A 72,089-nucleotide genomic window follows, 5' to 3' on the forward strand; every position below is an offset into this window, starting at 1 on the left:
CGTCCTTTGTGAAGACAGAAGCAAATACGACTTCAGTTTCTCAGGCATATCTTTGTTCCCGTTATGAATTCTCCTGCATTTGACTGTAAGGGGCTTACATTCGTTTTTGTCAATTTTTGCTTCTCATTACATAACGACAGAAACTTTTACAGCCAGTTTTTATATTCTCCGGTAGCTTACATAGAATCCCTACAGTACAGTACAGGAGGCCATTTGGCCCAGAGTCTGCAGCGATCACAATCCCACCCAGCCCTATCCCCGTAGCCATAAAAGTCACCCATAATCATCCTTAAACACATGTATCTCTGTCTAATGCTATTCCCAACATTATTGCTGCTCTTTGGTGATCTGTAAACCATCCATACGAATGTTTGTTTTTAAACCGCTGGTTATTTCTTAACTCGACCCTCACAGATTCCACATCATCCATGTGAAAATATTTTGTCAATGTCATATCAATATCTTCTTCAATCAAGAATGCAACATCACCACCTTTTCCTTTGTGTCTGTCCTTCCTAAACACTGGCGATACGATAGCCTAGTGGTTTTATCACTAGACTATTAATCCAGAAACTCAGTTAATATTCTGGGGGCTGGGTTCAAATCCCACCATGACAGATCATGGAATTTGAATTTAATAAAACAAAATCAGGAATTAAGAGTCTATTAATGACCATGAAACCATTGTCGATTGTTGGAAAAACATCTGATTCACTAATGTCCTTCAGAGAAGGAAATCTGCCATCCTTTCCTGCCTACACTGGCCTACATGTGACTCCAGAACCACAGCAAGCTGGTTGACTCTCAACTGCTCTCTGAAATGGTCTAGCGAGCCACTCAGTTGTATCAATCGCTACAAAGTCGCATCAAAGAAATGAAACCAAACGGACCACCTGGCATCGACCTCGGCACCAGTAAAACCAACAGCAAAACAACAGCCCTGTAAATGCTGCAAAATTTCATCCTTACTAACATCTGGGGGCTTGTGCCAAAATTGGGAGAACTATCTCACAGACTAGTCAAGCAACAACCTGACATAGTAATTCTCACGGAATCATACCTTACAGATAACACACCAGACACCACCATTACCACCCTTGGATATGTCCTGTCCCACCGGCAGGACAGACCCAGCAGAGGTTACAGCACAGTGGTACACAGTCGGAAAGGAGTTGCCCTGGGAGTACTTAACATCGACTCTGGACCCCATCAAGCCTCATGGCTTCAGGTTAAACATGGACAAGGAAATATCTTACTGGTTACCACACACTGACCCCCTTCGGCTGATGAATCAGTATTCCTCCATGTTGAATAACAGTTGGAGGAAGCACTGAGGCTCGCAATGGTGCAAAATGTACTCTGGGTGTGGGATTTCAATGTCCACCACAAAGAGTGGCTCGGCAGCAGCACTACTAATTGGGCTGGTTGATTCCTAAAGGACATTACTGCTAGACTGGATCTGCAGCAACTGGTGAAGGAACTAACCAAGAAGGAGAAACATCCTTGATCTCATCCTTACCAATCTGTTGGCTGCAGATGCATCTGTCCATGACAGTATCGGTAAGAGTGACCACCACACAGTCTTCAGGGAGACGAAGTCCCGCATTCACATTGAGAATAATCTCCATTGTGTTGTGGGGCACTTTCACCGTGTTCAATGGGACAGACTTCAAACAGATTCAGCAAATCAAGACTGGGCATCCATGAGGTGCTGTGGGCCATCAACAGAAGCCGAACTATACTCTGGCACAGTCTGCAACCTCATTGCCCGGCATTAACCCCACTCTAACATTACCACTAAGCCAGGGGATCAACCCTGGTACAATGGAGAGTGCAGAAGGGCATGCCTAGAGCAGTACCAGGCATACCGAAAAATGAGGTGTCAACTTGGTGAAGCTACCAAACAGAACGACATGCATGCCAAACGGCATCAACAGCAAGTGATAGACAGAGATAAGCGATGGCCATAACCAGCAGACCAGATCTAAGCTCTGCAGTCCTTCCACCTCCAGTCATGAATGGTGGTGCAGAATTACACAACTCACTGGAGGAGGAGGCTCCACAAATATCCCCATCCTCAATGATGGAGGAGCCCAGCACATCAGAGCAAAAGATAAGACTGAAGCATTCACAGCAATCTTCAGCCAAAAGTGCCGAGTGGATGACCCATCTCGGCCTCCACCAGTGATCCCCAGCAGCTCAGATGCTGGGGATCACTGGAGGATGCGGATGTGGTTCCTATATTACATAGAAACATAGAAAAACTACAGCACAAACAGGCCCTTCGGCCCACAAGTTGTGCCGAACACATCCCTACCTTCTAGACCTACCTATAACCCTCCATCCTATTAATCTCCATGCACTCATCCAGGAGTCTCTTAAAAGACCCTATTGAGTTCGCCTCCACCACCACTGACGGCAGCCGCTTCCACTCGCCCACCACCCTCTGTGTGAAAAACTTACCCCTAACATCTCCCCTGGACCTACCCCCCAGCACCTTAAACCTGTGTCCTCTCGTAGCAGACATTTCCGCCCTGGGAAAAAGCCTCTGAGAGTCCACCCGATCTATGCCTCTCAAAATCTTATACACCTCTATTAGGTCTCCTCTCATCCTTCGTCTCTCCAAGGAGAAAAGACCGAGCTCCCTCAGCCTATCCTCATAAGGCATGCCACATCCTTGTAAATCTCCTCTGCACCCTTTCAATCTTTTCCACATCCTTCCTATAGTGAGGCGACCAGAACTGAGCACAGTACTCCAAGCGGGGTCTGACGAGGGTCTTATATAGCTGCATCATTATCCCCGGACTCCTAAACTCAATCCCTCGATTGATAAAGGCCAGCACACCATACGCCTTCTTAACCTCCTCCTCCACCTGCGGGGTCGATGTTAGAGTCCTATGGACCCGGACCCCAAGGTCCTTCTGATCCTCTACCGTACTAAGAGTCTTTCCCTTTATATTGTACTCCTTCATCCCATTTGACCTACCAAAATGGACCACGACGCATTTATCTGGGTTGACGTCCATCTGCCACTTGTCCGCCCAGTCTTGCATCCTATCTATGTCCCTCTGTAACTTCTGACATCCCTCCAGACTATCCACAACCCCACCAACCTTCAGGATGCTTTGTACCAGTGAGACATCCAGGACCCTGGCACCAGGCAGGCAAACTACCATCCTGGAGTCCCTTTCGCGGCCACAGAAGCACCTATTTGTGCCCCTTTCTATTGAATCACCGACCACCATTGCTTTGCACCCTCTGTCTGTGCAGCAGGGCTAGCCGTGGTGCCTTCACTCTGGTCACTGCAGTTGCTATCCCCTGATGGACCTTCCCCCTCATCAGTATCTAAAACGGCATACTTGTTAGATGGGGGGACAGCCATAGGGGACCCCTGCACTGACTTCCTACCCCATCTGGTGGTCACCCATCTATCTTCCTGCACCTTGGGTGTTGCCACGTCTCTGTAGCTATTGTCTATAACAATTCCAGCTAATTGTGTGCAGCTTCCAGCTGCTGCTCTAACCAATCCATGCGTTCGAGGAGCATTTGCAACTGAATGCACTCCCCACAGATGTAGTCCTCAGGGACACTTGAAGTGTCCCTGATACTCCACATCATACAGGACTAGCACAAAACCCCGCTAATTGACATCTCTCTCCCTCTATTGGTTGTTAGATTAAAAAACTTAATACTAGTTAGTCACTTAAAAGAAAATAAACACTGCTGCTGCTCTCACGAATAGGCCCCCTAAAATTAGTGTGTCTCCTGATTACTTAGCTTGGTATAAATATTAAGTCTAGCTTGCTACCTTCTGGTAATTTTAAAAGAAAACTCCTACCTTACAAAATGTAGCTCAGATTCTCTCCTGTGAGCGAATAGGTTAAGAATACGGGTCAACTGATTTATAAAGAACCAATCAGGAGCTGCGCTCTCTTTTGAAAGTCTGACGTTGGCTGAATGTTCTCCTGGTGCTGCTGAACGAGAGAGACTAGGCCCCAATCTGCACCGCTCTGGATTTTAAACACTTGCTGGCCGCTAGGCTCCACCCTTCAGACACTTCCCCTGTGATTCCCTGGGTGCTCTTGATGCTCCTAATGCTTACTGTGTTTACCCCAGTCCAACGCCGGCATCTCCACATCATGCTCCTGATGCTACAGTTTCCGAGAGAGACGAGGTACATAGGAAGATGATTGTGGTTGTGGAGAGTCAGTCATCTCAGCTCCAGGACAACTCTGCAAGAGTCCCTCAGGGTCGTGTCCTAGGACCAACCATCTTTAGCTGCTTCATCAATGACCTCCCCTCCGTCATAAGCTCAGAGGTGGGGATGTTCGCCAATGATTGCACAATGTTCAGCACCATTCGCGACTCCTCAGATACTGAAGCGGTCCATACTCAAATGCAACAAGATCTGGACAATATCCAGGCTTGGGCTGACAAGTGGCAAGTAACATTTGTGCCACACAAATGCGAGGCAATGACCATCACCAATGAGACACTCTAACCACCATCCCTTGACATTCAATGATGTCACCATCACTGAATCCCCCACCATCAACATCCTTGGGGTTACCATTGACCAGAATCTCAAATGGACTCACAACATTAACAAAGTGACTACAATAGCAAATCAGAGGTTAGGAATATTGCAGCGAGTAACTCACATGCTGACTCCCCAAAGCCTGTAAACCATTTACAAGGAGGAGTGTGATGGAATACTCCCCACTTGCCTGGATACAAACATCGATTCACTCCACCACCGACGCTCAGTATCAGCAGTGTGTACCATCTACAAGATGCACTGCGGCAATTCGCCAAAGATCCTCAGACAGCACCTTCCAAACCCACAACAACTCCCATCTAGAAGGACAAGAGCAGCAGATAGATGGAAACATCACCACTTTCAAATTCCCCTCCAAGTCACTGAGGGTCCTGACTTGGAAATATATCACTGTTCCTTCGCAGTCGCTGGACTGTGGGACAACCAACAACACATGGACTGAGTGGATTGAAGAAGGCAGCTCACCTTCTCAAGATCAACTACGTATGACCAATAAATGCTCGCCAGCAATGCCCATGCCCACAAATGAATTTTAAAAAACAGCCCTCGTGTTCAGTTCCAATTTTTGTAAGGAAGCCACGTCTCTGTAATGTTAACTACATCATATCCCTTTACCTCTATCTGCGCAACTACTTCATCCATTTGTTTTGAATGCTCCGAGGTTTCAGGTACAAAAGCTTAAGGTTTTAATGTTTTTTTGTCACTTTCTATTATTTTTTATTTTGCCCTTATCTCACTCTTTAATTTCACTGCCTATCAATTTTCTTATTCTCCTTGCTGACTTTTCCTCTTGTTCTTAATTTTGCCTGCTCAGAATCCTTGCAAAGGTTCACATCCCCAAAATATTGATGTTGTTTAGACCATGCGTTGTACGCCATTCAACTGTGTGCTGGCCTCCAAAAGCTAACGACAAAGTCATTCTAGATCATGTAATTAATCCAAGATGTCTGTGATTAAATGAAATTGGCACAGCTCAGGATCAAAGGCTTAACAGAGGTTGTAGTCAGTCTGGACCAGCCTCAGGATCAGAAATAGAGTCTGAGAGTCATACAGCGCAGAAAAAGACCATTCCGCCCATCGAGTCTGCATCGACAATAACTACCACTAAAATTGCACTAATCCCATTTTCCTGCCCTTCTACCATATCCTTGAATGTTATGAAAATTCAAGTGCTCACCCAAATTTTTTTTTAAGTTGTACAGTTTGCGGCCTCCACTACTTTCCCAGGCAATGATTTCCAGACTACCAGCACCCTTGGAGTGAAAGATTTTTTTCCTCAAATCCCATCTGAATGTCCTGACCCTTACCCTAATACTGTGCCCCCTTGTGATTGGCCCCTCAACCAAGGGAAACAGCTACCCCTGTTCACTCTTTCCGAACCCCTCAAACTTATTCAGATCAAACATATGCCCCCCTCTGTCTTCTCTGCTCTGAAGAAAACAATTCAAGTCTATCCAGTCTCCTCAGATAGCTCAAATGCTCCATCCCAGACGTCATTCTGAAGTCAGTGGATGGGAACAGAGATTGAGTGGAAATGAAGACTGTGGATTCCATGCTGCCAGTACGTAAGTAACAAGGAGAGTGATACAATGAAATGTGGATTACAAATATAATAGCTGATATGGAATCTTACCAGGTACCCCAACAGGAGCAAAGAAGAGAAAATGTCACATCAAAAACACTGAAAAATTGATCAGTGTTGATCAGGCTAATAACTGAATACAGAGACTCAAAATAAACAACAGAACAATCATGCAGAGACTTACCAGGGACACCAACAATAGCCAGGACGGGATAGTAAACACCTTGGATAACCCAGAGTACAAATAGCATCCTTTCTGCGAATGATAACCCATCTTCAGAAAACCAGTAAAGACCTTCAGCCAAACTCCTGCTCATAGTTGGAACATTCCAATCCATTGATCTCAGATTCTGATCCATTGTTGGAATATTCCAATCCATTGATCTCAGATTCTGATCCATTGTTGGAACATTCCAATCCATTGATCTCAGATTCTGATCCATTGTTGGAACATTCCAATCCATTGATCTCAGATTCTGATCCATTGTTGGAACATTCCAATCCATTGATCTCAGATTCTGATCCATTGTTGGAACATTCCAGTCCATTGATCTCGGATTCTGATCTCTCCTCTCCCTCCCACTGCAGCTGCTGATTTCTGTTAATGACGGATTTGACGCTCCCATTGACTCTATGGAATGACTCTTGAACGGAATCCTTTATTAATAGAAGAGGGAAAACCTCCAGTGAGACTGATTGGATCCATGGAAACTGACATCAATCACAGTCACTGAACAGTTTCAGTTAACCCTGTTCAATCCAATGGAATAGAACATTTACTCAGTCTGGGTGATGGTGAGGGTCAAGATTGGTGCTGTGCCAAGCAGTCTGCTGAGAATTGATTCTGACATCTTAGAGAACATCTCCATTTTGGTGGGAATGTGTTCATGAGAGCTCTCCTCTTGGTTACAGTAACTGGCTCCATTTCAACACAATATTCCTCATACATCAGCATTCCTCTGATGTCTTTCCCAGTACACAATGAGAGCAGAGTTATCAAAGGTGTTGACATATGAGTAGAGACTGAGTTGCTGAGCATTATATTTGCAGGAGTTCAGAAGAATGAGGAGGGATCTCTTCAACCCAGGCAACATCCTGATCAATCTCCTCTGGATGCTTTCTAGTGCAACCACAGCCTTCCTATAGTGTGGTGACCAGAACTGCAGACAGTATTCCACCTCCGCTCTAACCAGAATTTTGTACAGAGATCTATACAATTCTAACAGGACTAGACAGGGTAGATGCACAAAGGAAGTTCCCATTGGTGGGGGTAGCCAGAACCAGGGGTCACCGACTGAGGATACTGGGTAGACTGTTTCGGATAGAGATGAGGAGAAATTTCTTCACCCAGAGAGTGGTCAGTCTGTGGAATTCACTACCACAGAAAGTAGTTGGGGCTAAAACATTGTATGATTTCAAGAAGAAAAATATTTATAGATCTTGGGATAAAGGAGACCAAAGGATATGGGGAAAGGTGGGAACAGGCTGTTGAGTTGGATGATCAGTCATGATCATAATGGATGGTGGTACAGGCTCGAAGGGCTGAATTGTCTCCCTCTGCTCCTATTTTCTATGTTTCTATGTGATACCAATAATCCCACTTTGTCATCATACAAGGATGGTGAGGAACTCCTGGGTCCGGTCTGGCTTAGTGGAATGGCAAGTGTTGACCCAAGGATGACCATTCATCTTGGAGTTTTCTTGGCTGAAAACAGACTGTGTTACACACCAAGTCAGTGTCCCAGTCAGCGCTGTGAGAGCTACAAGTGATGAGGACACTGCTGAGAGTAGTCCTACAGCCAATGAGTTTTACAGCACAGTATGAGACCCTTCAGCCCATTATATCTGTGCTGATCATCAAACAGCTATCCTAATCCAATTTTCCAGCACTTGATCCTAAGCTTTGCATGCTATGGTGGTTACATTGTTCATCTGAATGCCTCTTGCACGTTATGGCTGTTCCTGCTTCTATCAGCCTTTCAGGCAGTGAGTTCTAGATCTCACCATCCCATGGATGACAACGTTTTCCCTCAATTCTCTACTAAAGTCTCCTGCACTTTACCTGCCGTAACCCTAACCCCAATCAAAGACCCCACGCAATCTGGGCGCAATCTGCCACCTTCTTCCGTCATGAAAGAGATACAAAAGTCTGAAAACACGTACCAACCGACTCAAGAACAGCTTCTTCCCTGCTCCCACTTTTGAATGCACCTACCATATATTAAGCTGATCTTTCTCCACACCCGAGCTATGTCTGTAGCACTATATTCTACACCGTCTCCTTTCCTTCTCTCTTATGTACTCTAAGTTTTGTCTGTGTAGCACACCAGAAACAATACTTTTCACTGTATCCCAATAAGTGTGTCAGTAATAAATCAAATTAAATCTACGCCCCCCATTATTGATCTCTCTACTAAAGGGGAAAAGTCTCTTCCAATCTACCCTATCTATGTCCCTCATAATTTTCTTCAAATCAATCAGGTCCCCCCTCATCGTTCTCCGATCTAAGGAGAAAAAGAAAATGAACCTAACCAGCCTCTCTTCATCGCTGAAACGCTGCAGCCCAGGCAACATCTTGGTGAATCTCTCCTGCACGATTCTTATTGCAATCACATCCTTCCTGTAGTGTGGTGACCAGAACTGCATGCAGTATTCCAGCTCTAGTCTAACCAGTTCCATTATAACCTCCCTGCTCTAATATTCTATGCTGAGGCTAATAAAGTATCTCAAATGCCTTTCTAATCACCTTTTCTACCTGTCCTGCTGCTTTCAGGGATCTTTGGACATGTACAACAAGTCCCTCTGGTCCTCTGTCCTAGCATCCTACCGTTCATTGTTAATTCTCCTGCCTTGTTAGTGCTCCAAACATCTACCACCTCACACTTTTCTGGGTTAATTCCATTTGTCGCTGTTCTGCCCATCTGCCCAGCCTGTGTATATCCTCCTGAAATCTAAGGTATTCTTCCTCACTATTTGCCACACCACCAATTTCCGTATCATCTGCGAACTTACAACAACCTGAGGTCCCTATCTGCTTCAAGAAGACGACCATCATCCTGGTACCTAAGAAAAACCAGGCAGTGTGCCTTAATGACTATCGGCCAGTGGCTCTGACATCCATCATTATGAAGTGCTTCGAAAGTATGTCATGGCACGAATCAATTCCAGCCTCCCGGATTGCCTGGATCCACTACAATTCACCTACCAATGCAACAGGTCCACAGCAGAAGCCATCTCCCTGGCCCTGCACTCAACACTGGAACACCTAGATAACAAAGACACCTATGTAAGACTCCTATTTATTGACTACAGCTCAGCATTCAACACCATTATTCCTACAAACTCAGCTCCAAACTCCCTGGCCTGGGCCTGGGCTCCTCCCTCTGCAACTGGATCCTGAACTTCCGAACTCACAGACCACAATCAGTTTGGATAGACAACACCACCTCCTCTACGATCATCCTCATCACCACTGCCCCACAAGGCTGTGTTCTCAGCCCACTACTATACTCCTTATACACCTATGACTGTGTGGCCAAATTCCCCTCCAACTCGATTTTCGAGTTTGCTTATGACACCACTGTAGTGGGTCGGATCTCAAACAATGACAAGAGGGCCTACATAATGAGATAGAGAATCTGGGTGCAACGACAATACTCTCTTCAACAATGTCAACAAAACGAAGGAGATTGTCAGCGACTTCAGGAAGCGTAAAGGAGAACATGCCCCTGTCTACATCAATGGGGACGAAGTAGAAAGGGTCGAGAGCTTCATGTTTTTTGGTGTCCAGATCACCAACAATCTGTCCTGGTCCCTCCCATGCCGACACTATGGTTAAGAAAACCCAGTAATGCCTCTACTTTCTCAGAAGACTAAGGAAATTTGGCATGTCAGCTATAACTCTCACCAACTTTTACAGATGCACCAAAGAAAGCATTCTTTCTGGTTGTATCACAGCTTGGTATGGCTCCTGCTCTGCCCAAGGCCGCAGGGACCACAAAGGGTTGTGAATGAAGCCCAATCCATCACGCAAACCAGCCTCCCATCCACATCCCGCTGCCTTTAGCAAAGCATGATGTGGAGATGCCGGCGTTGGACTGGGGTGAGCACAGTAAGAAGTCTCACAACACCAGGTTAAAGTCCAACAGGTTTATTTGGTAGCAAATACCATAAGCTTTCGGAGCAATGCTCCTTTGTCAGATGGAGTGGTCTCTGTTCTCAAACAGGGCACAGACACAGAAATCAAATTACAGAATACTGATTAGAATGCAAATCTCTACAGCCAGCCAGGTCTTAAATGTACAGACAATGTGGGTGGAGGGAGCATTCAACACAGGTTAAAGAGATGTGTATTGTCTCCAGACAGTACAGCTTGTGAAATTGTGCAAGTCCAGGAGGCAAGCTGTGGGGGTTACTGATAATGTGACATAAATCCAACATCCCGGTTTAGACCGTCCTCATGTGTGTGGAACTTGGCTATCAGTTTCTGCTCAGGGACTCTGCGCTGTCGTGTGTCGTGAAGGCCGCCTTGGAGAACGCTTACCTGAAGATCCAAGGCTGAATGCCCGTGACTGCTGAAGTGCTCCCCCACATGAAGAGAACAGTCTTGCCTGGTGATCGTCGAGCGGCGTTTATTCATCCGTTATCGTAGCGTCTGCATGGTTTCCCCAATGTACCATGCCTCGGGACATCCTTTCTTGCAGCGTATCAGGTAGACAACGTTGGCCGAGTTGCAAGAGTAGGTACCGTGTACCTGGTAGATGGTGTTCTCACGTGAGATGATGGCATCCGTGTTGATGATCCGGCACGTCTTGCAGAGGTTGCTGTGGCAGGGTTGTGTGGTGTCGTGGTCACTGTTCTCCTGAAGGCTGGGTAGTTTGCTGCGGACAATGGTCTGTTTGAGGTTGCGTGGTTGTTTGAAGGCAAGAAGTGGGGGTGTGGGGATGGCCTTGGCGAGATGTTCGTCTTCATCAATGACATGTTGAAGGCTCCGGAGGAGCCCAGAAGATGGTCACCACCGCAGGGCGTGTCAGGATCCCCTGGACTACCGTCACCTCAGGGTCAACCGGCCTGTGAGTCCGTGGAAGAACAGCTGGACGCCGCTTTGGGGAGAACGCCACCGCAAGTGCCTACTCCGGTGTCACTGCCGGTATTGAGGAGGTCACAACGACGGTGCGGTCCCCCTGACCGTCTGAACTTATAGACTGCTGACACTTTATTCTGTTTTTTTTGTACCCCGCCGGCCTTTGTTCTCAAAGGAGGGGTGAATGTGGTGAACCATCGTTGGTTCCCACTGGATAGTGCTGAGCCAGGGGCTGGCCAGTACTACAAGGATATACATATGTTACTGTTGGATTGTGCTATTGTTGCTGTTGGGGTTAGGGTGGGGTTGTTACACCTTTGTACTGTAGTGTTGTGGCACATCCCAGTCGGGCTCCGCCTCCTGGGAGAGGTATAAGAGTCCCTGCTCTGGCCGGGACCCCTTCAGTCTGGGATAGTGTATATAAGTTCTGGTAGTTTTGTTAACAGTAAATAAAAGCCTTTCATTTACTGAGCTTCAAGCCTCGTGTCTGAATAGCGCATCAATTTTATTTACTGTCGTTAAACTCTCGTCGAGAAAAAAAAGAGAGAGAGTATGGAGCAAATTCTGAAGCCGGAACGCCTTACGCTAGATCCACGTGCGGTGGGCGCTTCTAACACCTTCAACCACTGGCTGAAGTGTTTCGAAGACTACCTGGCAGCCTCCGCAGCGGTCACCACAGGTGATGACAGACTCCGGGTCCTCCATGCGAGGGTAAGCGACACTGTCTACCTCGCGATCCGTGCGGCCACTAATTATCCTAAGGCCCTCGAGCTTCTAAAGAAGCGCTATACCAAACCACCTAATGAGATACACACTCGTTACCTCCTAGCCACTCGACGACGGCAGTCTGGCGAAACGATGGAGGACTATGCGAATGAGCTCCTACAGCTAGCCAGGGGCTGTGACTGCAAAGCTGTGTCGGCTGAGCAGAGCATGTACGACCTCGCCCAAGATGCGTTTGTGGCCGGGGTCGGATCGTCGTACATTCGACTTAAACTGTTGGAGAAGGGTAACCTTAATCTTACCCAGGCCATTGAGTTAGCAGAGATGCTCGAGTCGGCCTCCAAGAGCTTAGTTTTATATCCGGAGGACCATGTGGAGACAACGTGGCAGGAACAATCGCAAATCCCTCCTCGTCCCTCGGGTTCGAAATGCTGTGTAATGGCGTGCTCCCATTCGGGCCAGACGACGGCTGCAGCCCCGAGCGGCCCGCGGTGCTATTTCTGTGGAGGAGCGAAGCATACTCGGCAAAAGTGTCCCGCTAAAGCTGTGTTGTGCACCACATGCGGTAAAAAAGGGCATTATTCAAAAGTGTGCCGATCTAAACCCAGGAACGGCAGTGTGGCCTGCGATTCTTCAGAGCTCGGGTCTTCATCATCGAAGTCGTCGCGGGGTTCGTCCACGTGCGAGACCAGGACGACGCCATTACGGTCGACGGAGTCGGAGGAGTATGACCACCAGGGGTCGCTGAGTTTGGCGCCCTCACCCACGTGCGATTCATGGGGGCAGCCATGTTGGTCGACACTGACCACGAACGACCAGCAGGGGTCCTCCTCATCGATTTCAGCTGCCTGCAGTGGCGCTCATGAACCAACGGTGGCGTCGATCATCCTGGACCAGGCCAAGCCTCATAGACTTGACAGATCTATGATGAATATCCAGGTAAATAACCACGTGATTTATTGTCTGTTTGACAGCGGGAGCACTGAGAGCTTTATCCACCCAGACACTGTGAAGCGGTGTGGACTCCAGATTCAACCTGCCAAACAGACAATCTCTATGGCATCAAGGTCCCGGTCTTGCCGTGCTAGGGAGTTGCGTGGTAACCTTGAAAGTACAAGGCACAGTTTACGAGCGCTTCAAGCTCCTTGTGTTGCCATATCTTTGCGCGCCAATACTTCTCGGACTAAACTTCATGGTCCACTTGAGGAGTGTAATCCTACAGTACGGTGGGCCACTCCCTTCACTGGCAGTGGGAAAACAGCAGCAGCCTCCAAATTGCCTGCAGCCTCTCGACGCTGAAGATCACCACACCCTCCTTGTTCCAGAATCTTGTGCCAGGCTGCAAGCCCATCGCGACTAAAAGTAGGCGTTACAGCACTGAGATCGGATCTTCATTAGATCTGAGGTTCAGCGGCTCCTCAAAGAAAGGATCGTACAACCCAGTGCTAGTCCGTGGAGAGCACAGGTTGTGGTGGTCAAGAGCGGGAACAAACCCCGGATGGTCATTGACTACAGTCAGACCATTAACCGATATACGCAGCTGGATGCGTATCCCATCCCGCGCATATCTGATATGGTCAATCAGATTGCGCAGTACCGGGTGTTCTCCGCCATAGACCTCAAGTCTGCCTACCACCAACTCCCCATTCGCCCAGAGGACCGACAATACATGGCTTTTGAGGCGGATGGTCGCTTGTATCACTTTCTTAGGGTTCCCTTTGGTGTCACCAATGGGGTCTCGGTCTTCCAGCATGCTATGGACCGAATGGTGGACCAGAACGGGCTGCGGGCTACCATCCCGTACCTGGATAATGTCACCATCTGCGGCCATGACCAGCAGGACCACGACACAAACCTCCTGAACTTCTTACGCACTGCATCTCGCCTGAACTTGACCTACAACAGGGAGAAGTGTGTGTTTCGTACGCGCCGATTAGCCATCCTCGGATACGTGGTGGAAAACGGGGTCATTGGCCCTGATCCAGACCGTATGCGCCCCCTTTCTGAACTTCCCTTGCCTGCTAGTGCAAAAGCACTGAGAAGGTGCTTAGGCTTCTTCTCTTATTATGCGCAGTGGGTTCCCAACTATGCGGATAAAGCCCGTCCGCTCATTAAGTCCACGACTTTTCCCCTAACACCAGAGGCCAGATTGGCCTTCGATAAATTGAAAGCCGACATCGCGAAAGCCACGATGCACGCTGTAGACGAGTCCATCCCCTTTCAGGTGGAGAGCGATGCATCTGATTTCGCCCTGGCCGCCACACTTAACCAGGCGGGCAGGCCCGTCGCATTTTTTTCCCGCACCCTCCAAGGCCCCGAAATTCGGCATTCAGCGGTGGAAAAGGAGGCCCAGGCCATTGTGGAGGCCGTCAGGCACTGGCGCCATTACTTGGCGGGAAAACGGTTCACCCTGATCACGGACCAGCGGTCCGTGGCGTTCATGTTTAACAACACGCAGAGGGGCAAGATCAAGAATGACAAGATCTTGCGGTGGAGAATTGAACTCTCCACCTATAACTACGACATCATGTATCGTCCAGGGAAACTCAATGAGCCCTCGGATGCCCTCTCGCGTGGAACATGCGCTAGTATACAGGAGGACCGTTTGCACGCCCTCCATAATGACCTGTGCCATCTGGGGTCACTCGGCTCTACCACTTTATAAAAGCCCGCAACCTGCCTTACTCGGTGGAGGACGTCAGGTCAGTAACAAGGAGCTGTCGGGTTTGCGCGGACTGCAAACCGCACTTTTACCGACCTGACCGGGCACAATTAGTCAAGGCCACTCGTCCCTTCGAGAGACTGAGTGTCGATTTTAAGCGCCCCCTTCCCTCAACAGATCGGAATGTGTACTTCCTCAATATCATTGATGAGTACTCTCGGTTCCCTTTTGTTGTTCCCTGCTCTGATACATCCGCTGCTACGGTTATCAAAGCATTCCGTGATCTCTTTACCCTGTTCGGATACCCCAGCTACATCCATAGCGACAGGGGCTCGTCGTTCATGAGCGATGACTTGAGGCAATTCCTGCTCTCATACGGGATTGCCTCTCGTAGAACCACGAGCTACAACCCTAGGGGTAATGGACAGGTGGAACGTGAGAATGCTACAGTCTGGAAGGCTGTCTTACTGGCGTTGAAGTCAAAAGGTCTTCCAGTCTCCCGCTGGCAAGAGGTGCTCCCTGATGCGCTCCATTCTATTCGCTCCCTCCTGTGTACAGCAACCAATGCTACTCCCCACGAGAGGATGTTCTCATTCCCTCGGAAGTCTTCCTTGGGGACCTCATTACCGTCTTGGTTGACGTACGCAGGACCCGTCCTCCTGCGGCGACATGTAAGGGCCCGCAAGTCCGACCCGTTGGTCGAACAGGTCCATCTCCTCCCCGCCAACCCTCAGTATGCCTATGTGGCATACCCTGATGGGCGAGAGGACACGGTCTCGATCCGAGACCTGGCGCCAGCAGGGGACGTAGCAACCCCTGTCGCTCCCATACCCCCTGTAACAAACCCTTTATCTCTTGTTTCTTCCCCGGACACGGCGCGGGCAGCGTCGGGACCATTGCTTAACCATTTTACTCCCATGTACAGCTTGCCTGAGCCCAGAAGATGGTCGCCACCGCAGGGCGTGTCAGGATCCCCTGGACTACCGTCACCTCAGGGTCAACCGGCCTGTGAGTCCGTGGAAGAACAGCTGGACGCCGCTTTGGGGAGAACGCCACCGCAAGTGCCTACTCCGGTGTCACCGCCGGTATTGAGGAGGTCACAACGACGGTGCGGTCCCCCTGACCGTCTGAACTTATAGACTGCTGACACTTTATTCTGTTTTTTTTGTACCCCGCCGGCCTTTGTTCTCAGAGGAGGGGTGAATGTGGTGAACTGGTTCCCACTGGATAGTGCTGAGCCTGGGGCTGGCCAGTACTACAAGGATGTACATATGTTACTGTTGGATTGTGCTATTGTTGCTGTTGGGGTTAGGGTGGGGTTGTTACACCTTTGTACTGTAGTGTTGTGGCACATCCCAGTCGGGCTCCGCCTCCTGGGAGACGTATAAGAGTCCCTGCTCTGGCCGGGACCCCTTCAGTCTGGGATAGTGTATATAAGTTCTGGTAGCTTCGTTAACAGTAAATAAAAGCCTTTCATTTACTGAGCTTCAAGCCTCGTGTCTGAATAGCGCATCACAAGGACAACGGCACTATGGAGAAACCATTGTAATGAGGGGACTGTAGGAAGGGATTCAGGCACCCATCTCGGCTGGAAATTCAGCAGCACAATCACACTTGAGAGAGGCCATGCAGCTGCGGTGTGTTTGGGAAGGGATTCAATGATGCATCCAACCTGATGACACACCAGTGAATTCACACGGGAGAGAGGCCATTCACCTGTTGTGTGTGGGGGAAGGGATGCACTCAGTTAATCCATTTGCAGACACATTAGCGAGTAATTTGTTCTCACTGCAGTAACGGAGGTTGAGGGGAGACTTGATAGAAGATTATGAGAGGCATGGACAGAGTGGATAGTCAGAAGCTTTTTCCCAGGGTGGAAGAGTCAATTACTAGGGGGCATAGGTTTAAGGTGCGAGTGGCAAGGTTTAAAAGAGATGTACAAGGCAAATCTTTTACACAGAGAGTAGTGGATGCCTAGAACTCGTTGCTGGGAGAGGTAGTGGAAGCGGATACGGTACATGAATGAGATGGGAATAGGGGGATATGGTCCCCGGAAGGGTAGGGGTTTTAGTTAAGTTGGGCAGCATTGTCGGTGCAGGCTTAGAGGGCCGAAGGGCCTGTTCCCGTGCTTTAATTTTCTTTGTTCTTTGTACACACTGGGGAGAGGCCGTTCGCCTGTCCTGTGTGGGGGCAGAGATTCACTCAGTTACCCAGCCTGCTTGGACACAATCTCACTCACACCAATGAGAGACTCTTTAAATGTTCTGACTGTGGGAGGGATTTCAAGAGGTCTCAGAATTTGATGTCCCACTAGTGCATTCCGTGTGTGGCACGGTAGCACAGTGGTTAGTCCTGCTGCTTCACAGCTCCAGGGACCTGGGTTCGAATCTCGGCTCGGGTCGCTGTCTGTGCGGAGTTTGCACATTCTCCCTGTGTCTGCGTGGGTTTCCTCCGGGTGCTCCGGTTTCCTCCCACAGTCCGAAGATGTGCGGGCGAGGTTGATTGGCCATTCTAAATTGCCCCTTAGTGTCCCGGGATGCATAGGTTAGAGGGGCTAGTGGGCAAATATGTAGGGATATGTGGATAGGGCCTGGGTGGGATTGTGGTTGGTACAGACTCGATGGGCCGAATGGCCTCTTTCTGCACTGTAGCATTCTATGATTCTATGCATTCACACTGAGGAGAGACCATTCAGCTGCTCTCACTGCGCAAAGAGGTTCAGAAGGTCATCCATACTGTGGGAACACCAGCGAGTTCACATCAGGGAGAGGCCATTCACCTGCTCTGTGTGGGAAGGGATTCAGTACTTCACCCCATCTACTGACTCGTCAGCGAGTTCACACCAAGGAGAGGTTGTTCACCTGCACCCTGTGTAGGAAGAGATTCACTCAGTTATCCCATCTGCTGACACCAGCAAGTTCACAAGTGATCACCGGAGTTGGATTGTGCTGTTATTGCTGCTGTTTATCAGATCCTGGACTGGGTGAGAGGGGTTGGCAGGCACTTGAACAGGAAGTTTTTCTTTAAAAGTTTATTTGTTACTGTCACAAGTAGGCTTACATTAACACTGCAATGAAGTTACTGTGAAAATCCCCTAGTCGCCACACTCAGGTACACTGAGGGAGATTTAGCCTGGCGAATGCACCGAACAAGCATGTCTTTGAGACAGTGGGAGGAAACACCCGGTGGAAACCCACACAGACACAGAGAGAACGTGCAGACCCCGCACAGATAGTGACCTGAACTTGGTTCCCTGGCACTGTGAGGCAGCAGTGCTAGCCACTGTGCCACCCTCTAAGGTAAGGTGAGTCCCTCGAAAGGTAATTGACAAAGGAGCCAGAGGGGGAGATGAGATTTTATTTTTTGACACAGCGAGTTGTTCTGATTTGCTTGAAAGCAGATTCAATAGAATCTTTCCAAAGGGTAAAGACTTGAAAGGGAAGAATTTGCAGGGCTGTGGGGAAAGAGCAGTTGGTTGAATCAGATAATCCTTTCAAAGAGATATCAGGGCCACAATGGGCTGAATGGACTCCTCCTGCAGCCTGTCAATCTCAGCCTCCTGCTGTTGTGCAGCCTCTTCCCTGTACATGTATTTAAAGAGACAGGTCTCTCTTTAGCTCTGAGTGACCGATGTAACAATTGGTTGGAGGCCCATTTCCCAGTCAGTCCTCCAGCACCTTCCTGTCTCTCTATTAGTGCGACGCCCATGGCAGTTTCCCAACTGGGGCGCAGGCCCCGTTATTCTCAGCTAAATGCAGCCCTCAGCTCCGTCGCCTGGCTGTCATTGACACGAGCAACAGTGAGACAGAAAGGTGCCCCAGGCTCAAATGGGAAGTCGAAACTTGTGGTTTTAAATGAACTGTTAGGATCTCTGTAATGATCAATAATTTAAACAAATGAATTCTAAACCCAGTGAACAAATTAAAGCATTACATGACAGAACTTCAGGTTTCATGATTTTTACTCAAACAAACAAACTGGAAGCAACAATGACTAAACACTTTTTTTTGGAGGGATCATTTCCCTTAAACTGTAAAATTGCACTTTGCCCTTTTGCTCTTAACACAATCAAATATTCCACTCAACGGTTATATTTTACTCTGCCTTGGAATGTTCACACTTCAATTCTCCAACCAGTCCAGAGTGATTCTTCACTCCCCGAGGGTTTATTTCCATTGTTTTTCTTTTCCAGTCTGGCAACCTTTAATCCCAGAACTGTCTTTCACCGTAATGGCTCCCCTGGAATTTTCCCACTAACACAAGCAAGGTGAATCTTCCAGCCTTGTTTCATAATTCTCAGGAATTTGTGACCAACATTTGACTTAGGAGCAGAAGTAGGCCATTCGGCCCCTTGAGCATTTATTTAGAACATGGCTGATCTGATTGTGTTGATTTCCACATTCTCATTCTACATCCAATACTTTTGACTCCCTTACCGAGCAAGAATTGGGATGAAGGCAAAATTCTGCGGATGCTGGAATCTGAAACAACAATAGAAAATGCTGGACAATCTCAGCAAGTCTGACAGCATCTGTAGGGAGAGAACAGAGTCAATGTTTTGAGTCAGGATGACCCTTTGTCAGAGCTGAAGACAAGGAAAATTGGACAAAGTTTATACTGTGCGGGTCAAGAATTGGGGAGCAATCTATTAAACCTCCTCTGAATCGCTTCCAATACATTTGTATTATTTCTGAAATAGGAGACGAAGCTGCACCCAGTATTCACGATGCAGCCTCAGCAACGCCCTGTATAACTGAAACATAACATCTTTACTTCTGTTCAATTTCACTCGTAATAAAGGATTGCATTCCATTTGTAAGAACTTTCAAATCTTTAAACTGAGATTTATGGGGTTCACTTCTTTGCAATAACCTCCCTAAACATAAATCATACCAGGTTCCAGTGACTTAACCAGGGGGCAGGGAAGAACACTTTAAATGGTGAATTGATAAAGTTTATTAACCATTAAAAATGTAACAAGCTAGAAAGATAAAAAGCAAAGTGTCAATTAACAGTAAGAGGAGAAAGCTTGACTTTAATAATTGAACAGACTTCTCTCCATCCCTCTCAGACCAGGACATGAAGTGATGGCTTCGAAAATATGGATAGTTTGTAAAACCAACAGCTGTCAACACCTCTCTGTAAACATCTCTCTCTCCATCTCTCTCAACCAAATTGCCTTCTCGAGACCCCTTTTTTATACTTTCAAAATGTTGAAATCACACCTTACCCCATTGTTGGAAAGTAGCCAATTGGTCTATAACTTGTCAATAATGAAATTGGTTTGGTTTTTAGCTAATTGCGCACATTGTCTTAATTTTAAGACAATTTTCTCTCTCAAATGATATCTCTTAGCTTGGGGGTAGCCTGAGTGTCAGGAGCTGATTCATTTCCTCCAGTCAAGGCTAACAAGTCCTGTTATTTTGTTCATTATTTTGTTGGCCTGAGGGGAAACATCTTATCATTCCCACAGCATTTTAACCATTCTTAATGTGTTTATAATTCTAAATGTTATAAACTTTTGTGTTAAAATTTACATTTCCAGCCTAACATTTGTATTAATTAATCATTTATTCTTTAATTGTCTCACAATTCAGGCTGCCTATTTAACTAATCTGGCTGCTTTCCAACTGTGGGAACTTCTGGCCACAAATAAGATAGAGTCATAGAGATTTACAGCATGAAAACAGGCCCTTTGGCTCAACTTGTCCATGCCGCCTAGTTTTTAACCACAAAGCTAGTCCCAATTGCCCGCATTTGGCCCATATCCCTCTATACACATCTTACCCATGTAACTACCTAAATGCATTTTAGAAGACAAAATTGTACCCTGGCAGCTCGTTTCAGACACTCAACACCTTTTGAGTGAAAAAACTGCCTCTCTGGACTGTTTCGTATCTCCTCCCTCTCATCTTAAACCTATGCCTTCTAGTTTTAGACTCCCCTAGTTTTGGGAAAACATGTTGACTATTTACCTTATCTATGTCCCTCATTATTTTATAGACCTCCATAAGATCACCCATGAGCCTCCTATGGTCCAGGGGAAAAAGTCCCATCTTTCCAACCTCTACTTATAATTCAAACCATCAAGTCAAGTTGAATGCGTTGTTAAAAGCATTCTTTATCTAAATAAATAATAAAGTTTAAAAAACAGTGGTAAAGAAAATGGGAACATAGAACCAGTCTAGACTTGCAGACTGAAATCCTGCCCAAAGCCCGCACATGCTCAGAAGGGAGAAAGGCTTAGAAGAACATTCTGTAACATTTCTTGTCCACTTCGATTTCAATCCCCCATCAGATTGATGGGGAAATACAACAAAAGTAATGTCTTTGATGATACGGAAGTCTGTCAGGAGCTTTGCGACCTGTACAATACCACTGGTAAATCTTGTAATGGTGGATCTGGAATGGTCAGTGAAGAGGTAGTTTGAGAATCTGTACATGAACGTTCCTCTTCCACTCCCACAGCAGAGTCAACTAGCAAACCTGGAAACACAGGAACCACTTCCTGGTGAACGTCCACAGCAGCATGACCCTCTGCCATGTTCTCAGTAACGGTTGCTGACTCTGAAACTTCTCCTGACTCGGGGTCACACTGCAAGTGAATATGGTCTTGGTGTCTGCGAACAACTCGTCCGTTTTTCAGTCTCATGATCCAAGATACTGGACCACTTTGGTTTAAAATTACTCCTGGTAACCACCTTTGGTACTCCCAAAGTTTCTGATGTAAACTTGATAATCCGGTTTGGACTGCCTCTCTTTGGCGTGGTAGTCGTGTCCCTCCTTCTGCTTCTCTTGTCTCCTGCACACTTTTGCTCCGAGATCTGGATGAAGCAGATCCAGATGAGACATCAGCCTTCTACCTTGATGCGCGATATAACACACGAGAGGCGTGATGTACTCGGGAAATAAAGGCTTTTATTGCCAACAATAACAGAGCTACCATATACAGTACACGATCCCAGACTAAAGGGTCACCAGGCAGAGCAGTGACCTTTATACCTCTCCCAGGAGGCGGAGCCAACTGGGGTGTACCATAACAACTATATTAACAGGTAGAACAGCCCAACCCTAACCCCAACAGTAACATATATACAGACTCATAGTACTGGCCAGACCATGGCTCAGCACTACCTAGTGGGAACCAACAATGGTTCACCACATACCTAAAGACAGGAGAGAGTCCGGTTGTGGATTGTGGCATGATGTGATACTGGAACAAAAATCTTGAGAGCTTTGTTCTTAAAGTATCACCTGCCATTCTCCTCAATCTCTCCTTAAGAGTTTGAACAGCTGTTTCTGCTAGACCATTTGTTGTCAGATGAAACGGCTCAGTACGCACATGGCGTATACCATTCTTTTACATGAATTCGTGAAACACCTCACTTGTAAACGGAGTGTCGTTGTCTGAAACAAGTGAATCTGGTAACCCAGGGCTTGTGAAAATTTGACAGAGCTTCTCTATTGTCACAGGAGCTGGAATATTACTCATGATCTGTGCTTCCAACCATTTTGAATGTGCATCTACAATGACCAAACACATGTGATTCAAGAGAGGTCCCTCAAAGTCCACATATAGTCTGGACCATGGCCTATCAGGCCACTCCCAAGGAAGAAGTAAGAACATAAGAACATAAGAAATAGGAGCAGGAGTAGGCCATCTAGCCCCTCAAGCCTGCCCCGCCATTCAATAAGATCATGGCTGATCTGAAGTGGATCAGTTCCACTTACCTGCCTGATCCCCATAACCCCTAATTCCCTTACCGATCAGGAATCCATCTCTCCGTGATTTAAACATATTCAACGAGGTAGCCTCCACCACTTCAGTGGGCAGAGAATTCCAGAGATTCACCCTCTGAGAGAATAAGTTCCTCCTCAACTCTGTCCTAAGCTGATCCCCCTTTATTTTGAGGCTGTGCCCTCTAGTTCTAGCTTCCTTTTTAAGTGGAAAGAATCTCTCCACCTCTACCCTATCCAGCCCCAACCAAGTGGTAATGTACCCAGTGTGGTGGGGGGGAATGAACTCAGAAGAATCATTCAACACTCAAGCCTGATTCAATTGATAGACAGTTTATTGAGTTACGCCAGCGGGGAGAAGCCACAGGGGCTGACCATGTGCAACTCCACCCAACAAAGAAAATCATCAATTCTTATACAGTTACTCAGCCCATCCCGGCTGGACACAATCCAATCAGAATGGTTATAGATTACATACATTATATATAGATCCAATGAAATTAGTATCTGGGCATCATGGGGCTTTGTGATCATCTCACGAACAGATAGGTGCCCCCATCATGATTTTTCCAGGCCTCTTATCTACTATCCTTAGGCATTCTTTGTACATAAACTGCCTTAGTTTGAAAAGGGGTGGATTAAAAGTTCTCAAATGGATGTCAGCAGCCTTTGTTTTAATCTAGTCTGGCATAGGAACTTTCTTTCAGAGACTAAATATTGAGCTGGCATTCTTCAGCTAACACAAAGACTCGCCGAGATAGTATCCGGCCGGGTTAAAGACGTTTCTTTATTGACCAACGCACGCTGGGAGAGAGATTTCGGTGGCGTTTCAAAATCACTCTAAAGACACATTATACTCAACATTACAATTTTACATTTTACAAAAGTCATTCTGCCTGCCCCTTGGCTCACCCCAGCTGTGCAAGAGCCAATCATCATTAGTATAGCTCATTTACCTTGGCCAATAACATTTACTTTCTGACAGCATGGGAATATGTGAGGTTGTGAACTTTGAAAATTCTTTCCCAGTTTTCTAGCATTCTCCAGACTTTTTCTCATCTCCTGTACTGTATGGCCCATTCATTAAACTGTCTGGGACGACCAGGATTGTCTAGAGTCCATACTGTCAGCATTGTTCTTAAAGAATGTGGTTATTTTTACTTGACTAGTCCCAGCACGCCTGAGAGTATTGTGCCATTAGCCAAAGTGTGTGTTTTTAATACAGAATACAATATATTTTCAAGTACATTTAATTCTCCAACAGGGAGAACATGTGTCTCTATGCAAAATGTACCTTTGTAAGATCTATTCCAGGCACTCTGCGATTGTATTATAAATTAATCTATTCTGATTCATTAATCGTTTTAGTCCCAGGTTATTCTGAATTCCCTTTTACATCTGGGAATCATTTCTATTTCATAATCTCTCCTTTTAAACTCTTTTCTTCAGTATCTAATTCCAGAATTCTCCTTTTCATTGTGTGAGTTGCATCAGGAATAAATCTTTGGATCTGACAGGAACTTTAACCTAAGATCAATCCAACACAGGATTGGTCTGAATCATTTCACATGTCCCAAATTTTAAATAACCATTCCAAATTAAAACTCTCATTCTCACGTGTGTGAATTGTATCCGGATTAAAATTCCCACATGTTTAGTAAAATATCCTGGAATCATGTCTCTGGCCAGTGAATATGTCTCCAGGTTCATAACTTTTGAAAAAAAAAGCTTCATTAATTACACTTCCTGTTTTAAAATCTGTTTGATTTAAATCACAGACAGAAAACCTCAAAGCTTGAAGCATTCAACCCACAAATATCATCCATGCACAAGCAGAGAAACTTAGCATGTGCTTTACAACAACAATAACTGAATTGAATTCCTTAAGCGTCTTGTGGTTCTGTTTTTAAACTTCCAGAAATGCCTTTAATTAAAGACTCAAGATAAGGTTAATTCCCCAGAAAGATAAACCTGAACAAATGTAGCCCAAAAATAATGATAAAACACATCTACAAACATCCACATCAAACAAACAAAACACACAGGTTCTCACAGCTCGTAAATTTCAAACAATGAATCCTCACATTCTCTCTCGCAGCTATAGCGTTTTAAAGCGACAGAGCACTACAAGCTCACAACTCCTTGATTAAAATAAGATACAAGATCCTTCATTCTCCTTCATTATAACTTAACCTTTTTAAGCCAACTTCCAAGGCCTGATTTTTTAGGCAACATCTAGTCTTTGCTGATTTAAAATTCCAAACAGTTTACCGCCTGCAAAATCTTTGTTCTTTATCTGGGGTTGAGGTGACAACACGATAAAATTCTCACAGTTACTCCAAATTCATCCAGGTTACGCTAAAAATTTCCACATTTAACTGGTTCCCATAAATCCTCAATTATAAACTAAAATAGACACATGAGTTTCCGGGCGATTTAAAAACAAATCAACTGTCTGCTGAAAGGGTTAACTTTTCTACACAACCTAAAAGGGTGGGGAGTGAGCAGAAAAAACTTGGCACACAATTATCTCACTTTACCGAATTTAGAAACATAGAAACATAGAAAACTACAGCACAAAACAGGCCCTTTGGCCCCACAAGTTGTGCCGAACATATCCCTACCTTTTAGGCCTACCTATAACCCTCCATCCTATTAAGTCCCATGTACTCATCCAGGAGTCTCTTAAAAGACCCTATTGAGTTTGCCTCTACCACCACTGACGGCAGCCGATTCCACTCACCCACCACCCTCTGTGTGAAAAACTTCCCCCTAACATTTCCCCTGTACCTACCCCCCAGCAACTTAAACCTGTGTCCTCTCGTAGCAGCCATTTCCACCCTGGGAGAAAGCCTCTGAGAGTCCACCCGATCTATGCCTCTCAACATCTTATATACCTCTATTAGGTCTCCTCTCATCCTACGTCTCTCCAAGGAGAAAAGACCGAGCTCCCTCTGCCTATCCTCATAAGGCATGCCACTCAATCCAGGCAACATCCTTGTAAATCTCCTCTGCACCCTTTCAATCTTTTCCACATCCTTCCTATAGTGAGGCGACCAGAACTGAGCACAGTACTCCAAGTGGGGTCTGACGAGGGTCTTATGTAGCTGCATCATTATCCCCGGACTCCTAAACTCAATCCCTCGATTGATAAAGGCCAGCACACCATACGCCTTCTTAACCACCTCCTCCACCTGCGGGGCCGATTTTAGAGTCCTATGGACCCGGACCCTAAGGTCCTTCTGATCCTCTACAGTACTAAGAGTCTTTCCCTTTATATTGTACTCCTTCATCCCATTCGACCTGCCAAAATGGACCACCATGCATTTATCTGGGTTGAAGTCCATCTGCCACTTCTCCGCCCAGTCTTGCATCCTATCTATTTCCCTCTCTAACTTCTGACATCCCTCCAGACTATCCACAACCCCACCAACCTTCGTGTCGTCGGCAAACTTACCAACCCATCCCTCCACTTCCTCATCCAGGTCATTTATGAAAATGACAAACAGCAAGGGTCCCAGAACAGATCCCTGGGGCACACCACTGGTGACCGACCTCCATTTAGAAAAAGACCCATCTATACACACTCTCTGCCTCCTTTGGGCAAGCCAGTTCTGGATCCACAGGGCAGCAGCCCCTTGGATTCCATGCCCTCTCACTTTTTCTAGAAGCCTTGCATGAGGGACCTTATCGAACGCTGTGCTAAAATCCATATAGAACATAGAACATAGAACAGTACAGCACAGAACAGGCCCTTCGGCCCACGATGTTGTGCCAAGCTTTGTCTGAAACCCAAATCAAGCTATTTCCTCCCGATCATCCCGAAGTACTCCATGTGCCTATCGAATAGCTTCTTAAATGTTCCTAAAGTTTCTGACTCCACTATCACTGCAGGCAGTCCATTCCACACCCCAACCACTCTCTGAGTAAAAAACCTACCTTGGACATCCTTCCTATATCTCCCACCATGAACCCTATAGTTATGCCCCCTAGTTACCACTCCATTCACCTGAGGACATAGTCTTTGAACGTTCACTCTATCTATCCCCCTCATCATCTTATAAACCTCTATCAAGTCTCCTCTCAACCTCCTCCACTCAAAAGAGAAAAGCCCAAGTTCCCTCAACCTTTCCTCATAAGACCTACCCTCCAAACCAGGCAGCATCCTGGTAAATCTCCTTTGCATTCTTTCCAGTGTCTCCACATCCTTCTTATAGTGAGGTGACCAGAACTGCACACAATATTCCAAATGTGGTCTCACCAAGGTCCTGTACAGTTGCAGCATAACCCCACGGCTCTTAAACCCCCTGTTAATGAACGCCAACACACTATCGGGCCTTCTTCACGGCTCTATCCACTTGAGTGGCAACCTTCAGAGATCTATGGATATGAACCCCAAGACCTCTCTGTTCCTCCACATTCTTCAGAACCCTACCTTTGACCCTGTAATCCACATTTAAATTTGTCCAACCAAAATGAATCACCTCGCATTTGTCAGGGTTGTACTCCATTTGCCGTTTTTCAGCCCAGCTCTGCATCCTATCTATATCTCTTTGCAGCCTACAACAGCCCTCCACCTCATCCACTACTCCACCAATCTTGGTGTCATCAGCAAATTTACTGATCCACCCTTCAGCCCCCTCCTCCAAGTCATTTATAAAAATTACAAATAGCAGAAGACCAAGCACTGATCCCTGTGGCACTCTGCTGGTAACCGGTTTCCAGTCCGAAAATTATCCATCCACCACCACCCTCTGTCTTCTGTTAGGTAGCCAGTTACCTATCCAATCGGCCAAACTTCCCTCTATCCTACACATCCTTACTTTCTTCATAAGCTGACCATGGGGGACTTTATCAAACGCCTTACTAAAATCCATGTATATGACATCAACTGCACTACCTTCATTTACATACTTAGTTACCTCCTCAAAAAATTCTATCAAATTTGTGAGGCAAGACTTGCCCTTCACAAATCCATGCTGACTATCCCGGATTAAGCTGCATCTTTCTAAATGGTCGTAAATCCTATCCCTGAGGACCTTTTCCATCAACTTACCGACCACCGAAGTAAGACTAATCGGCCTATAATTACCAGGGTCATTTCTATTCCCTTTCTTAAACAGAGGAACCATAAGAACATAAGAACATAAGAAATAGGAGCAGGAGTAGGCCATCTAGCCCCTCGAGCCTGCCCCGCCATTCAATAAGATCATGGCTGATCTGACGTGGATCAGTACCACTTACCCGCCTGATCCCCATAACCCTTAATTCCCTTACCGATCAGGAATCCATCCATCCGCGCTTTAAACATATTCAGCGAGGTAGCCTCCACCACCTCAGTGGGCAGAGAATTCCAGAGATTCACCACCCTCTGGGAGAAGAAGTTCCTCCTCAACTCTGTCCTAAACCGACCCCCCTTTACTTTGAGGCTGTGTCCTCTAGTTTTAACTTCCTTACTAAGTGGAAAGAATCTCTCCGCCTCCACCCTATCCAGCCCCCGCATTATCTTATAAGTCTCCATAAGATCCCCCCTCATCCTTCTAAACTCCAACGAGTACAAACCCAATCTCCTCAGCCTCTCCTCATAATCCAAACCCCTCATCTCCGGTATCAACCTGGTGAACCTTCTCTGCACTCCCTCCAATGCCAATATATCCTTCCTCATATAAGGGGACCAATACTGCACACAGTATTCCAGCTGCGGCCTCACCAATGCCCTGTACAGGTGCATCAAGACATCCCTGCTTTTATATTCTATCCCCTTCGCAATATAGGCCAACATCCCATTTGCCTTCTTGATCACCTGTTGTACCTGCAGACTGGGCTTTTGCGTCTCATGCACAAGGACCCCCAGGTCCCTTTGCACGGTAGCATGTTTTAATTTGTTTCCATTGAGATAGTAATCCCATTTGTTATTATTTCCTCCAAAGTGTATAACCTCGCATTTATCAACGTTATACTCCATTTGCCATATCCTCGCCCACTCACTCAGCCTGTCCAAATCTCTCTGCAGATCTTCTCCGTCCTCCACACGATTCACTTTTCCACTTATCTTTGTGTCGTCTGCAAACTTCGTTACCCTACACTCCGTCCCCTCCTCCAGATCATCTATATAAATGGTAAATAGTTGCGGCCCGAGTACCGATCCCTGCGGCACGCCACTAGTTACCTTCCTCCAACCGGAAAAACACCCATTTATTCCGACTCTTTGCTTCCTGTCGGATAGCCAGTCCCCAATCCACTTTAACACACTACCCCCAACTCCGTGTGCCCTAATCTTCTTCAGTAGCCTTTTATGGGGCACCTTATCAAACGCCTTTTGGAAATCCAAAAACACCGCATCCACCGGTTCTCCTCCATCAACCGCCCTAGTCACATCTTCATAAAAATCCAACATGTTCGTCAAGCACGACTTTCCCCTCATGAATCCATGCTGCGTCTGATTGATCGAACCATTTCTATCCAGATGCCCTGCTATCTCCTCTTTAATAATGGATTCCAGCATTTTCCCTACTACAGACGTTAAGCTGACCGGCCTATAGTTACCCGCCTTTTGTCTCCTTCCTTTTTAAACAGCGGCGTAACATTAGCCGTTTTCCAATCAACCGGCACTACCACAGAATGCAACGAGTTTTGATAAATAATCACTAACGCATCCACTATTACCTCTGACATTTCTTTCAATACCCTGGGATGCATTCCATCCGGACCCGGGGACTTATCCACCTTCAGTCCCATTAGTCTACCCAGCACTGCCTCTCTGGTAACATTAATTGTATTAAGTATTTCTCCTGCTGCCAACCCTCTATCGTTAATATTTGGCAAACTATTTGTGTCCTCCACCGTGAAGACCGACACAAAAAACTTATTTAAAGACTCAGCCATATCCTCATTTCCCACTATTAACTCCCCCCTCTCGTCCTCCAAGGGTCCAACATTCACTCTAGCCACTCTATTCCTTTTTATATATTTATAAAAACTTTTACTATCATTTTTTATATTAATTGCTAGCCTAGCTTCATAGTCTATCCTTCCTTTCTTTATCGCTTTCTTAGTCTCTCTTTGTTGTTTCTTAAATTTTTCCCAATCACTTGTTTCTCCACTATTTTTGGCCACTCTGTACGCAGCTGTTTTAATTTTAATACTCTCCTTTATTTCCTTCGTTATCCACGGCTGGTTCTCCCTTTTCTTACAATCCTTGTTTTTTGCTGGAATATATTTTTGCTGAGAACTGAAAAGGATCTCCTTAAAAATCCTCCACTGTTCCTCAGCTATCCTACCTGCCAGCCTGCTCTCCCAGTCTACCTTAGCCAATTCATCCCTCATCCTATCATATTTCCCTCTGTTCAAACAGAGGACACTGGTTTGGGACCAAACTTTCTCCTCTTCCATCTGAATCAGAAATTCGACCATATTGTGGTCACTAGACCCAAGAGGGTCCTTCACAATAAGATCCTTAATTCTACCTACCTCGTTACACAATACCAGATCCAAAATAGCTCGTTCCCTCGTCGGTTCCGTAACATGCTGTTCAAGGAAACTATCCCGACAGCATTCTAAGAACTCTTCCTCCATTCCACCCTTACCGACTTGAGTCTGCCAGTCAATGTGCATGTTGAAGTCCCCCATGATTATTGCCGTTCCGTTTTTACACGCATCCCTTATCTGCTTGTTTATAGCCCTCCCTACCTCAACATTATTATTTGGGGGCCTATATACCACACCTACTAGTGTCTTTCTCCCTCTACTATTCCTCATCTCTACCCATAACGATTCCACGTTTTGTTCCTCAGAGCCTATGTCATCCCTCAGTACTACCCTGATATTATCTCTTATTAATAGCGCGACCCCACCACCTTTTCCTTCCTGTCTATTCTTCCTAAACGCCTGATACCCCTGGATATTCATCTCCCAGTCCTGGTCACCTTTCAGCCACGTTTCTGTAATGGCCACTAGATCGTACCCACTCGTGCTGATTTGCACCATCAACTCATTTACCTTGTTCCGAATGCTTCGTGCATTCAGGCAAAGTGTCCTTATTCCAGCTTTTATCTGGACCCGCTTTGATGAGTCGCGAACACCCTCTCCCTCTACTCCCTTATCTAAATTACCGCCTTCATTCACTTGCACCCTCTCCTCTACCATTAATTTTGTAATTCCCCTTACCCCTGCATCCTCCACCCCATCAATTAGTTCCTTGATCCTAGTCAACTCTTCTAGCTCCCCTCCCCCCAACCTATCTAGTTTAAATTCTCCCCAGTAACCTTAGCCAACCTACCGGCCAGGATATTGGTCCCCGTGTGATTCAAGTTCCACCCGTTTTTTGTATACAGATCACCCCTGAACCACATTCGCCACTCTCCAGTCCTCTGGCACCACCCCATATAAACCACATCTACCGCTTTCCCTTCGTCAATGTGTTTAGTCACATTTTCGAAGAACTCCACCAGGCTCGTAAGGCACGATCTGCCTTTGACAAAGCCATGCTGAGTATTCTTGAGCATACTAAACCTCTCTAAATGCTCATAAATCTTGTCCCTCAGGATCTTCTCCATCAGCTTACCAACCACTGAGGTTAGACTCACCGGTCGGTAATTTCCTGGGCTATCCCTATTCCCCTTCTTGAAAATAGGAACCACATCCGCAATCCTCCAATCCTCCGGCATCTCTCCCATCTCCATCGACGACGCAAAGATCATCGCCAGAGGCTCTGCAATCTCTTCCCTCGTCTCCCACAGTAACCTGGGGTACATCCCATCCGGACCCGGCGACTTATCTATCTTGATGCCAGTCAAAGATTCTAGCACAACCTCTTTGTTAAAGTCCACATACTCAATCTTTTCAGTCCACCGCATGCCCACAGTACATCCACCCATGTCCTTCTCCTCTGTGAAAACCGAGGCAAAATACTCATTAAGCACCTCTGCCATTTCTACTGGTTCCGTACTGATTTTCCCGCCTTCACTTTTTATAGGCCCTATTCCTTCACGTCTCATCCTTTTACTCTTCACATATTTATAGAACGCTTTAGGGTTTTCCTTAATTCTACTTGCCAAGGCCTTCTCGTGACCCCTTCTGGCTCTCCTAATTTCCTTCTTTAGTCCCTTCCTACAAGCCGTATATTCATCTAGATCCCTATCTTCGCCAAGCTCTCTGAACCTTTTGTACGCTTTCCTTTTCTTCTCGACTCGGTCCCGCACAGCTTTCGTGCACCACGGTTCCTTCAACCTACCAACTCCTCCCTGTCTGCTCGGAACATTGTCCTGTAGAACCCTAGACAGACATTCCTTGAAAAACTGGCACCTCTCTTCAGTAGATTTCCCCGAGAATACCTCCTTCCAATTTACTCCTCTAATTTGCTGCCTTATGTCTTCATATTTCCCCTTATTCCATATAAACGCTTTCCTAGCTTGCCTGATTCTCTCTTTTTCCAAAGCAAACATAAAGGAGAGAGAGTTGTGATCGCTATCCCCAAGATGCTCTCCCACTGAGAGATCTGACACCTGTCCAGGCTCATTGGGTCAGTATCAGATCAAGTACAGCCTCTCCTCTTGTAGGCTTGTCCACCTGCTGTGTCAGGAAACCCTCCTGAACACACCTAACGAACTCCTCCCCATCCAATCCCCTTACCCAAGGGATATTCCAATCTATGTTTGGGAAATTAAAGTCTCCCATCACAACAACTCTGCTATTATTGCAACTCTCCAGGATCTGTTTCCCTATGTGCTCCTCCACCTCCCTGTCACTATTGGGCGGCCTATAGAAAACTCCCAGCAAAGTGATCGACCCCTTCCCACTCCGAACTTCCACCCACAGATTCTCTGTAGACAATCCCTCCACAGCATACACCTTCTCTACAGCTGTGACACTATCCCTGATCAGCAGTGCCACTCCACCCCCTCTCTTGCCTCCCTCTGTGTCCTTCCTGAAACATCTGAATCCCGGCACCTGTAGTATCCAGTCCTGTCCCCATTTGAAAAAATTTGAAAAAACTTCTCGAACAACAAACTTGATTTTAAACTTCATTTATTTATTTTTTTGTTAAATTCCTCAACCTAATTATTTTAATTTGATCAGTTTTTGTTTGGGATGGGCATCGTCTGTTCTTTATAAACTGGTTCACTTGTTGGTGGGGATTCCAATCAAACCTAATCATTTTATCATAAAAGTAAAATACTGCGGATGCTGGAATCTGAAACATGAACAGGAAATGCTGGAAAATCTCAGCAGGTCTGACAGCGTCTGTGGAAAGAGAAAAGAGACAATGTTTCGAGTCTGCATCACCCTTCATAAGAGCTCTGACTTTATTTTATCGATAAGTTTCTTGTTCTGTTTCCAAATGGCTGGAAAGAGGCCTGTCCGGACCCCACTCGAGCTCTGATTTTTCACTGGCTGTGCTTGGGTGGGATTATAACCATTAGAATCTACTCTCAGAGATCCGCTTTTCAGTCCAGTGCTACTTGGAATATACCGTCACTTCGCCGACTATCAGGTCACAAGTCAGTCAGATCCCCTTTTTACAGATTTGGGTATCTCAGCCGCTGAACACCAGCCGGTCCTGGAATAAGTTTAATTCCAACTCATTCTGAGTAAATATTCTCACCAGGTCCTCTGTCGGGGCCCTGCTGAGCAGCTTTAATGGTCCGTGATTGAAGAAACTGAGCAGTCACAGGAATGTGGTCAAGATAGTCCAGTCCCATAATGCTTCACATTCAATCTGCAGTCCTTCAATTATAACAGAATATGTGGCTGTGTGTAGCTGCCTCGGCCATGGTCAACCCCAACACTGCCTTCTAGAACTGCTACAATGCCTGAGGTGTAAGTACACCCACAGTGCTGTTAGGGAGAGATTTCCAGCCACACATTCCAAATTTTCACTAGAATGTAGATGGATACCAGATTGATATATTCCATTCAACCACACCCAAGGGGAGTTATTCCAATTCCTTTATTGTCCAGGACAATATATTCACAATATCTTTAAAACAGAAATTAAACATTCCCATTAGATTTCAGGTATTAACATATTCTGTTAGTTTGTTCTTTATTGTCAATGTCAGGCTGGGGTTGTTCCCCTTGGAGCAAAGGAGGTTGAGGGGAGATTTGATAGAGGTGGACAAGATTCTGACAGGTTTAGATAAGGTGGACAAAGAAAAGCTGTTCCCATTAGCTGATGGGACAAGGGCGAGGGGGGCCCAGATTTAAGGTTTTGGGTCAGAGATGCGGAGGGGGGGGATGTGAGGAAGAATATTTTGATGCAGCGAATGGTAATGACCTGGAACTCGCTGCTTACAAGGTGGAGGAAGTGGAGACAATAAACAATTACAAAATAAATTGGAGGGGCATTTGGGGGGGTTTCAAACAGAAATGCTGACTAAATATCTCTGAACTTCCTAACACCCTGTCACTCTGTGATCCTTGTGAAATTTGAAACCAGGTATTCGCAAGAAGACTCAAAGAGCATCAGCCCACTGGAGGCAAAGTCGTGAGACCGGCCAGCCCAGCAGAAAGAAACCCTCCGACCCTCCCCATTGACCAACTGTGAGAAAGAACAAAATGCAGTAATTTGGAGCAGAAACAATAACAGCAGAATCCAACCCCTGGAATCACTCATGAACTTGCTGGTGTCTCAGTAGGTGGGATGAAACTCTGAATCCCTTCCCACACTGAGAGCAGCTGAATGGTTTCTCCCCAGTGTGAACTCGCTGGTGTGTCAGCAAGTTGGATAACTGAGTGAATCTCTTCCCACACTGAGAGCAGGTGAACGGTCTCTCCCCAGTGTGGACTCGCTGGTGTGTCTGCAGGTTGGATAACTGAGTGAATGCTTTCCCACACTGAGAGCAGGTGAACGGTTTCTCCCCAGTGTGAACTCGCTGGTGTTTCTGCAAGGTGGATGAATGACCGAATTCCTTCCCACACTGAGGGCAGGTGAACGGTCTCTCCCCTGTGTGAACCCGCTCATGTGTCCGCAAGTGGGACAACCGAGTGAATCCCTCCCCACACTGAGAGCAGGTGAATGGTCTCTCCCCCGTGTGAATTCGCTGGTGTGTCTGCCGGGCGGAAGACTGAGTGAATCCCTTCCCACACTGAGAGCAGGTGAATGGCCTCTCCCCAGTGTGAACTCGCTGGTGTGTCTGCAGGTGGCATAACTGACTGAATCCCTTCCCACACTGAGAACAGGTGAATGGTCTCTCCCCAGTGTGAACTCGCTGGTGTGTCTGCAGGATAAATAACCGAGTGAATCCCTCCCCACACTGAGAGCAAGTGAACGGCCTCTCCCCAGTGTGAACTCGCTGGTGTCTCTGCATGCTGTATAACTGAGTGAATCCCTGCCCACACTGAGTGCAAGTGAATGGTCTCTCCCCAGTGTGGCTCCGCCGATGAGCTTCCAGTTGAGATGGGGCTCTGTATCTCTTCCCACAGTCCACACATTTCCATGGTTTCTCCATGGTGCAGGTGTCCTTGCCTCTCTCTTGGGTGGACAATCAGTTGAAGCCTCGTCCACACACAACACGAGTACAGTCTCTCCCCACTGTGAATGATGTGATATTTATTCAGGCTGTGTAACTGGTTAAAACTCTTTAGTCAGTGCACTGGAACACTCTCACTCGAGTGTGGCAGTGTGTTGCTGCTTTTCCAGTCACACTGATGTTTGAAATCTTTTCAAATCGACAGATCATTTCTCCTTCTAGATTGAAAGGCCGATGATATTCAGGTCCCAAGTGTCAGATCCAGACGTGATGTTTGAGATTTCGGCCTGTGATTCCTCTTTCATCCTGTAAAACGAGTTTACAGAAGTCATCAGTGTCAGTGCAGGATAGAAATTCAGAACAGACAATCGTAGTTTCTATGGAACATTCTTTCCTCTCTCCAGACTCGAAAGGTTGGCTCTATTCTCTCTCTCTATCTGGGGAATAGTGTGGTAAATGGTGCTGAGGTAGATCGGTCAATTCTCAATGAATGGTTGAGGCAGTTCAATTGGCTGAATGGCCAACTACAGCTCCTATTTCTTATGATTTCTGCATGCTAGACAAGAAGCAGTGAGCATGTACCTGTCAATCAGCCTGAATCAGCACCTTCAGGGGAATTGGGAGGGTGAGTATTAGATACAGCAGAGTGAGAATGGAGGGAGAGTGTGAGGGATGGAGATTTACAGCTTTTGGAGAATGAGAGAGGAAAGAATGATCATTAGAATCACAGAATTCCTACATTTTATCAACCATTCCTGAGCCTTCACAATGAATCTCTCTTCTCAGGACACTCTTATCTCTGACTTGTCTGTACTGAGGGCAGTCTCACAAAGCAGCTGCCGGTGTGCTGATACGAGAGGCCCTGTTAGGCAAGTTTAATGCTCCATGACTGTGTCTATAATGACTGAATAGCTATAGGAATGTGGTGACGTCAGCTAAATCCCATGTTTTATATTTCAGTAAGTGACGCTCCATTTTGTGAACATTTATATGGATATATAAATACATATAAAGGGAAGATATTGCAGATGCTGGAATCTGAAACAACAACAGAAATGCTGGAAAACCTCAGCAGGTCAGACCGCATCTATGGAGAGAGAATAGAGCCAATGTTTCAAGTCTGAATGACCCTTCGTCAGAGCTCTGACAAGTGGTCATCCACACTCGAAACATTGGTCTATTCTCTCTCTATAAATATACGTAACACAGCTGCCTCAACCTTGACCCACTCTAACACACCCAATCGTGCAATGATGGCTGGCAGCTCCGACAACTCGTCAGGATATAAAAAATGGCCAAGAATGACAAAAAGAATGATAAGGTAGGAAAAATTAGAGTATGAGAGAAAGCTCGAAGTATAAAGTAAGTATCGAAGTAAGAGTAGGTATTTGAAAAAAAGTTAACAAATGGAGCACTGGTCATAGAGCAATACAGCACGGAAACAGGCCCTTCGGCCCAACCGGTCCATGCCGACCATGGTGCCCTCCCAGCTAGTCCCAATTGCCCACATTTGGCCCATATTCCTCTAATCCTTTCCCATCTGTGTGCTTATCCAAAATCTTTTAAAATGTTGCTCTTTGAACCTGCCTCAACCATTTCCTCTAACAGCTCATTCCATATACGCACCACTCTCTGCATGAAGAAGTTGCCCCTCGGGTGCTTTAAGTCTTTCCCCTCTCACCTTAAACCGATGCCTCTAGTTTTCAATTCCCCTTCTCTGGGAAAAAGACTGTCTCTTCATCCTATCCTCCTCATAATTTTATACACCTCAATAAGGTCACCCCTCATTCTCCTACCTTCCAAGGAATAAAGCCCCAGCCTGCTCCCTATAACTCTCAATCGTCCTGGCAACATCCTCGTAAATCTTCTCTGCACTCTTTCCAGTTCATCAATGTCTTTTCTGTAACTGTATATAATACTCCCAAGTGCGGCCTCACCAATAACTTATATAACTGTCTACCTGTGACACCGCTTTCAATTAACTATGTATTGTACTCCTGGGTCCTGCTGTTCCTCAACACTCTCCAGGGCCCTACCATTCACTGTATAATTTCTACCCTGGTTTGACTTTCCAAAGTGCAACACCTCACACTTGTCAGCATCGAAATCCAGCCAATGCTGGGCCCACTTCCCTAACTGATGAAGAGCCCCCTGTAATTTTTGATAACCTTCTTCGTTATCAATGATACCTCCTAATTTAGTGTCATCCGCAAACTTACTAACCATGCCTTGTACATTCACATCCAAATCATTTATATAAATAACAAATAACAAGGGACCCAACACCAACCTGAGGTACACCACTCGTCACAGGCCTCCAGTCCAAGAAGCAACTTTCATCACCCTACTATCGAGCCAATTTCGAATCCAATTTGCTGGCTCTCCCTGAATCCCATGCGACCTAACCTTCCAAACTAGCCTGTCACGTGGGACCTTGTCAAAGGCGTTGCTAAAGTCTATATAATCAATATCTACTCTCATTCATCCTCTTGGTTACCTCTTCGAAAAACTCTAAAACATTTGGCAGACATGACTTCCCATGCACAAAGCCGTGATGACTATCACTAATCAGACTTTGACTATCCAAATATTGGTAGATCCTATCCCTCAGAATCCTGTCCAGTAACTTACCCGCCACTGATGTCAGGCTCAGCGGCCTGAACTTTTACTGAGCCTGCTCTTTGCTACCCTTCTTAAACAATGGAACAACATGAGCAACGCTCTAGTCTTCCGGAACTTCGCCAGTGGAAAGAGATGAAGCACATATCTCTGCATATCTCTGCATATCTCTGCATATCTCTGCATATCTCTAAATATCTCTAAATATCTCTAAATATCTCTGTAATTTCTCCCCTCAACTCCCACAAGATCTGAGGATGCACTTAATCAGACCCAGGGGATTTGTCCAACTTAATGCACTGTAAGGCTGCAGATAACTCCTCCCTAGTAATATGCCAATGGCCCAAGACATCACCGCTTGTTTCCCTTAATTCTTTAGCACACATGATGTTCTCCACTGCAAACACCAAGGAGAAATATTCATTAAACATTTCACCCATCTCCTGTGGCTCCACACACAGATGGCCTTGCTGATTTTTAAATGGACCTATTCTTTCTCTAGCCACTCGAGAACCTCTTTGGGATTTTCTTTACCCTTACCTGCCAGAACCATATCATACCCTCTTTTTGCCCTCCTGATTTCCCACTAAAGTGTTCTCTTGCACTTTTTATAGTCATTGAGGGATTCACTTGTCCCCGATTGCCTAAACCCAACGTCTGCTTCCTTCTTTTACCTGACCAGAGCCTTAATGTCCTTTGTCAGCCAGGGATCCCTAAATTTACCATTCTTTCCCTTCATCCTAACAGGAATATACTGCCCCTGGACTCTTGATATCACACTTTTTAAAGTCTCCCATTTGCCAGTCATTCCTTTCCCATCTAATCGACATCTGCTAGATCCTGCCTAATGCCCACAAAATTGGCCGTGCTCCAGTTTAGGGCCTTAACCTGTGACCCCGTCCTATCCTTTTCCATAACTATTTTAAAACTAACAGTGTTCTGGTCACTGGACACAAAGAGTTCCACGACTGACACTTCAGTCACTTGCCCTTCCTCATTTCTTAACAGTCATATAGAAAGTTAATTCAGGAATTAATAATGAAAAATAAGGAGCTGGCAGATGCATTGAAAAAGTATTTTGCCTTGGTCTTCACAATAGAAAATACAGGTTACAACTCAGAAACAGCTGTAGATCAGAAAATGCAAATAAGAACATAAGAACATAAGAAATAGGAGCAGGAGTAGGCCATCTAGCCCCTCGAGCCTGCCCCGCCATTCAATAAGATCATGGCTGATCTGACGTGGATCAGTACCACTTACCCGCCTGATCCCCATAACCCTTAATTCCCTTACCGATCAGGAATCCATCCATCCGCGTTTTAAACATATTCAGCGAGGTAGCCTCCACCACCTCAGTGGGCAGAGAATTCCAGAGATTCACCACCCTCTGGGAGAAGAAGTTCCTCCTCAACTCTGTCTTAAACCGACCCCACTTTATTTTGAGGCTGTGTCCTCTAGTTTTAACTTCCTTACTAAGTGGAAAGAATCTCTCCGCCTCCACCCTATCCAGCCCCCGCATTATCTTATAAGTCTCCATAAGATCCCCCCTCATTCTTCTAAACTCTAACGAGTGCAAACCCAATCTCCTCAGCCTCTCCTCATAATCCAAACCCCTCATCTCCGGTATCAACCTGGTGAACCTTCTCTGCACTCCCTCCAATGCCAATATATCCTTCCTCATATAAGGGGACCAATACTGCACACAGTATTCCAGCTGCGGCCTCACCAATGCCCTGTACAGGTGCATCAAGACATCCCTGCTTTTATATTCTATCCCCCTCGCGATATAGGCCAACATCCCATTTGCCTTCTTGATCACCTGTTGTACCTGCAGACTGGGCTTTTGCGTCTCATGCACAAGGACCCCCAGGTCCCTTTGCACGGTAGCATGTTTTAATTTGTTTCCATTGAGATAGTAATCCCAAATGTGGGACGAACTCTGAAAAATCACAATTCCCAGTGAAGTGGTACTCAGCAAACTGTTGGAGCTGCGGCTGGTGAGTCCCCGGGTTCTGCTGGATTTCCTTCTAGGGTCTTAACAGAAGTGGTGAGTGAGATAGCTGATAGGTTGTTTAATTTTCTAAAATTCCCCATCGGGAACTGGATAAAGGAGAACCAGTGGATGTGCTCACTTGGATTTCCAGCAGGTATTTGATAAGGTGCCACATTGTCAGAGAAAATTAAGACTAAAAGACTAATAAATCAGGGTAGACTAATTTAGAAATGAATATACTACCGAAAAGTGTAAAGTACCTGGGATTACAAAGCTACAGCTGCATAGAAACACACATAACGACTGTTAGAGAATTTATGCATGTATTTCTGAAAGTGTAATTAAAATGTACACGCTTTCCAAATACAGGCTCCCCCGAGGCATAATGGGATGAACACTAAATAAAATGAATCACATTCTTTAAGAACAATAAGCCAGAGAGCACAGTTTTTATCAGTATAGGTTTAGGAAAGTACAAATTCCCAGACACCAGAATAATGGGACAATTCAATTTCTACTGATTAGGAAGAGTTTAGCAGATGGTGAGAATGAGACCTTTTGAACTCTATGTAATTGAAGTTGCTTGGAGACAAGTGGGTGGGAGCTTCTGGCTTCCACAGACCAATGAATTTTCATGCTGCCAGAGAGTCAGATGTAATTGGCCAAGGTAAATAATCCATGTTAACATGGTTGGTCTATCCTATTAAGATGGACAGAGTAGGTGGGCAGAAGATTTCTAAACAAGTATAATTACAGAACATGTTTATAATGTAATTAGAGTAATTTCAGCTGCCTCAAATTGTTTTCCTGCATGTGCAGACCAGGCCTGGGTCAATAAAGTACGTCTTCAGCCAGAACCTACTGTCTCCGTGAGTTCTTTGTATTTGCTGAGCTGCATTAATAAAGAGGAATCTCCTGCACAAAGTCAGCATAATACATAGGTATCAGAAAAACTCCTACAGAAATTGGCACTGTGAGCAGGGTATCAGGTACACGAATAATGTACCAGAAATACTGATAGAAACATGTTTTAATGAAGAGCCGGAGGAAATCAGCATTAAAGATGAATGGTTTTGGGGAAAAGAATGGGATTGAAGGTGGATAAATCTCCAGATCTTGATAATCTTCATCCCAGAGTACTAAAGGAGATGGCCCTGGAAATTATAGATCCAATGGTGGTTATTTTCCAAAATTCTTTGGACTCTAGAATAGTTCCTAAAGATTTGAGGGTAGCTAATGTAATCCCACTATTCAAAAAGGGATGTAAAGAGAAATCAGGGAATGATAGACCGGTGAGCTTAACGTCGGTACTGGGGAATTTGCAAGAGTCATTTATCAAGGATTTAATAACTCTGCATTTGGAAGGCAGTGACAAAGTCAGCATGGGTTTACAAAAGGGAAATCATGCTTGACAAATCTATTGGAATTTTTTGAGGAATTATCCAGTAGAGTTGACCGAGGAGAACCAGTGGGTGTGGTTTATTTAGACTTTCAGAAGGCTTGAGCAGCAAATGTGATGCCACTGTTTAAAAAAGGAGATAGACAAAAGGCAGGTAACTATAGGCCGGTTAGCTTAACTTCTGTGGTAGGGAAAATGCTTGAATCTATCATCAAGAAAGAAATAGCGCGACATCTGGATATTGTCCCATTGGGAAGACGCAGCATGGATGCATGAAGAGCAGGTCATTTTTGACTAATTTGGTGGAATTCTTTGAGAACATTACATGCGCAGTGGACAATGGGGAACTGTGGATGTGGTGTATCTGGATTTCCAGAAGGCATTTGACAAGGTGCCACACCAATGGCTGCTGCATAAAATAAAGGTGCATAGTGTTTTGGGTAATGTATTGACGTGGATAGAGGATTGGTTAGCTAACAGAAAGCAAAGAGTGGGGGTAAATGGGTGTTTTACTGGTTGAAGATCAGTGACTAGGGGTGTGCCTCAGGGATCAGTTTTGGGACCATAGATTCACAACCGTCTGAGAGAAGTAGTTTCACCTCATCTAAGTTTTGAACCAACCTCCTCTCATTCTATATCTACAACCTCTAGTTCTGGGCTGCTCCACAAGGGGGAACATCAATTCAATGTCCACTTTATCAATCTCCTTCAACATTTTATTTTAGAGTTGTTTAATCTCCGAGATAACTCTGAGATTTAATCTCAGTTGTTCGGGTTTAATCTCAGTTGTTTGGGTTTAATCTCAGTTGTTTGGGTTTAATCTCAGTTGTTCGGGTTTAATCTCAGTTGTTTGGGTTTAATCTCAATTGTTTGGGCTTAATCTCAGTTGTTTGGGCTTAATCTCAGTTGTTTGGGTTTAATCTCAGTTGTTTGGGTTTAATCTCAGTTGTTTGGGTTTAATCTCCATTTGTTTGGGTTTAATCTCCGTTGTTTGGGTTTAATCTCCGTTGTTTGGGTTTAATCTCAGTTTAGAGTCTCCCACCCTCCCCTAACCTAAAAAAAAAGGACTTGGAGTGAGAGCAGGTAGGCTTTTTTTCTCTCTCTTTCGTTTCTTAGTTCGGGAAGTTAGCAGGGATGCCAGTGCAGGCAGTGCAATGTTCCTCCTGTCGGATGTTTGAGGTGAGGGACACCAGTAGTGTCCCAGCTGAGTACACCTTTCAGGAAGTGCATCCAATTCCAGCTCCTTGAAGACTGTGTTAGGGATCTGGAGCTGGTTGAACTTCGGATCATTCGGGAGGCAGAGGTGGTCATAGATAGAAACTTCAGGGATGTAGTTACTCCGAAGAATGAAGATAGATGGGTGACTGTGAGAGGGGCTGGGAGGAAGCAGTCAGTGCAGGGATCCCCTGTGGTCGTTCCCCTCGGCAACAAATATACCGCTTTAGATACTGTTGAGGGGGACGACCTACCAGTGGTAAGCCACGGTGACTGGATCTCCAGAACTGAGTCTGTCCTTGTGGCTCAGAAGAGAAGCGGGGAGAGTAGGAGAGCAATAGTTATTGGGGACTCGATAGTTAGAGGGACAGATAGGAGGTTCTGTGGCAGCGAAAGAGACTCACGGATGGTATGTTGCCTCCCGGGTGCCAGGGTCCGAGACGTCTCGGACCGTGTTTTCAGGATCCTTAAAGGGGAGGGGGAACAGTCACAAGGCGTGGTACACATCGGTACCAACGACATAGGTAAGAGAAGGGACGGGGATTTAAAACAGGAATTTAGGGAGCTAGGGTGGAAGCTGAGAGCCAGGACAAACCATGTTGTCATCTCTGGTTTGTTGCCAGTGCCACGTGCTAGCGAGCTGAGGAACAGGGAGAGAGTGCAGATAAACACGTGTCTGCAGGGATGGTGTAGGAGGGAGGGTTTCAGTTACATGGATAATTGGAGCACATTCTGGGGAACGTGGGACCTGTACATACAGGACGGTTTGCACCTGAACCAGAAGGGGAACCAATATCCTGGGAGGGAAATTTGCTACGGCTCTTCGGGGGGGGGGGGTTTAAACTAATTTCTCAGGGGGAATGGGAAAACGAGCTGTCGTCCAGAAGCCAGTGTTGAGCGTAGTGAGGTACTGAGGAGGGTATCAAGGTCGCAGGAGTGTACCGGCAGACAGGAAGGTGGGTTGAAGTGTGTCTACTTCAATGCAAGGAGCATCCAGAATAAGGCAGGTGAACTTGGAGCCGTGGATTGGTACTTGGGACTACGATGTTGTGGCCATTACGGAGACATGGTTAGAACAGGGACAGGAATGGTTGTTGGAAGCCCCGGGGTATAGATGTTTCAGTAAGAGTAGGGAAGGTGGTAAAAGAGGTGGAGGAGTAGCATTGTTAAACAAGGATAGTTTAACGGCTGCTGAAAGGCAGTTCGAGGGGTATCTGCCTACTGAGGTAATATGGGTGGGAGTTAGAAATAGGAAAGGAGCGGTCACGTTGTTGGGGGTTTTCTATAGGCCCCCAAATAGTAATAGAGATGTGGAGGAGGAAATTGCAAAGCAGATGAGAGATAGGTGTGGAGGTCACAGGGCAGTTGTCATGGGTGACTTCAACTTTCCAAATATTGATTGGAACCTTTATAGGTCGAATAGTTCGGATGGGGCAGTTTTTGTACAGTGTGTGCAGGAGGGTTTTCTGACACAATATGTGGATAGGCCGACAAGAGGTGGGGCCACATTGGACTTGGTACTGGGTAATGAACCGGGCCAAGTGTTAGATTTGGTTGTGGGAGAGCACTTTGGAGATAGTGACCACAATTCGGTGTCTTTCATTATTTCAATGGAGAGGGATAGGACCTTACGGCAGGGCAAGGTTTATAATTGGGGGAAGGGTAATTATGATGCGATTAGGCAAGAATTAGGCAGCATAAGATGGGAACAGAAACTATCAGGGAAAGGCACAAATGAAAAGTGGAGCTTGTTCAAGGAACAAATACTGCGTGTCCTTGTTAGGCATGTCCCTGTCAGGCAGGGAGGAAGTGGCCGAGTGAGGGAACCATGGTTCACAAAAGAGGTTGAATGTCTTGTCAAGAGGAAAAAGGAAGCGTATGTAAGGATGAGAAAACAAGGTTCAGTTGGGTCGCTTGAGGGTTACAAAGTAGCAAGGAATGAGCTAAAAAAAGGGCTTAGGAGAGCTCGGAGGGGGCATGAGAAGTCCTTGGCGGGTCGGATTAAGGAAAATCCCAAGGCTTTTTACTCTTATGTGAGAAATAAAAGAATGACCAGGGTGAGGTTAGGGCCGGTCAAGGATAGTAGTGGGAACTTGTGCATGGAGTCAGAAGAGATAGGAGAGGCGACGAATGAATACTTTTCTTCAGTGTTCACCGAGAAGAGGGACCATGTTTTTGAGGATGAGAGTGGGATACAGGCTGATAGGCTGGAGGAGGTAGATGTTCTGAGGGAAGGTGTATTAGCAATTTTGAAAAACCTGAGGGTCGATAAGTCCCCTGGGCCAGATGGGATATATCCTAGGATTCTTTGGGAGGCAAGGGATGAGATTGGAGAGCCTTTGGCTTTGATCTTTGGGTCCTCACTTTCCACGGGGATTGTGCCAGAGGACTGGAGAGTGGCGAATGTTGTTCCTCTGTTCAAGAAAGGAAATAGGAATGACCCAGGTAATTATAGGCCGGTTAGTCTTACTTCGGTGGTCGGTAAGTTAATGGGAAAGGTCCTGAGGGATAGGATTTATGACCATTTGGAAAGATGCAGCTTAATCCGTGATAGTCAGCACGGATTCGTGAAGGCTAAATCTTGCCTCACAAATTTGATTGAATTCTTTGAGGAAGTAACTAAGTGTGTAGATGGAGGTAGAGCAGTTGATGTCGTATACATGGATTTTAGTGAGGCGTTTGATAAGGTTCCGCATGGTAGGCTCATGAAGAAAGTAAGGAGGTGTGGGATAGAAGGAAATTTGGCTGATTGGATAAGTAACTGGCTATCTCATAGAAGTCATGATGTGGAGATGCCGGCGTTGGACTGGGGTAAACACAGTAAGAAGTTTAACAACACCAGGTTAAAGTCCAACAGGTTTATTTGGTAGCAAAAGCCACACAAGCTTTCGGAGCTGCAAGCCCCTTCTTCAGGTGAGTGGGAATTCTGTTTGTGAAGAAGGGGCTTGCAGCTCCGAAAGCTTGTGTGGCTTTTGCTACCAAATAAACCTGTTGGACTTTAACCTGGTGTTGTTAAACTTCTTACTGTATCTCATAGAAGACAGAGGGTGGTGGTGGATGGAAAATTTTCAGACTGGAGACCAGTTACCAACGGTGTACCACAGGGATCAGTACTGGGTCCTCTGCTATTTGTGATTTTTATCAATGACTTGGAGGAGGGGACTGAAGGGTGGGTCAGTAAATTTGCTGATGACACCAAGATTGGTGGAGTAGTGGATGAGGTGGAGGGCTGTTGGAGGCTGCAAAGAGACATTGATAGGGTGCAGAGCTGGGCCGAAAAATGGCAGATGGAGTTTAACACTGATAAGTGCGAGGTGATTCATTTTGGTAGGACAAATTTGAATGCGGATTACACGGTCAACGGCAGGGTTCTGAGGAATGTGGAGGAACAGAGAGATCTTGGGGTTCATATCCACAGATCTCTGAAGGTTGCCACTCAAGTGGATAGAGCCGTGAAGAAGGCTTATAGTGTGTTAGCGTTTATTAACAGGGGGTTTGAGTTTAAGAGCCGTTGGGTTATGCTGCAACTATACAGGACCTTGGTGAGACCACATTTGGAATATTGTGTGCAGTTCTGGTCACCTCACTATAAGAAGGATGTGGAAGCATTGTAGAGAGTGCAGAGGAGATTTACCAGGATACTGCCTGGTTTGGAGGGTAGGTCTTATGAGGAAAGGTTGAGGGAGCTAGGGCTTTTCTCTTCAGAGCGGAGGAGGATGAGAGGCGACTTAATAGAGGTTTATAAGATGATGAGGGGGATAGATAGAGTGAACATTCAGAGACTATTTCCTCGGGTGAATGTAACTGTTACTAGGGGGCATAACTATAGGGTTCATGGTGGGAGATATAGGAGGGATGTCCGAGGTAGGTTCTTTACTCAGAGAGTGGTTGGGGTGTGGAATGGACTGCCTGCTGTGATAGTGGAGTCAGACACTTTAGGAACTTTCAAGCGGTTATTGGATAGGCACATGTAGCACACCAGAATGATAGGGAATGGGATAGCTTGATCATGGTTTCGGACAAAGCTTGGCACAACATCGAGGGCCGAAGGGCCTGTATTGTGCTGTCCTGTTCTATAATTGTTTACAATTTACATAGGTGATTTGGAGTTGGGGACCAAGTGTAGTGTGTCAAAATTCGCAGCTGACACTTAGATGACTGGCAGAGCAAAGTGTGCAGAGGATGCTGAAAGTCTGCAAAGGGATATAGATAGTCTAAGTGAGTGGGCAAGGGTCTGGCAGATGGAGTACAATGTTGGTAAATGTGAGGTCATCCATTTTGGTAGGAATAACAGCAAAATGGACTATTATTTAAATATAAAAAATTGCAGCATGCTGCTGTGCAGAGGGACCTGGGTGTCCTTGCGCATGAATCACGAAAAGTTGGTTTGCAGGTGCAGCAGGTAATTAAGAAGGCAAATGGAATTTTGTCCTTCATTGCTCGAGGGATGGAGTTTAAAAACAGCGAGGTTATGTTGCAGCTGTGTAAGATGCTGGTGAGGCCATGCCTGAAGTACAGTGTACAGTTTGGTCTCCTTATTTGAGAAAGGATATACTGGCACTGGAGGGGGTGCAGAGGAGATTCACTAGGTTCATTCCGGAGTTGAGAAGGTTGGCTTATGAGGAGAGACTGAGTAGACTGGACTATACTCATTGGAATTCAGAAGAATGAGGCAAAATCTTATAGAAACATATAAGATAATGAAAGAAATAGATAACATAGAAGCAAGGAAGTTGTTTCCACTGGCAGGTGAAACTAGAACTAGGGGGCATGGCCTCAAAATAAGAGGGAGCAGATTTAGGACTGAGTTGAAGAGGAACTTCTTCACACAAAGGATTGTGAATCTGTGGAATTCCCTGCCCAGTGAAGCAGTTGAGGCTACCTCATTGAATGTTTTTAAGACAAGGATAGATAAATTTTTGAACAGTAAAGGAATTAAGGGTTATGGTGAGCGGGCGGGCGGGTAAGTGGAGCTGAGTCCACGAAAAGATCAGCCATGATCTTATTGAATGGTGGAGCAGTGTCGAGGGGCCAGTTGGCCTCCTCCTCCTCCTAGTTCTTATGTTATGTTCTTTCAACAAGGTCTCACATAACAGACTACGATGTTAAGTTAAAACACATGGGATTGCAGGTAATGTCTTGAGATGGATTGAAAGCTGGTTAGCAGATAGGAAGCAAAGAGTTGGCAGAAATGGGTCTTTTTCTGATTGGCAGTCAGTGACTAGTGGGGTTCCACAGGGATCTGTGCTGGGACCCCAACTGTTCACATTATATATTAATGATTTGGAAGAGGGAACTGAATGTATTATCTCCAAATTTCCAGATGATACAAAGTTGGGTGGGAGGGTGAGCGGAGAGGAGGATGCAGAGATGCTTCGTGTGATTTGGACAGGCTGCATGTGTGGGCATCTGCATGACAGATGCATTACAATGTGGATAATCATAGAAAATCATAGAAACCCTACAGTGCAGAAGGAGGCCATTCGGCCCATCGAGTCTGCACCGACCACAATCCCAACCAGGCCCTATCCCCACATATTTTACCCGCTAATCCCTCTAACCTACACATCCCAGGACTCTAAGGGGCAATTTTTTAACCTGGCCAATCAACCTAACCCGCACATCTTTGGACTGTGGGAGGAGGTTATCCACTTTGATAGCAATAACAGGAAGACAGATCATTACTTGGGTATAAATTGAGAGAGGTGGATACTCAACGAGACCTGGGAGTCCTCGTGCATCAGTCGCTGAAAGTAAGCATGCAGGTACAGCAGGCAGTAAAGAATGCAAATAGTATGTTGGCCTTCATAGCAAGAGGATGAGTATAGGGATAGAGATGTTTTACTGCAATTGTATAGGGCATTGATGTGGCCACACCTGGAGTAGTGTGTGCAGTTTTGGTGTCCTTATCTGAGGAAGGATGTCATTGCTATACAAGGAGTACAGCAAAGGGTTACCAGTCTGATACCTGGGATGACAGATCTGTCATATGAGGAGAGACTAAGTTGGTTAGGATTATATTCTTTGGAGTTCAGAAGAGTCAGAGGGGATCTCATAGAAACTTATAAAATTCTAACAGGGTTAGACAGGGCAGACTCAGAAAAAAATGTTCTCAATGGTGGGGGAGTCCAGAACTAGGGGTCATAGTTTGAGGATAAGGGGTAAACCTTTTAGAACTGTGATGGGGAGAAATTTCTTCACCCAGAGGGTGGTGAATGTGTGGAATTCTCTACCACAAAAAGTAGTTGAGACCAAAATGTTATGCGATTTCAAGAAGAAATTAGATCTAGCTCTTGGGATTAAGAGGATCAAGGGATATGCGAGGAAGGGGGGGGGGAATCGGGATATTGAATTCTATGATCAACTATAATCAAAATGAATGGTGGAGCAGGCTCGAGGGTCAAATGGCTTACCCTTGCTTCTCGTTTCTATGTTTCTAACAGTGGTTATATGTGTTTCTATATGTGAAATGGCCGAGCAACTGAATACATACTTTGGTTCTGTCTTAACAAAAGAGGACACAAATATCAGATGCCAGAAATGTTGGAGAATGCAAGATTTAGAGAGAGTGAGATCAATATTAGTAGAGAAATGGTACTGAGAAAGTTGATGGGATTGAAGGCAGATAAATCCCCAGGACCTGATAATCTACATCCCAGAGTACTGAAGGAAGTGGCTCTAAAAATAGGGGATGCATTGGCGATCATCTTCCAGGATTCTATAGATTCTGGAACAGTCCTTGCAGATTGGAGGGTGGTGAATGTCACTCCAATATTCAAAAAGAGAGGTAGAGAGAAAACAGGGAATAATAGACCAGTGAGCTTAACATCGATAGTGGGGAAAATTCTCAAATCCATTATCAAGGACTTTATAGAAGAGCACTTAGAAAGCAGTGGCAGGATCAGACAGAGTCAGCATGGATTTATGAAGGTGAAATCATGCTTGATAAATCTGTTGGAATTGACAAGGGGAAACCAGTAAATATGGTACATTTGGACTTTCAAAAAGCGTTTGACAAAGTCCCACACAAGAGATTATCATGCAAGATTAAAGCGCATGGGATTGGAGGAAGTGTATTGAGATGGATAGAAAACTGGTTGGTAGAGAGGAAACAAAGAGTAGGAATTAATGGGTGCTTCTCAAATTGGCAGGCAGTAACTAGTGGGGTGCCACAGGGATCGGTGCTGGGATGCCAGCTATTCACAATATATATTAATGATTTGGATGAGGGAACAAAATGTAACATCTCAAAGTTTTCAGGCGATACCAAGTTGGGTGGGAGGGTGAACTGTGACGAGGATGCAGAGATCCTTCAAAATGAGCTGGACAGGTTGAGTGAGTGGGTTAATCAATGGCAGATGCAGTATAATTTGGATAAGTATGAAGTTATTCACTTTGGAAGAAAAACCAAGGCGGCAGATTACTACCTAAATTGGGAGAGGGGAGTGTGCAGCGGGACCTAGGTGTCCTTGTGCACCAGTCGCTGAAGGTAAGCATGCAGGTACAGCAGGCGATAGAGAAGGTAAATGGCACGTTGGCCTTCATTGCGAGAGGTTTTGAGTACAGGAGCAGGAATGTGTTGTTGCAACTATACAGGGCCTTGGTGAGGCCACACCTAGAATGTTATGTGCAGTTTTGGTCTCCTTTTCTGAGGAAGGATGTTCTTGCTCTTGAGAGAGTGCAGCGAAGGTTTACCAGGCTGATTCCGGGGATGGCGGGACTGATGTATGAGGAGAGATTGACTAGGTTAGGATTGTTTTCGCTGGAGTTCAGATGAATGAGGGGTGAATCTCATAGAGACTTATAAAATTCTAACAAGTCTACACAGGATAGTTGCAGGGAGGATGTTCCCGATGGTGGGGGAGTCCAGAACCAGGGGTCACAGTCTGAGGATTCATGGTGGACCATATAGGACAGAGGTGAGGAGACATTTCTTCACCCAAAGAGTGGTGAATTCATTACCACAGGAAGTAGTTGATGCCAAAACATTGAATGTATTCAAGAGGCGGCTGCATATAGCACTTGGGGCGAATGGAATCAAAGGTTATGGAGAAAAAGCAGGATTAGGCTATTGAGTCAGCCATGATTGTAATGAATGTTAGAGCAGGCTCGAAGGGCCAAATGGCCTCCTCCTGCTCCTATCTTTTATGTTTCTATGCAGCTGTACCTTAGTAATCCCAAGTACTTTACAATTTTCAATACAATATTCATTTCTAAATGTGTCTACCCTGATTTATTAGTCTTTTCCCCCTTAATTTCCTCTAAAACACATCAAAGGTTATTGTAGCAAATAAAAATTCATGCTGCGGGAACAACTTATTGGCGTGGATGGAAGATTGGCTAGCTAACAGGAAACAGTGGGCATAAATGGGTCATTTTCAGGTTTAAGAGACAGAGAGAGACCTGGGCCAACCTTTCCAGAGTCTGCACCCTCCCTGGATTCACTTTCTTTCCCTTCAATTGCTGCGAGTCCCCAATTTCCCCCAGAATGAGAAAAGAAATGGAAAGGGGGAGAAAAGAAAGTGTTTTACTCACAGATGTTGGCGACAGGAGGAAGTCTGATTCTGTCTGAACCTCATGCTCTGATTGGCTGGAGGATCAGAGTCCTTCCGGTCCTCCAACTCTTCCCATTGGTCAGAACCGGTGAAAGACAGGAGGTCGGAAGTGCGCATTTTTGGGGAATGCGCATGTGCAGGTGTGGAGTGTGGTGGCGACCGGGAAGAAGCGGGTGCTTTGACTATTGTCTGTCTGGGTTTTGTAGCCTTTCCTTTTTGAAGGGGAAAGAAGTGAATCCAGGGAGGATGCAGGCTGGAAAGATTGGTCCACGTCTCTCTCTGTCTTTTAAAGACATTGTGTGGAGATGCCGGCGTTGGTATTTGGTATTTATGGTATTTGCTACCAAATAAACCTGTTGGTTTTAAAGACATTGCCATCCTTTGCAGTGTTCCACAGTAACTAGAATTGTGTGTTCTGACAGTAATGAGGTTTGTACATTCTTTTTACAGGATATCAGAAGGGGAAGATTTGCTGACAGACTTATCAAGATTCAGCAGAGTCACTGTATTCGTGGGAGCTGAATATCATCTGCTTTGAATCTAGAAGAAGAAACATTTGTCTGTTTCAATTGGCTTGAACCACAGGTGTAAACAGAAAAGCATCAAGGTACAAGTAACCCGAGTGACAATGTTCCAGTGCATTTATTGTGAAAACTACAGGAGAGACAGACACTCAGATCATGGACTGTGGAAAAGTCATTTCGTTCCCTATCAATGCTGGAAATTCATTCACACTGGGGAGAGGCCACTCCAGTGGGCTCCAATTGTGGGAAGGGATTCACTCGGTTATTGATCCTGTGGAAACACCAGCGAGTTCACAATGGAGAGAGGCCATTCACTTGCACCATGTGTGACAAGGGATTCAGCAATTAATCCACCCTGCAGACACACTAAAGTTCACACTGGGGAGAGGCCATTCTCCTGCTCTGTGTGTGGGAAGGAATTCACACTGTCATTCCATCTGCTGAGACACCAGTGAGTTCACAAGTGATTACAGGGGTTGGATTCTGCTCTTATTGCTGCTGTTAATCGCATCCAGGACTGAACCATGTTCATTCTGACAGTTGGTGAAGTGGGAGGGTCAGAGAGTTTCTTTCTGCTGGACTGGTCGGTCTCACGACTTTGCTTCTAGTGGGTTCATTGATGCTCTTTGAGCCTGGGAGAGCACATTTCCACTGAAAAGATTCACAAAAGCTGATGAAGGACATTTATTTTATCCTGGATGGTAAATAGTGTTTTTCCGACCAGTACAGGTGGATCTAAAATAAATACATTTGTCTCTGTTCCATTGAGGCTCCAGCACAGGGCCAGGCCAGTCGGCTCAATTGGTCTATGTCAGTATTTATGCTCCACATGAGCCTCCACCCACCCCTCTTTATCTTCCCCCATCAGCATATCCTATTCCTTTCCCCCTCATGTATGTATCTAACTTCCCCTTCAATGTATTCATGGTATTCACCTCAACCACTCACTGTGGTAATGAGTTCCACATTCTCACCACTCGCTGGGTAAAGAGGTTTCTCCTGAAATCCCTATTGGATTATTGAAGACCTTCATAATCTTAAAGGCTTCCATCAGGTCACCCTTCAGTCTTCTCTTTTCTAGAGAAAAGCAGCCCCAGCCTTTCCTGAGGTTTAAATGCCTTCAGTTCTGGGGTTATTCTTGTGAATCTTTGTTGCCCCTTCCCCAGTGTCTTTATGACCTTTTTCTAAATGGAGATCACAAATGTTGACAATACTCTCAGTGTAGTCTAAACCTGGTTCTAAACAAGTTGAACATAACTTCCCTGCTTTTCAATTTTGTCCCTCTAGAATGGAACCCGATATATGGGCCCCACACTTTAAGAAAGATGTGATGTTCTGAGAGAGGGTGCAGAGGAGATTTACGAGAATGGCTCCAGGGATGAGGGACTTCAGTGTGTTGAGGAGAGACTGGAGCAGATGAAACTTCTCTCTTTAGATCAGACAGGTGTTAAGATTGGGTAAGGGGCCATTCTGCCCATTGTCACATGTGTCGCAAAGTCACAAGTTAAGACGGGGAGAAATCAAAGAGTGAAGATAAGGTTGAAGTTCAATTATCAGAAACGATTTTCGATCAGATGGTTGGAAAAGAACAAGAACAGGTGGAGGATGAGGTGGATATTTTTAGTTCAGGAAAGTTGGAGGAGTTGCAACAGAAGGATATAGAAATAAAACAGTTGTATCAGAAAGCGTACACGGAAGAGGAATCTGACTATACCAGAATGTTATTACTTTAAAAATGATGTCTTAATGAGGAAATGGAGACCGTTACATATTCAGGCAGATGAAAAGTGGGCAGAAGTTCATCAAGCGGTATTGCCAGTAGGGTATAGAAATGAGGTGTTGCGAGTAGCACATGAGGCACCAGCAGAAGGTCATTTGGGAGTAAGGAAAACTCGAGCTAAAATGCAAAACATTTTTATTGGCCTGGACTGCATAAAGGTGTAGTTAAATTTTTCGATCATGTCACACATGTCAAATGATAGGGAAACCTCAAACGGTGATAAAACCAGCACCCTTAATGCCCATTCCAGCATTTGAGGAACCTTTTTAGAAGGGATTGATTGCGTAGGACCCCTTCCTAAAACAAAAAATGGGAATCAATATCTATTGACCATAATGGATGTGTCTATTAGCTTTCCAGAGGCCATTCCATTCTGCAATATTACAGCGAAAAGAATTGTATGAAGAGTTACTTAAATTTTTTACTAGATATGGACTACCCACAGAAATACAATCAGGTCAAGGATCAAATATTACATCCAAGTTATTCAAGGAGGTTATGGATAGCTGAGGAATAAAATAATTTAAATCAACTGTGTACCATCCAGAATCGCAGGGAGCATTAGAACGGTGGCATCAAATGTTGAAGGCAATGTTAAGGGCTTATTGTTAAGATTATCTGGAGGATTGGGATAAAGGGATTTCATTTGTACTCTTTGCAATTAGGGAAGCACCTCATGAATCAACCAAATTCAGTCCATTTGAATTGATTTTTGGTCATGAGGTAAGAGGACTACTGAAATTGATTAAGGAGAAATTGGTAAGTGAGCGTTCTGAGACTACATTATTGGGTTATGTGTCAAAGTTTAGGGAAAGATTGAACAGAGCAGTTGAATTGGCTACAAAAGTTGCACAGCTTGTGATGAAACAGAAAGCAGATAAGAAATCGAAAAATCATAGTTTTGCTCATGGAGATAAAATTTTAGTACTGTTACCAGTGGCAGTTCAACCTTTAAAGGCAAGGTTTAATGGGCCTTATCAAATCGAAAAGAAATTGAGTGAGGTGAATTATTTGATAAGAACGCCAGATCAAAGGAAAACTCAGAGTGTCATGTGAATATACTTGAAAGGTATTTTGATAGGGAAGGAGAGCAGAAGAAGTTTTGGTGGTTACAACTCAGAGGGAAGAACTGAATCCAGATGACTCTGAATTTGATATTTCTCAAATTAAATTGGATAATGAGGACATTATTAAAAATTGGGATAAAGTATTGAGTTACCCCCCAGAGGAAAATCGAACTGACCTGAAAGAGTTATTAATATCACATGGACAAATATGTGGGAATAAGCTGGGAAGTACTAGAATGGCTATGCATTATGTAGATGTGGGAAACAATTAATTAAACAACATCCTTATGGACTTAACCCTCTAAAATTGGGAGATAGAAGGTATACTTAAGAATGACATAATTGAAGTGAGTTGCAGCGAGTGGAGCTCACCCATAGTGATGGTACCAAAACCGGATGGTACCCAACGATTGTGTGTGGACTATAGGAAAGTTAATGCAGTTACAAAAACAGACTTATATCCTATTCCATGGCTGGAGGACTGCATTGAGAAGGTTGGACAATCAACCTTTATCTCCAAACTGGATTTACTCAAAGGTTACTGACAAGTACCTTTATCCAAAAGGGTGAAGAAGATTTCAGCTTTCATGACACCAAATCATAGAAACTCTACAGTGCAGAAGGAGGCCATTCGGCCCATCGAGTCTGCACCGACCACAATCCCACCCCACATATTTACCCGCTAATCCCTCTAACCTACGCATCCCAGGACTCTAAGGGGCAATTTTTAACCTGGCCAATCAACCTAACCCGCACATCTTTGGACTGTGGGAGGAAACCGGAGCACCCGGAGGAAACCCACGCAGACACGAGGAGAATGTGCAAACTCCACACAGACAGTGACCCGAGCCGGGAATCGAACCCGGTTGATACCAATTCAAAGTTATGCCATTTGGCATGAAAAGCGCCCCAGCTACATTTCAACGGTTAACGAACAAAGTCATTTCAGGATTATCCAGTTGTGCGGTGTACACAGACGATCTGGTGATTTTTAGTCAGACATGGAAAGATCATTTGAAGCATCTGGCGGAATTACTTGATTGACTTCAGGCGGCGGGTTTGGTTGTAAATCTGGCTAAGATTGCGTTTGGAAAAGCCCAAGTCACGTTCCTCAGCCATACCATTGGACATGGACAGATAGCTCCACGGGAGGTAAAAACAAAAGTTATTGGGTTCCCAATACCATCAACACGAAGGAAAATAATGTGATTTTTGGGCCTGAATAGTTTTTACCATAAATTTGTGCCGAATTTTAGCAGCGTGTTTGCTCCACTGACTGACTTGCTGAGGAAGCGTAGCAAATTTGAGTGGATGGCGGAGTGTCAACAGGCATTTGACAGCCTGAAGGCTGTGTTAGCCACTGCTCCTGTGTTGGCTGCACCAAATTGCACAAAACCATTCAAGGTGGCTACCACTGTGAACGATGTGCCGTGCTCTTGCAAGAAGACAACAAAGGAATAGAACGGCCTATTGGGTATTGTTCTAAAAAATTGAATGATCCAGATGAAATATTCAACGATTGAAAAAGAGACCTTGAGTTTAGTGCTGGCTTTGCAACATTTTAACATTTATGTTGCCAGTAATTTGTTGGAGACACTGGTGTATACTGATCATAATCCATTGACATTTTTGGAGAAAATTAAGACTAAAAATGCCAGACTCTTTCGATGGAGTCCACTATTGCAGCCATTTAATTTAAAAATTATACATGTGGCGGGTAGAGGAAATGTGATTGCCGGTGCTTTGTCCCGAATGTGAAGGAAGGTCCGATGATGGAAGACAAGGACTGAAATGGATTATGTTACTGTTAATATTTACATGCTTTGATTTTTTGTAAAATGTATGTATATTTTCTATGATTCTATGATTCTATATTGTAGAATACTAGTAATGTCAAACTGGAAGGGTTTGAAAAATGAAACCATCTTTGAATGTTGAAAGTTCATTTTTTTCTTAAGGGGGGAGGTACGATGTGAGTGTACCTTTTTAAGAAAGATTTTTTTTCAAAAAATCATGCAGCTTACAGCTTCAGCTATGTCATGAGGGGAGGAGCTAAGCTGTGGCAGCCAGGTGATGGGGCTTTCCGTTTCATTTTAGGGAATGTGTTGGAAGTAGTTTTTAGCAGCAAGCTAAGAAGCAGTCTCTCTCTCTCCCTGTTCTTCTCTTTGGTTCTGAAACTATTATCAGTTAACTGAAGGAGAGGCTTACTGCCATCCTGCCATAAAGAAGATGTGTTTTGGAGACAGATTCGATTACGACCTCTTCTGAGTTTCTTCACCAGAGATTTTCAGCATTCAACCCAGGAGGCTGGATTCCTGTAACGAGTGGGCATTAACCTATGCTGTATTGTGCTTATTAGGAGGGTTTTGTGTATTGGATGTTGGTTTTGGTTGTAACACATTAGAGATATTCCTTAAGAGTTATACATTATCGTGGTTGTGTTTCTTGTTTATAATTGTTAAAAGTTCTTGCTAAGTGTCTTACTATATATGGCAACAATATTCTTAATTAAACTTTGTTTTTGATAAAAGCTCCTTGTGGGTCAGTTGAATCACACCTTAAGTGAAACCTTTTGTGCTCATCCGAGCCAAATTCAACGTAAAATGTTACAGGTCAGGTGAGCTTCATAGAACACCTTGAAGCACCAACTTGACTTGTAACATTACTAGTAACCTAGAACTCACGGTGCTCCTTCAGAAGAAAAGATCGAGTAGGTGTTATCCCAGGCGGGACCAGAACAGAACTGGAAAATAACGGAGTGAAATTGAGTGAGGAGTCAGAGAGAGAGTTCTCCTCCCCCTCAACAGACGGTAAGAATCCTAGGGAACCTCCGACTTCAGGCTTTCTTGCTAATTAGTGAACATTAAATTAACGTCTATGACTGGCTGTGCATTTATTTTGAATTTGATTGTTACACTTCTCCTGTTTTTATTCCTGTTGTGATTACGCTCTGGGTAAGGATGGTTGACAGGTGACAGGATGGGAAATTGTGGTTTGGGTCTTCATTGATGATGTGGGGCGGGGGGATAATTAGGCTAATTAACACATAACAATAGATTTAGGAACACTAACACAATACTAACTTTAGAATGAATGATCTTGGATTATGGGAACATAAGCTCGCCAGGGCTGTTGCCATAGAAGACAGCTCTGAATAATTAACAAATATTTCTCATTTAAAACATGTATTTTGAATTTGCAAGATGGATGTGTTTTGCTTTTGGTTACATTTTGTGAAACTTCAGTCAGTGACAAAATACAGAGAGAGGGAAGGAACAATAGATTCACTGAAAGCAGTAATGCTATCAGCAGTGGTCGGGAACAAGATGGCTACCAATGCTAGCCTTATGAATAGGGTCATACAACTCCGAGAGATAACACAGGTGGCGAGCAGACATGAAGAATTTCTCAGGGTCGGGCGAGAGTCAAGTGGGGATCGTCCTCCCGCTTCATGTCCAGGGTCTCATGTTATGATACAATAGGAGGAGGGTATTGTCAACAAATGAAATCCCATTACGTCATTATGTGTATTGTTATTGGCTGGAGTTAATGACAGGATGACTATTGACTGATTTGTATTAATGATTATTGGCTTATGTTTACCGGAAGGGTGAGCCATATGATTAGTAAATGTATAATTGCCTTCACGGGGGCGTTGTTTTTCAGAGTGATATGGGCTGCCCTCATTCTTTACCTTGAGTGCAGGGCTTCCTCACATCATTCTCCCATTTGATTGTTTAGTTAAATAAAGTCACGTGTTAAAAATCAGTACACTGCATTTTGAGTCTTTGTATTAGTTTATGTCTGAGCAATACATAGCCTCGAGGGGAAACCCCGTCTACAATTGACCAAATGTTTTATTGATCTGAAAAGGGCCGAACTTCAGCAGAAATCTAGCAGAGCTGAGAACGGGTGACTTGTTGTGTGGGAACAGGGATTTGATTTGATTTATTATTTTCACATGTATTATTACCCAGTGAAAAGTATTGATTCTTGCACCCTATACAGACAAAGCATGCCGTTCGTAGAGAAGGAAACAAGAGAGTGCAGAATGTGGTGTTACGATCATACCTAGGGTGTAGAGAAAGGTCAACTTAATACAAGGTAAGTCCATTCAAAAGTCTGACAGCAGCAGGGAAGAAGTTGTTCTTGAATTGGTTGGTACATGACCTCAGACTTTTGTATCTTTTTCCCGAAGGAAGAAGGTGGAAGGGAGTCCTGATTTATGCTGGCTGCTTTGCTGAGGCAGCAGGAAGAATAGACAGAGTCAATGGATGGGAGGCTGGTTTGCGTGATGGATTGGGCTACATTCACGACCTTTTGTAGTTTCTTGCGGTCTTGGGCAGCGCAGGAGCCAAACCAAGCTGTGATACAACCAGAATGAATGCTTTCTATGGTGCATCTGTAAAAGTTGGCGAGAGTCATAGCTGACCTACCAAATTTCCTTAGTCTTCTGAGAAAGTAGAGGCGTTGGTGGGCTTTCTTAACTATAGTGCTGGCATGGGGTGGGGGGACCGGGACAGGTTGTTGGTGATCCGGACACCTAAAAACCTGAAGCTCTGGACCCTTTCTACTTTGTCCCCATTGATGTAGACAGGGGCGTGTTCTCCTCTACGCTTTCTGAAGTCGATGACAATCTCCTTTGTTTTATTGACATTGAGGGAGAGATTATTGTCGTTGCACCAGTTCACCAGATTCTCTAGCTCATTCCTGTACTCTGTCTCATCATTGTTTGAGATCGGTCCCATTACAGTGGTACCGTCAGCAAACTTGAAAATTGAATTGTAGGGGAATTTGACCACACAGTCATGGCTGTATAAGGAGTATAATAGGTGCTGAGAACACAGCATTGTGGGGCACCAGTGTTGAGGATGATTGTGGAGGAGGTGTTGTTGCCTATCCTTACTGATTGTGGTCTGTGAGTTAGGAAGTTGAGGATCTAGTCGCAGAGGGAGGAGCCAAGGCCCAGGCCATGGAGTTTGGAGATGTGTTTTGTGGGAATAATGGTGTTGAAGGCTGAGCTGTAGTCAATAAATAGGAGTCTGACATAGGTGTCTTTGTTATCCAGATGTTCCAGGGTTGAGTGCAGAGCCAGGGAGATGGCGTCTGCTGTGGACCTGTTGCGATGGTAGGCAAACTGTCGTGGATCCAGGTAGTCCGGGAAGCTGGAACTGATTCGTGCCATGACTAACCTTTCGAAGCACTTCATAATGATGGATGTCAGAGTCACTGGATGATAGTCATTAAGGCACGCTGCTTGGTTTTTCTTAGGTATAGGGATGATGGTCGTCTTCTTGAAGCAGATAGGGACCTCAGATTGTTGTAAAGAGAGGTTGAAGATGTCTGCAAATACTCCCACCAGCTGATCCGTGAAGGATCTGAGTGCTCGTCCAGATACCCCATCTGTGCCAGTCACTTTCCATGGGTTGACCTTTGAGAAAACTGCTCTGACATCTGCAATGGTGGCCCCAGATGCAGGTTCTTCCAGAGTGGAGGGCGTGCTCTCACTGACCTCTTGCTCAAAACAGGCATAGGATGCATTGAGCTCATCTGGGAGGGGTGCGTTGGAGCTGGTGATTTTACATGCCTTCATCTTGTAGCCTGTTATGTCTTGCAGACCTTGCCATAGTCGGTGGGGGTCTGTGTGGCTAGCCTGGGACTCAAGCTTGGTCCGGTACTATCTTTTGGCATCTTTGATGGATCTCCTTAGATCGTATCTGGCTTTCTTGTATAGTAAGAGTTTTAACAATGCCAGGTTAAAGTCCAACAGGTTTATTTGGTAGCAAATGCCATTAGCTTTCGGAGCGCTGCTCCTTCATCAGTGTGAAGGAGCAGCGCTCCGAAAGCTAATGGCATTTGCTACCAAATAAAACTGTTAGACTTTAACCTGGTGTTGTTAAAACTCTTGCTGTATTTACCCCAGTTGAACGCCGGCATCTCCACATAATTTCTTGTATAGGTCAGGGTCGCCTGACTTGAACGTCTCAGACCTGGACTTCAGCAAGCGGCGGATATCCCTGTTCATCCATGGTTTCCAGAAGAAGGTGAAAGTATATCTGGGGTGTATGGGTCCTTGATTATGCTGGCTGCTTTTCCGAGGCAGCGGGAAGTGTCGACAGTGTCAATGGGTGGGAGGTTGGTTTGCGTGATGGACTGGACTTCGTTCATGACCCTTTATAGTTTATTGCGGTCTTGGACAGAGCAGGAGCCATACCAAGCTGTGATACAACCGGAAAGAATGCTTTCTATGGTGCCTCTGTCAAAGGTGGCGAGAGTTGTAGCGGATATGCCAAATTTCCTTTGTCTCTTGAGAAAGTGAAGGCATTGGTGGGCTTTCTTAACTATAGTGTTGGCATGGGGGGACCAGAACAGTTTGGTGATCTGGGTACCTGAAAACCTGAAGCTCTCAACCATTTCTACTTCATCCACATTGATGTAGACAGAAGTAAATAGTCTCTCACTGGTGTGATTAATATTGTGTCTCAACAGGTTGAATGACCAAGCGAATCTCTTCACGCACACACAGTGCAACTGAACAGTCTTTAGTGTGAAAGCGCTGGTCGGACATCAGTTCATCAGAGCCTTTGGAGCTGCTCTCACAGTCAGAGCTTTTAAAGTATTTCTCATTGCTATGAGTGACTTGGTTTATTAGCAGGATCCATAAGCGAGTGAATCCCTTCCCCACACAGAGCAGGTAATCAGTCCCTCCCCGGTGTGAACTCGTTGGTGTTGCTGCAGGCTGAATAACCGAGTGAATCCCTTCCGACACACGGAGCAGGTGAACGGTCTCCCCAGTGTGACTGCATTGATGAATTTCCAGCTGAGATGGGAACCTGAATCCCTTCCCACGGTCCCTACATTTCCACAATTTTTCCATGGTGCAGGTGTCCTTGTGACTCTCCAGGGTAAACAATCGGTTAAATCTCACACAGAACACGGGTACAGTCTCTCCCCGCTGTGAATGCTGCGATGTATTTTCAGGCTGTGGAACTGGTTAAAGCTCTTTCCACACTCAGTGCACTGGAACACTCTCACTCGGGGGTGTGTTTCCGCCCAAAGCCCATGCTTTGATTGGCTGGAGGACCAGAGTCCTTCCAGTCCTCCAACTCTTTCCATTGGTCAACACCTCAGCATGAAGGTCAGGCGGTGGGGTCTCTCCTGCACATGCGTAGCTTTCCCTCTCTCTTGGACGCGCGCCGTCCCAGGCCAGCGGGGGGGGGAGGAGATCACTATATCTACTAAAGCATTATTGATCCTATAACTAATTCAATTAAGGCTCACTACTTATTTAGTCATCTGTTACTGACTGGTAGCTAATTATTACAATCATCTTTAATTGATACACTTGGTTAATGTTGGCGACATTCATGGTAGGTTAGAGAAATTTCAAGTAACCAGGGGTTTAAGTTACTAACAATAAGTGAAATGACCTTAGATTAGGTTTACAAGCTAACAAGGGAACAGTCTACATAAGACACATCATAGAAACCCTACAGTGCAGAAGGAGGCCATTCGGCCCATCGAGTCTGCACCGACCACAATCCCACCCAGGCCCTACCGCCATATCCCTACATATTTTACCCACTAATCCCTCTAATCTACGCATCCCAGGACACTAAGGGGCAATTTTTAGCATGGCCAATCAACCTAACCCGCACATCTTTGGACTGTGGGAGGAAACCAGAGCACCCGGAGGAAACCCACGCAGACACGAGGAGAATGTGCAAACTCCAAACAGACAGTGACCCAAGCCGGGAATCGAACGTAGGTCCCTGGAGCTGTGAAGCAGCAGTGCTAACCACTGTGCTACCGTGCCGCACATATAGCACACTCAGAGATTTAACTAAACATGAGGTTTGGACAAGTATTTCTGATTTAAACTTGTATTTTGGATATTTAAAAATGTATTTTAACTGTATGTTAAAGACATCTATACACTTTAGCCAAAGGCAGGTTGTCACAAAGCCTAATTTGTATACAATTTGTCACAAAGCCAAAGGGGTCGGAGAGGAATTTCCCAGATTTTCTTTTCCCCATATTGGCCCTGGGGTTTTCACTCTGGGTTTTTGCCTCTCCCTGGAGATCACATGGTCTAGAATGGGGGGGTGGGGGTGAGTTAATAGGTTGTGATGAACAAAGCATCGTAGCTGTGAGGAACAGCTCGGTGGATAGGATATTAGGATGTAGATAGGCTGGAAAATTGGGCGGGGATCCTGGATTCAGGATTCAATCCTGGACCGGGGAGCGGCGCGGGCTTGGAGGGCCGAAGGGCCTGTTCCTGTGCTGTATTGTTCTTTGTTCTTTGTTCTAATGGGGTAAGAGGCATATTGAGATGAACCACAATCTTTAGACAATGAAACTACAGATTGTGTAAGTTCTTATCAATAACAGTTACCAGCAGTAAGGTCTTCTCAACCCCTTCATGAATAGGGTAGTTCATAATGTGCAGTTAAAGCAGGCCTTCTCAGACTCCCTTATGAATAGGGTTGTTCACACTGTCCCAATAAGACAGGTGGTCTTGGAAACCCTTATGAATAGAATTGTTCATATTGTCAAGATAAGGTAGGCCTTTTCAGACACAAGAATGTACATCTGTCTTGCCTCGCCATTGACATGAGAGGAGTTGGTGGGAACCTTAACATGGACCTTTGTGGCCAAACATCAGGGGTTGCTGAGCAACAGAGGGAGGAAGCATACAGATTTTGTGGACCAATGAAACACCATGAGGTCAAAGACTAATTGCAATTGGCTAAAGTATATGACAGGTATTAATTGTGATTGATTTGTATTGAAACTGACTGGTTCATAACTAACAGAAGGTGGGAAATGTAAACTTGAGAAGGGTATAATTGACCTGTCTGATGTATTGTAACCTCAGTGATGTTGGAATGCTCAAGGCTTTCTCTTGCAGTAAGGCATTGGACTGCCCAATGCTCATTCCCCCATCGATCGTTGGTTAATAAAGATACGTCTTTAACCGGGACACTGGCTTTCGTGAGTCTTTGTATTGGCTGAAGTTTTTGCCGATACCTATGTAACCCCCTGCTGACAACTATATGCTCTGACCAGCTGAGTTAAGTAAAGCTGTACCTGGGATGTGCTTGATGTTATAAGGGGCTACTATGTAAATGTTCAATTAACAGGATCCTGAGTTCTTAGCGGTTGGTGTTGAGCTAGGCTAAATTTCCTATTGACCAATAACTGTCAGTACAGGTGTGAATGAAAAGGATTAGTGTATGCAGTTGCAATCCAGAGTAATAACCTATTAATGGTTAATTAATGGTTAACCTATTAATGGCATGGTGCCTCCTAAAATGTAAACCTTATAATAAGAAAAGGTTCAGGACAACCATGCAAAAGGAATAACAAAAATAAATTTATTTTCTTGCATTGTTGCGTCTCATAAAACAGGTAAAGAGTCCCAAACTAAAGATTTTTCAATTAAACAGTTTCAACCCTGAGAAATGTTCAAATTATTACCAAGCGCTTGGATTTATAAACGTTGGGGCCCATACGTTGGTGCACATATGAAGAAAACACGCCCTCAACAACACACTGCTGAAACCGTTCAGTGTCTGATAATATAGTCTCCAGTTACTCTCACAACCACGACACACACAGTCCAGAAGGGTCTGCGAGCGAGAAGATGATGCAGCAGGAACAAAATGCAGCAAGCTGTCCGTGTAGTGACGCAGGTCCAGTGCGCTGAAGTCTGTCTGTCCTCGGCAGTGCTACTTAGCAAGTTAGCTTCAGCTAATCCTCGTTCTCTCCGTCTTTTCAGTGAAAACTACGCCCGGCGTTTATAGCTGACTGTCCCTCACTGGCAGTTTCTAGCAGAAACGTCCACGCTTGAGAGTACAAGACGATGCGCTTTACACTTTTTCTCAACAGTAATGAAAATAACAAACAGGACTAAACCTTGCTGCCTTTCACTTCAAACTGGAAAAAAATGAATTACTAGACTGCGACAAACACGAGCTTTAACTGCACAGTGAGTGCACAGAGAGTGGCAAATGTTGTTCCTCTGTTTAAGAAAGGGAATAGAAATGACCCTGGTAATTATAGACTGGTTAGTCTGACTTCGGTGGTTGGTAAATTGATGGAAAAGGTCCTTAGGGTTGGGATTTACGACCATTTAGAAAGATGCGGATTAATCCGGGATAGTCAGCACGGATTTGTGAAGGGCAAATCGTGCCTCACAAATTTGATATAATTTTTTGAGGAGGTAACTAGGTGTGTTGATGAAGGTAGGGCGGTTGATGTCATATACATGGATTTTAGTAAGGCGTTTGATAAGGTCCCCCATGGTCGGCTTATGATGAAAGTAAGGAGGTGTGGGATAGAGGGAAAGTTGGCCGATTGGATAGGTAACTGGCTGTCTGATCGAAGACAGAGGGTGGTGGTGGATGGAAAATTTTCGGATTGGAGGCAGGTTGCTAGCGGAGTGCCGCAGGGATCGGTGCTTGGTCCTCTGCTCTTTGTGATTTTTATTAATGACTTAGAGGAGGGGGCTGAAGGGTGGATCAGTAAATTTGCTGATGACACCAAGATTGGTGGAGTAGTGGATGAGGTGGAGGGGTGTTGTAGGCTGCAAAGAGACATAGATAGGATGCAAAGCTGGGCTGAAAAATGGCAAATGGAGTTTAACCCTGATAAATGTGAGGTGATTCATTTTGGTAGGACAAATTTAAATGTGGATTACAGGGTCAAAGGTAGGGTTCTGAAGACTGTGGAGGAACAGAGAGATCTTGGGGTCCATATCCACAGATCTCTAAAGGTTGCCACTCAAGTGGATAGAGCTGTGAAGAAGGCGTATAGTGTGTTAGCTTTTATTAACAGGGGGTTGGAGTTTAAGAGCCGTGGGGTTATGCTGCAACTGTACAGGACCTTGGTGAGACCGCATTTGGAATATTGCGTGCAGTTCTGGTCACCTCACTATAAGAAGGATGTGGAAGCGCTGGAAAGAGTGCAGAGGAGATTTACCAGGATGCTGCCTGGTTTGGAGTGTCGGTCGTATGAGGAAAGGTTGAGGGAGCTGGGGCTGTTCTCTCTGGAGCGGAGGAGATTGAGGGGAGACTTAATAGAGGTTTATAAAATGATGAAGGGGATAGATCGAGTGAACGTTCAAAGACTATTTCCTCGGGTGGATGGAGCTATTACGAGGGGGCATAACTATAGGGTTCATGGTGGGAGATATAGGAAGGATATCAGAGGTAGGTTCTTCACGCAGAGTGTGGTTGGGGTGTGGAATGGACTGCCTGCAGTGATAGTGGAGTCAGACACTTTAGGAACATTTAAGCGGTTATTGGATAGGCACATGGAGCACACCAGGATGGTCGGGAGTGGGATAGCTTGATCTTGGTTTCAGATGAAGGTCAGCACAACATCGTGGGCCGAAGGGCCTGTTCTGTGCTGTACTGTTCTATGTTCTATGTTCTAATATTTGTGCCCATACTGTGAAGTATGTTAGTCTACAAATATTATTTGCCTCGACGTTAAAACTGGGTTTTTACCGCATGGAAACAGCTCCTCTTCCCCACGTGTGTCTCCCCACTCCAGCTTCCTCTGCCTCCCGCTGTTTTTCTTTTTCCCTCCCCCTACTTGGTTAAAAGGACTGGCAGCTGAATACTCCGGGGTATAAGTGTTTTAGGCGAGACAGAAGAGGGGCTAAAAACGGTGGGGGAGTAGCGATATTAGTTAGGGAGCATATTACCGCGGTGCAGAGGGTAGACAACTTAGAGGGGTCATGTACTGAGTCACTGTGGGTGGAACTCAGAAACAGGAAGGGTGCAGTCACTATGCTGGGGGTGTACTACAGACCACCCAACAGCCCACGGGAAGTGGAGGAAAGGATATGTCAGGAGATTCTGGATAGGTGCAGAAAAAATAGGCTTGTTGTAGTGGGGGACTTTAATTTCCCTGGTATAGACTGGAAAGTGCTTAGAGCTGGAGTTCCGGACGGGGAGGAATTTGTAAAATGCATACTGGAAGGTTCTTTGGAATAGTATGTAGATAGCCCGACTAGAGAGAGGGCTATACTGGACCTAATTCTGGGAAATGAGCCCGGTCAGGTTGTCAAAGTTTTGGTAGGGGAACGTGGCAAATAGTGACCACAACTCTGTTAACTTTAGGATAGTAATGGACAAGGATGAGTGCTGTCCTACGGGCAGGGTGCTAAATTGGGGGAAGGCTAACTATAGCCGTATTAGGCAGGAATTAGTGGACGTTGATTGGGAGAGGATGTTCGAGGGTAAGTCTGCGTCTGGCATGTGGGAGTTTTTTAAGGAACAATTGATAAGGCTGTAAAAAGGAAAGATAGGAAAGGTAGGATTCGAGAGCCATGGATAACCAGGGAAATTGAGGATCTGATTAAAATGAAAAGGGAGGCGTACGTTAAGTCCGGGCAACAGAAAACAGATGGAGCTCTGGAGGAATAGAGAGAGTAGGAAAGAACTCAAACGGGGAGTTAGAAGGGCAAAAAGAGGTCACAAGATGTTCTTGGCAGGCAGGATTAAGGAGAATCCTAAGGCATTCTATTCATACGTTAGGAACAAAAGAGTTGTCAGGGAGAAAATCGGACCTCTCAGGGACAAAGGAGGGGAATTATGCTTAGAACCCAAGGGAATAGGGGAGATCCTAAATGAATACTTTGCATCGGTATTCACGAAGGAGAGGGACGTGTTAACTGGGAGTGTCTCGGACGGAGGTGTTGACCCATTAGAGAAAATCTCTATTACGAGGGAGGAAGTGTTAGGTTTTTTTAGGGAACATTAAAACTGACAAAGCCCCAGGGCCTGATAGCATCTATCCTAGACTGCTCAGGGAGACGAGAGATGAAATTGCTGGGCCTCTGACGGAAATCTTTATCGCTTCTTTGGACACTGGTGAGGTCCCTGAGGATTGGAGGATAGCGAATGTGGTCCCATTGTTTAAAAAGGGTAGCAGGGATAACCCGGGTAATTAGAGGCCAGTGAGCTTGACGTCCGTGGTAGGGAAGTTGTTGGAGAGGATTCTTAGAGACAGGATGTATGTGCATTTAGAACAGAACAATCTCATTAGTGACAGACAGCATGGTTTTGTAAGAGGGAGGTCGTGCCTTACAAATTTGGTGGAGTTTTTTGAGGAAGTGACAAAAACGGTTGACAAAGGAAGGGCCATGGATGTCGTCTATATGGATTTCAGTAAGGCATTTGACAAAGTCCCACATGGCATGTTGGTTAAGAAGGTTAAGGCTCATGGGATACAAGGAGAAGTGGCTAGATGGGTGGAGAACTGGCTTGGCCATAGGAGACAGAGGGTAGCGGTCAAAGGGTCTTTTTCCGGCTGGAGGTCTGTGACCAGTGGTGTTCCGCAGGGCTCTGTACTGGGACCTCTGCTATTTGTGATATATATAAATAATTTGGAAGGAGGTGTAACTGGTGTTATCGGCAAGTTTGCGGATGACACGAAGATGGCTGGACTTGCGGATAGCGTTGAGCATTGTCGGGCAATACAGCAGGGTATAGATAGGCTGGAAAATTGGGCGGAGAGGTGGCAGATGGAGTTTAATCCGGATAAATGCGAAGTGATGCATTTTGGAAGAAATAATGTAGGGAGGAGTTATACAATAAATGGCAGAGTCATCAGGAGTATAGAAACACAGAGGGAGCTAGGTGTGCGAGTCCACAAATCCTTGAAGGTGGCAACACAGGTGGAGAAGGTGGTGAAGAAGGCATATGCTTGCCTTTATAGGACGGGGTATAGAGTATAAAAGCTGGAGTCTGATGATGCAGCTGTATAGAACGCTGGTTAGGCCACATTTGGAGTCCTGCATCCAGTTCTGGTCACGGCACTACCAGAAGGACGTGGAAGCTTTACAGAGAGTGCAGAGAAGGTTTACCAGGATGTTGCCTGGTATGGAGGGTCTTAGCTATGAGGAGAGATTGGGTAGACTGGGGTTGTTCTCCCTGGAAAGACGGAGAATGAGGGGAGACCTAATAGAGGTGTACAAGATTATGAAGGGGATAGATAGGGTGAACGGTGGGAAGCTTTTTCCCAGATCAGAAGTGACGATCACGAGGGGTCACGGGCTCAAGGTGAGAGGGGCGAAGTATAACTCAGATATTAGAGGGATATTTTTTACACAGAGGGTGGTGGGGGCCTGGAATGCACTGCCAAGTAGGGTGGTGGAGGCAGACACGCTGACATCGTTTAAGACTTACCTGGATAGTCACATGAGCAGTCTGGGAATGGAGGGATACAAACAATTGGTCTAGTTGGACCAAGGAGCGGCACAGGCTTGGAGGGCCGAAGGGCCTGTTTCCTGTGCTGTACTGTTCTTTGTTCTTTGTTCTAAGTAATCTGATTGGCTTAAAGTGCAGCTCTCTAGAAAACGGATTGGCTTAGCTTACATCACTCAAACAAACAGTATCTGTTCACGATATTTGGCCCAGTAAACAGGATATTGAAACTCACAAGAAAACAAAGAACAGTGGTAAATGTCTTTTTCATTAAATTTACTCATATTTCAAGGAAACACACTCTTTTCATTTTTCTTTCATTCATCCTTTTTTTCAGGCCCCTTCACCTGGACTCCAGAGAACCCCACAACATTTAATATAAGATACACTGGTTCAATAATATACTTTGTGAAAGACAATAGGTTTCCTTCTTATTAATCTTGATCAGGTTGAACAATCAGCCTCATTCTTGAGCCAGACTTTGACAGAATATAATGTCCTCTCGCTTATCAAAATGATTGAAGAATTCCTTAGTTTGGACAACTTCTGCTTGCTCAGCAGTGTCCAGAGGCTTTAGCTTTATTGTATAAATATTTCATCACATGTTAGAGATTAACATGGTGTGGTGAACCATAGTTGGTTACCACTATGAGTACTGAACCATAGATGGTCAGCACTATGGGTATTTGTAGATATGCTACTGTTGTCACTGTTGGGGTTAGGGTTGGGCTGTTCTACCTGTTGATATTGTTCTGTGGTACACTCCAGTTGGCTCCGCCTACCTGGAGGAGTATAAAGGTCACTGCACTGCCTGGTGACCCTTTAGTCTGGGATTGTATTATATATAGTGTGCTCCATTCTTGTTAGTAATAAAAGCCTTTATTTCCCGGGTACAATCTAGCCTCCCGAGTGATTTAATCGCACATCAATTTTATTACGAACAAAATTTTGGTTAAAAAAAAAACCATGGAGCAAATGTTGAAACCCGATCGGCTTACTTTAGATCCACGTGCGGCAGGAGCGTCGAACACTTTCGACCATTGGTTAAAGTGTTTTCAAGACTACATCGATGCCTCAACAGCCATTCAAAACGACGCCGATAGACTGCGGGTCCTCCACGCGAGGGTAAGCGACACCATATACTCATCAATCCGCGATGCCCAAGACGACAAAGGGGCCATCGAACTACTTAAGAAACTGTACAACAAACCGCCAAACGAGATCCATGCTCGACACCTTCTAGCCACTCGACGGCGGCAGCCCGGCGAAACGACAGGACAGTACCTGCGCGAACTTCAGCAGCTAGCCAGAGCCTGCAACTGCAAGCACGTGTCGGGAGCCCAGTATACGAACGACTTGATCCAAGATGCGTTCGTGGCGGGAATCGGCTCCTCGTATTCGCCTTCGGCTGCTAGAGCAAGGTAACCTGGACTTCGCTAAGACGGTAGAATTGGCTGACACAATGGAAACGGCCTCCAGAAGTCTAGAAACGTACCCCACCGACCACGTGGGAACATCGTGGCAAGTACAGCCACCGACTCAACTTTACCCAGCGGCTCTGAAAAACTGCGCGATTGTGCTTTCAACCTCGGACCTGATGATGGCGGCAGCTCCAGGAGGCCCGTGGTGTTACTTCTGTGGATTGGCGAAACACCCTCGGCAGCGATGTCCAGCTAGAATGGTATTTTGTTCCGCGTGTGGAAAGAAAGGGCATTATGCCAAAGTCTGCAGGACCAAACCACCCTCCAAGCATAGCAGCGCGGCATGTGTTTCTCCAGAGCCTGTCTCCTTGTCTCCAGCTTCTTCGAGGTCTTCCACCACGTGCGATTCCAGAGCGCTGCCATTCCTGACGACGAAGACACAAGACACGTGCGACCTGCAGGGGCCGCCACTTTTAGCGCCACCGACCACGTGCGATCCATGGGCGCAGCCATTTTGGTCGGCACCGACCGCAGACGACCAGCAGGGGTCATCATCATCAACCATCTCAGCTGCCTGCAGTTGCACTCAAGACCCAACGGTGGCGTCAATCATCCTGGACCAGGCCAAGCCTCACAGACTCGACAAGTCCATGATGGGTATAGAGGTAAATAGACGCCAAATTCATTGTTTGTTTGACAGCGGGAGCACGGAGAGTTTCATTCACCCTGACACCGTGAAACGGTGCGGTCTCTGAGTACGGACTGTCAGACGGACAATTTCGATGGCGTCGAGGTCCCGGTCTGTTAGCGTGCTAGGGAGCTGCGTGGTCAACCTAACGGTGCGGGGCACAGTTTACGAGAACCTCAGGCTCCTCGTGTTACCGCACCTTTGCGCTCCGATACTCCTGGGACTAGACTTTATGGTCCACCTGAGGAGTGTAACCCTGCAGTACGATGGGCCACTCCCTCCACTTTCAGTGGGAGCACAGCAGCCTCCAAATTGCCCAGCGCGCTCCACGTGTAGCCTCTCGACACTCAGAATCACCCCACCATCCTTATTCGAGAATCTCGTGCCAGGCTGCAAGCCCATCGCAACCAAGAGCAGGCGTTACAGCGCTGAGGATCGGATCTTTATTTGATCTGAAGTTCAGCGGCTCCTCAGGGAAGGGATAAAAGCCGACATCGCAAAAGCCACGATGCACGCTGTTGATGAGTCCATCCCCTTTCAGGTGGAGAGTGATGCATCTGATTTCACCCTGGCCGCCACACTTAACCAGGCAGGCCCGTCGCCTTTTTCTCTCGCACCCTCCAAGGCCCTGAAATTCGGCACTCCGCGGTGGAAAAAGAGGCCCCGGCCATTGTGGAGGCCGTTCGGCATTGGCGCCATTACTTGGCGGGAAAACGATTCACCCTGCTCACGGACCAGCGGTCCTTGGTGTTCATGTTCAACAACACGTTACGGGGTAAGGTCAAAAATGATAAAATCTTGAGGTGGAGAATCGAACTCTCCACCTACAACTATGATATCATGTACCGTCCAGGGAAGCTCAATGAGCCCCCAGACACCCTGTCGCGTGGAACATGTGCAAGTGTGCAGGAGGATTGATTACAGGCTCTCCACAATGATCTCTGCCATCCGGGGCAAGGCTTTGATAACCGTGGCAGCGGTCATGTCTGAACAGGGAATGGCAAAAGGGAATCGGGAGTACTCGTCAACCACGTTGAGGAAGTACACATTCCGATCTGTCAAAGGAAGGGGGCCCTTGAAATCAACACTCAGTTGTTCAAAAGGGCGAGTGGCCTTAATGAGGTGTGCCCTGCCAGGTCGATAGAAGTGCGGCTTGCATTCAGCACATACCTGGCAGCTTCGAGTTATAGACCTGACATCCTCTACGGAGTAGGGCAGATTCTGGGCCTTTACAAAATGGAAGAGCCGAGTGATCCCCGGATGGCAGAGATCATTGTGGAGGGCCTGTAGTCGGTCCTCCTGCACACTGGCACATGTTCCACGTGACAGGGCATCAGAGGGCTCATTGAGCTTCCCCGGACGGTACATGATATCATAGTTGTAGGTGGAGAGTTCGATTCTCCACCTCAAGATTTTATCATTTTTGATCTTACCCCTTAACGTGTTGTTGAACATGAATGCCACGGACTGCTGGTCCGTGAGCAGGGTAAATCGTTTTCCAGCCAAGTAATGGCGCCAATGCCGGACGGCCTCCACAATGGCCTGAGCCTCTTTTTCCACAGTGGAGTGCCGAATTTCAGGGCCTTGGAGGGTGCGAGAGAAAAAGGCGACGGGCCTGCCCGCCTGGTTAAGTGTGGCGGCCAGGGCGAAATCAGATGCATCACTCTCCACCTGGAAGGGGATGGACTCATCGACAGCGTGCATTGTGACTTTCGCGATGTCAGCTTTTATCCCTTCAAAGGCTAAGCGAGCCTCTGCTGCCAGGGGAAAAGAGGTAGACTTTATGAGCGGACG

General features: G+C 45.7%; 1 protein-coding gene across 2 annotated transcripts; it reads right to left on the reverse strand.

Moving 5' to 3' along the window:
* Positions 1 to 32,388: 32,388 nt before the first annotated feature.
* Positions 32,389 to 50,611, reverse strand: LOC144510474 (uncharacterized). 2 transcript variants are annotated; one of them, XM_078239924.1, is made up of 3 exons: positions 50,577 to 50,593; positions 42,446 to 42,507; positions 32,395 to 35,121 (listed from the first exon to the last, which is right to left on the reverse strand). In XM_078239924.1, the coding sequence occupies exon 3, from the start codon at positions 34,792 to 34,794 to the stop codon at positions 33,952 to 33,954; it is 843 nt and encodes a 280-aa protein (XP_078096050.1). In that variant the 5' UTR covers positions 34,795 to 35,121; positions 42,446 to 42,507; positions 50,577 to 50,593; the 3' UTR covers positions 32,395 to 33,951. The 2 variants fall into 2 exon arrangements, with proteins under 2 accessions (XP_078096049.1, XP_078096050.1); XM_078239923.1 differs by lacking the exon at positions 42,446 to 42,507 and having other exon boundaries at positions 32,389 to 35,121; positions 50,577 to 50,611.
* Between the last annotated feature and the right edge of the window lie 21,478 nt (positions 50,612 to 72,089).

Source organism: Mustelus asterias, chromosome 23 (genome assembly GCF_964213995.1).
Source record: "Mustelus asterias chromosome 23, sMusAst1.hap1.1, whole genome shotgun sequence".
In the NCBI taxonomy this organism is placed as follows: domain Eukaryota; kingdom Metazoa; phylum Chordata; class Chondrichthyes; order Carcharhiniformes; family Triakidae; genus Mustelus; species Mustelus asterias.

What these genes read in the sequence shown, in the direction of transcription:
- LOC144510474 (XM_078239923.1), bottom strand. Translation starts at nt 34,794, where the DNA reads ATGGAGAAACCATGGAAATGTGTGGACTGTGGGAAGAGATACAGAGCC.